Raw genomic sequence first — 72,089 nt, forward strand, 5'->3', positions numbered from 1 at the left:
AGCTTCACTAGGACGAGTTTTCCGACGACTTGAGTAACACCTACAGGAACTTGACATTGGAGTTCCTGAGTTCATTCGACTATGACCCATACTCTGGACCAGATGGGTATGCTGCTTTCAGGCTCTTTGGAGTTGAGTACTCTTTCAGCCAAAAAGAGTTTGGCGACCTATTGGGCTTCCAGACCACTCCTGATGCTATCCCGGAGACACCTATGGGATATTTTCTGGGTAAGGAGGTGGAGAAGTTTTGGAGTGATATATCAGGTGGCGGAAGCCAGGATCCATCTAGGAAACTATCTCATGTTATATATAACCCCGCCTTTAGATACTTTCAGATGATATTGGCACATTCCTTCCTGGGAAGACCGGATGCAGAGACATTACTGAGTGAAGAGGAGATCTTCCTACTATTTTGTGCATCCCAGTCTCGCCCAGTAGCATGTGGGAACTTTTTGTTATATAGTCTCAGCGGTGTCTCCAGATCTACCAAAGGAGTCATCCATGTGGGCGGGATCATCACGCAGATTGTTGTCGCTTTAGGTCTGTCTCGCAAGCTGTCACATCTCCGGATCTACTGTGGGTACACTACCATGGACATCGACTTCTGTTTGACCAGAGGGTTGATAAGGAGAGCCTCTTTCCACCCATGTCAGTTCCGATTGCTGGTAGACAGCGAGGCTATCCACTGTTTCACACTGCCAGATCCTATGATGACCAGTGTGCATGATCCAGCGAATTGGAGTTATGCTCTAGAGAGCCAGGGAGAGACCGTCGAGGAGCCGAGATCACCACCCCTTGCTGAGTACACGCCTACACCGCCTTCTACCAGGATCATTGTTTTCTCTAATAATCTTTCATTGCAGACCCCCGACATCCGCACCCAGATTGCTGAGTGTCGTAGAGAGATCGCAGAGCTTAGACAGGAGGTGGCTGACCTCACTTTACAGATGGGAGTGTCTGATCTCACCCACGCTACCGAAGCCGACTGTTTATATCAGGAGATCGCAGAGCTCGGGCAGGAGGTAGCCATGCTCCGTGGATCCACTCAAGAAGACGATATCCCTACTATATGATCTCACCATTTCATCTTATTTTATCTCTTTTTTATATTTCTCGTATTTACATAACTCATTTTATATTATCGCATTTGGAATATTATATAAACTATGTCTATACATTGATATTTCTACTTTTATCTATATATGTCTTATGTTTGTTTTATTTGCATTTTTTATTTTTGTTTATTTATTTATTAATCTAATATTTAATTTATGTTTTATTTTTATTTTTATTTTTACTTCTATAAAAAATTATGCAAGTCAATGATACTAGGAAAATCACAAGACAAATGCTATCAGGACCCCTCAAAGCCAAAAGACAAAGAGAAGCCCAAGCCAAAGGACCAAAATCCGGCCCAGCAAGATTTTGCCTTGTGGCGCCCGTCATAGACCCTGTGGCGCCCGCCACAGCGTCTGTAAAAGGTCGGGGCAGAACCCCTTTCTTCACCATTTTCACACCTTACAACCTTCTAAACCCATTTTTCCACCTTGCAAAAACATCTTTGAACCCACAAAAAGCTCATACCTTTCTAATCACCACACCGTATAAATCCTTTTTCCGATTTCCATTTTCATTTTCATTCGTCGGATTTCGTAAAAATCCAACCTTTTCACATTCCACTTCATCTTCTTCGTCACTTTTCAAGAGCTACACAAATGGAGTTTAATGGATTCATTCTTCGAGGAGGGAAACCGGGGGATAGACAAAGAAAAATCATCGAACGGTTGCAAAATCGGGAGATCCTCCCGACAAGGTATGTTGACGAAAACTATCTCTACACTTTAGGTATCTATCATAGCATATTTCATTTATTAGATAACTTAGGTTTGCATAATTTCTTTTCCAACAAAGAACCTACCTATGAGCGATTGACAATTGAATTTTTGAGTTCCTTAATCTATATTGTCAATCCTAACACTGCTAGCACAGTCGGTACTGTCGGATTTAGAATGTTTGATGTTGAATATGAATTCAGTACCGACGAACTGGCAGGCTTGTTAGGAATCCCTCATGGGGACGGTGCTATTTGTGAGGCACCTTTGGATTCGAATTGGTCAGTTGAGGTGTTCTCCTTCTGGCAGAGACTGTCAAGCACTTCCATAAACTCTTTTGAAGGAGTTCTTGCCTCAACTATCCATAACCCGACCATCAGAGTTTTTAGATATCTGTTGGCATGCACTATTTTTGGCCGGGAGAATCCAAATAAGGTTAATGCTAAAGAGCTTTTATTTTTGGAAGGAAGCCTCACAAATAGACGAATTAATTCGGTCCCGTTCATGCTTGCTCATATGACCTTAACTTTAAATAAAGCGGGACCTATTTCTTTTGGCGGATTAATTACGTCTATTGCTCGGGCGCTTAACCTGAACAATGAGATGGCTACCCTAGACCCCTTACCTCCTCGCACAATTAACCTAAAATTTCTAAGAGACATGAAATTGTGCCGTTTGAGGAGAGAAAGAGGCTATATGCTTATGGTTCATGGTGTAGCCATCCCATCTGTCATTTTACCTTGCACTAGACGTACAGATGTACGAGATGAAAGGAATTGGACCTACGCTTTAGATGCTCCACCTGTTTTGGGTCCTCTTCCTCCTAACATTCCTGATGAGGAGGGACATGACACTGATGATGAATATGATCGGAGAGAGAGATCTCCCGTACCCCATATGTCCCCCGATCATCCTTCACCACCACACACTGCACCATCTTCTTCTTCTGTAGGTACCACTCCTGACTTTTATATTACAAAGGAGATGTGGCGTGACCACATGGCTAGAGCGCAAAGGCGTGACGACCTACTCTCTACCATCCAACAATAACTGGCGAATAACATGAGCTTCATGCAAGAATCGCAGCGAAGGACAAACAGGTCCTATGACACTGTTCTACAGTCCCTGCAAACGATCATAGAGACACAATCCCGTCAGCAACACTACCACCAGATACACATGGCACTCATTGAAGCCACTCAAGGTTCCATTATGGGTAATCTTCGAGAGGTGAGGACCGCTCAGGATGCCCTGCAGGCGAGGATGGATCAGAGAGATCGTCGTCTTACCCGATCCCGTCGTCCACCTCAAGATGGAGAAGGCACCAGTGGTCAACAATAGGTTGTCAGGTAACTCTTCCTTATCTTATTTCGAAACATTGGGGACAATGTTCGATTTAAGTGTGGAAGGAGACTCTATCGTTTTTTCTTTATTACCTTCCTCGTCTTTCCTTTATCGCTTTTCTTTGCTGTTTTTAGATAGTTGTTTATTTTTATTTTCCTTTTAGTTGTTAATTTTGCTTTTTAGTATAATGCATGAGTCTGACGAGTCACCAAATATAGTATATCTTTAGTACAATCTAATCTCCCCATACCTTTAGCCCCACCGATTTTATTTTTTTTTGTAAAAGAAAATAGTGTTATTCCGAAAGTTTTCAGGTTTTAAAGACATCTTTTGAGTAAGGATGCGGTGACTTGGGAGAACTTTGCGAAACATCAGTATTATTTTAACACCATAGACTTCGTAAATATAGGAACCACTCCCGAAACCCCATATACCATGGCCTTAATCATCATTTCTGTATAATTCCTCAGTAGTTTATCTCAGCAGTCAGCTCCGGCCTACGCATCCTCTACGTAGGGGACCGATGCAAATAAGTGAATGATCCAGCAAAACAAAAAAAATAAAAGAAAACAAAAAGGCAACTCTGGTATAGGTGACCCTCACAAAGTCATTTAAACCAAAGAATTGTAAAAATTTGCTACAAAAAAGAAAAAGAAAAAGAAAAAGAAAAACTTACCCACTGTTAGTTGGTTCAGAGGTATCTGGCACTGAACTCGGTAGGGCGGATTATGATCCGATCCCCCACAACTACAGTTGGGTCCAATAAAAGGGTTTACACATATTTATGTGCCAGAAACCCCAGGCTCAGATCATAATCACTAACAGGCCACTCTACTATGAAGCATGTACGGATAACGGGCTTAATGTGATTGCGCCTGAATGAAAAGGACACAAAAGAGATGAAGAGGCAGGCCTAGGTATTGTGGGATAATATGGGTTGGTTAATATAGGAATGAAGTTTATGTCCGTATTTGCGGATTAGTGTCATCATGATACCCTTAGTTCACTCAGTTAGTACCTATCACTGCATCCCGGCTTGAACTTAGAATTTTTACCTGAAGCACTCGTTTACACCAGTTTTTCTTTTATGAGCTTTTTAATGTTTTGCTTGAGGACAAGCAAAGGTTTAAGTGTGGGAGAGTTTGATAACACTGAAATTTACCGTATTTTCGACTCCAATTTCACATGCATTCTAGTTGTTTTATTGTTATTTTGTTGTGTTATTACTATGTTTTTCTTTGTTTTCAGGTTTTTACTTTAATCGGAGCCCCGATCGAGAAAAGGAGCGAAAAAGAGCTAAAAACCCTAAAATTCAGCATTTTGTACTTATGGCTTCCACCATGGCTGGCGCCATAGACCCTGCCATGACGTGTCCAAGCTCAACCTCCCTCAACTGCCACGTTCCCCACTACTTCCACTAAGGCGCCTCAGATTGGCCTTGTGGCGGGCGCCATGGCCTTGTGGCGGGTGCCACAAGAGGAAAAGTTTTCCCTCCCATTTTCAAGTTGAAGGGCATCCTTGTCATTTCCATCTTTTTACTTGCTTATAAATAGAAACTCGAAATCACTTTTTCAATCATCCAAACTTAGAGTAGAGGCAAACTCAGAGCAACTTTGTTTCACTTAGGCATATATTCAGTATTTTAAAGTGGTAATCGCTTCGCATTGGAGTGTTACCACAATTGTGTAATCGAGTCTGTGATCGAGTCTGTAATCGAGTTTGGAGCACTTTGGAAGGAAGTTAATCCTGCCGCCATTTTCATTTCCGCTTTGCAATTTACTCAACCCTCCGATTGGAGCAGGTTTTTATTACTTGTCTTTATCTTATTTATTTCCTCGCACTCGCTTTAAATTATTTATTTCCTCGCACTCGCTTTACTTTTATTTATTTCCTCGCACTCGCTTTACTTTATTTATTTCCCGCACTCGCACTACTTTTATTTACTTTCCGCACTCGCACTACTTTTATTTAAATTAATGCACTTTTACTTTACCATGTCTAACTAAATTTATAAGGTTAGAATGTAAGGATCGTAATTGAACCGACAATCCGTACAATTGTTCGTAGAAGCACTTAAGGGCTATTTTAACTTTCAACTTAAGTTTTCCCGCACTTCAATTCCGTTGGGTAAGATCGAAAGCCGTCCAACGTCTATCTAAACTTAATTGTTTTTAACTATTTCAAAAACAGCGAAAGCGCTTTGTTTAGTTCATTAGGAGATTTTAACTTAAGAAGAAAAGAAATTTTAAAACTATTTTCGGACGCGTTTATAAGTTTAGAGTCTCGTTCGTAAGAACCTCTTTTGGTTAAGAAGTCCAGGTTACAATACTTTTTAACTTAGTCAAGACACTATATTTCTTAAAAATAGGTTTACTACTCTAACGCAATGCGCACCTTTTTATAAGTGACAATAAGAGGGTTTGATTAGGGAGTACAACTCGGTTCTGAATACGCGAAAACGACAATTCCCGTTAAATTAGTTCTTTTCAAAGTAGGAAACATTGCACATAAGTAGTTCTATTAGCAAGTAGTTGGATTATTAATTGATTATGTGAATTACATTCGACCCTGTCTTTATTAATTAAACTTTATTCAACACCTTACTTTTCTTTGCACACTCTAAAAACACTTATTTTGATTGCCTTTGATAAACACCATAACAATAGATAACGATAGATTGACACTTGGTCTCTGTGGATTCGACAATCTTTTATATTACTCTAACGCGTTCGTATACTTGCGAAAGTACCGCATCACATGGTCACAGTAAACTTGACTATATAGTCATCACGTGCACATCATATACACAATTCCTCTGTGCATAACCAAGCAAATCAGACCTGCGTAAAGATAACGGAAACAAAATGTATATATGTCATTTTTAGATAGCCTTTTTCTAATCTCTCTTACTCTCCAAATTGCTTATTTTCTCTCAAAATTTTCAAATTTTTTTCTTGTGTTATTGGTATACAACAATTAAAGAAATATGAAGAAAAAATGGTTATTGAATTTTTTAACATAAATTAAACTTATGAAAAGAAATTGTGTAACCAAAATATGAAACACAAAATAAAAGCAAATTGTTTTGCCGCCACCATACTGCACCTAGGAATTAACCACATCATTTGTTTTGAAATTTAAATTTCATAAAAAAAATAACAGAAGTTATAAAATAATTAAATAATTAATGATTGTAATTAAAATTAAATGCTGGAAACTTTACAATCAAATAAGGATAAATTTGGAATTAAAAAAAACCACTCAAAAAAGTTTTATTCCCTTTAAATATAAAAATATAGATTGTTGAAAACCATAATAAAATTTAGATAAATTAAGAAAAAAAATATTTCTCACAACTTATTAAACAAATAAACATAAACATTAAAAGGAAGACATTGAGTGACATTGTTGCTTAATATGAAGGTCAATCATGGAATCGAAATAAAAAATACCTTTAGTTTAACTACAAAATAAATTAAGTAAATTTTAGTAGTCAACAATATAGAGTGATCTAATGAGTACACGTCAAGTGTGACATTGCAAAACTATAGTTGAACGATTAAACATAATAGATAAATATCTGAGTTTTTGACAACAAAATTTCTTTAAAAATTATATTTTTGGTAAACTCCCCTTCTTCCCCTTCTTCTTTTCCGTTTGTCCACTTTTATTTATTTCACTAACGTGTGTAAAATATAATTATTAATTTCATTTTTCATGTTAATAATAAAGAAATACATGAAAATATAAAATGGTATTTTTATACATTAATTTTAGTTTAATATAAATAATCTTTACATAATACGAATGTTGAACATGGAGTTTGAATCACAAATATCTTTCGTTTCAATGCAAACAACCTACTTTTTACATAAATTATATATATATACTCCAATGCAATTATCACAACAAATTTAAGAGTCAAAGAATTCTCATTTTTTTAAATTAGGCTTGTTTTATATGTGATACCAAATTGTAAAAGAAAGAAAATGTGACACCAAAACTTAAGAAAGACTTTATTCACGTTTGCACTGTTTAGAAGAGATTAAATTTATGAAAAAAATTGTAACCGTAATATGAAATACAAAAGTAAAGCAAATTGCCTTGCCGCCACCATACTGCACGTACTGCATCATTTGTTTTGAAATTTAAATTTTATAAAAAAAAACGGAAATTACAAAATAATTAATGATTGTAATTAAAACTAAATGCTGGAAATATTACAAATAAATAAGGATAAATTTAGAATTAAAAAAAGTCACTCCAAGAAGTTATATTCCTTTTATATAGATATAGATATAGATAAATGTGTTCAAGCAAGTGAACCATCGACTTTAAAAAATGCAGTTGACACGGCAATGCAATCTTGTCTTTTTTCCTCTCTCTGGTTTTTTAGAATCTAACAAACTACATTACTTAATATTAATTACCAAATAATAAATAAATATGTAAAATATTTAGCAAATAAACGCCGAGAATGTTTAGAATGTAAGAATCTACGATGACCGAGAAACACATTCTTCTGGCAAAGTTCCAATCGAATCGTATCGGTTCCGTCTTCACAAACAGGACACGCACGTTGACCTTTAATGCTATACCCAGATAGATTCCCGTATGCTGGAAAATCATTAATTGTGCCAAACAACATCGCCCTCAAATTGAAACTTTCTTTCCTATATCCATCATAAACCTCCACACCGTTCTCCCACAAAATCTTTAAATCTTCGATCAGAGGTGTCAAGTATACGTCTATGTCATTCCCTGGTTGTTTAGGCCCAGAGATTAACATAGATAACATCATGTACTTACGCTTCATACATAGCCACGGAGGTAGGTTATAAATCATAAGAATCACAGGCCATGTGGTATGTGAGATACTTTGAAGACCATGTGGGTTCATTCCATCAGTAGATAATGCCAATCGAAGGTTTCTTGCTTCTGATCCAAACTCAGGATAATCATTATCAATCTTCGACCACTGTGGTGAATCAGCCGGATGCCGATACATTCCATCAATAATTCTTTCATCTGCATGCCAAGTAAGATGTCTTGCATCGGTTTCACTACGAAACATGCGCCTAAATCTCGGAATTATCGGAAAATACCATAAGACTTTTGCGGGAGATAATCTTTTCTTATATCGAGACAAACCGCATTTAGGGCACTCAGTTAACATTGCATATTCGTTACGAAACAAAATGCAATCGTTAGGACAAGCATGTATCTTATCATAGCTCATGCCAATAGAGCACAACATTTTTTTTGCCTCATAGGTTCGATTAGGAAGAACATTATCATCCGGTAGCATTTCTCTCATAAGGGCCAACAACTCTGTGAAACTTTTATCCGACCATCCATTGCCCGCCTTTAAGTTGTACAACTTTAATACCGCAGAAAGTCTTGAGAATTTAGTGCAACCGTTGTACAACGGTTTCTCTGCATCGCTTACCATCCTCTCAAACATTTCAGGACAATCATGAAGATCTTCTTCCAGTGCTTCTACAATCTCTTCAACTCGATCACAATCGTATGTTTCCGTGTCTTTGTCGTATGAAGCATAGGTCGTACTACTTTTTCCACTCGATTCAACATTCTCGTTAATTTTCTCACCATGAAATATCCAGCACTGATAACTTTGATCAATTCCATGCCTCAGCAAATGCGATTTCAATCCATGTGCGTCAACCTTACCAATATAACAACAACGCAAGCAAGGACAATGCATTCGTCTGGGGTTTTCAGCGTGTTGAACAGCATACTTAACGAATTCCAAAACCCCACTCTCGTACTCTTTGGTCATTCGATCGGCACAGATCCATGTTTTATCCATGGTTTTCCTACTTATTAAAGTAAACAATTAATCCATACAATTATAAGCTAAGGTAGTATCTTTGAATATCCTAACAATTATAAGCTTTAATTCATTTTAAACTTCAAAAACCTATACATAACCAATGTTAATATAAACTTCAATAACGTATCCGATACGCCAATATACCAACTTTAATTACCTCATCACTTTCATTTTTTATATTACAAGAATCAAACTTTTTCTATTACAATATACCTATAACTATACCTATAACTATATTAGAGTTCGTTCAATCATTTTATGGGAGAAATCTTGTTCCTTTAGAATGAAAGTGAGATGAATAACACTTTCACAGTTAAAAAGAAAAAAAACTACCTATTCAATCTTCAAGTATAATCACTAAGGAAACATGAAGTTTGAACAATATTAAACATCTAAATCCAAGCCTAGTCATGACAGCCCCAACATGCAATGCATTTCAAAATTCATCATGCATACCAAGCAAGTATAAAGAAAATCAAATTGCATACACATATACATACACAACTCAATATACATACATACACAAATTCCCTCATTCCCAAATCACCAACTATCATTAACATTGCATTTTATATGTTCAATATACATACATACACAAATTCCCTCATTCCCAAATTCCACTCTTAACCTTATGTATTTGTAATCCACATCATCACTGCTGTGAAAAAAGAAAAAGAAGTATCTTGAAACATACTTATATATATGCTCAGAAAAATTCCCTCATTCCCATCATCACTCTTAACCTTATACACAAATTCCCTCATTCCCAAAATCCACTCTTAACTTTATATATATGCTCAGAAAAAACACACAAACACAGGAAAAACAATAAAAAAGAAAAAGAAGTATGTTGAAACATACCAGTTCGAACGTTGAAATAGGGTTGAGATTGTTGAGATTGTTGAGATTGTTGAGATGAGGAGTGCGTGCGGTGGCGGAAACGGTGGCGGAAACGGCGGCGGTCGCTTGTTTGGGTGACGGCGGAGGAAAAAATAGGGTTTTCGAACGTTGAAGGAAAAAACGTGTTTTGGGTGTCTGAGAGGTGAGTGAAGAAGAGGGAAAACAAAAATACGTACTGAGAACGAAAATGCAAAAAATTTTATTTTAATTAGACCTTAGACAGCGCTTTTGTGGAAAGCGCTTTCTAAGGGGGGCCTTAGACAGCGCTTTCCAAAAGCGCTTTCTAAACCCCCCCTTAGACAGCGCTTTTGGTTTTAATTTTTTTTTAAAATTTAAAGACTTTAGACAGCGCTTTATCAAAAGCGCTGTCTAAGGTCTATATTTAAAAGCGCTTTCTAAAAGCGCTGTCTAAGGGGGGGTCTTAGACAGCGCTTTTTAAAAGCGCTGTCTAAGACCCCCCCTTAGACAGCGCTTTTAGTATTTTCTTGGAACATTTTCAGCGCTTTATTTTAATTTTAACCTTAGACAGCGCTTTCTTTTAAAAGCGCTGTCTAAGATGCGCTGTTAAAAGTCATTTTTACCATAGTGAATGTATTTAACAAATTTAAATGATTCCAATAGTACCTATTAATAATGTATCTATCCTCATAATTAAGAGGATTGCAATTTATTGAATTGTGATAATAAAGAGGGTAAGACTTTTCATAAAGTATTAAAAAGTTGATGATTATGATAGTTAATGTTGCAAATTGCCTACTATAAGCTTTTGCAATAGTATAAAGTAGTAGTAAAGTTACTTTTGAAGTGACCGTTTATATGGAAGTAAACCCTACTATTCTTTCTAACTTATGAAAGTGGCCAACTCATATTTTAAATTATTTTAGTAATAGTATCTTATTAAAAAATTAATTTAATATTGAAGTTTATTATAAAATAATTAAATATAAAAATACTATCACATTAAATATTTAAATGATAGATACGTATCAAACTAAGTGTTATAATACCTAAGCATTTCTCTACATTTTTAAAGTCAAAACAAACACCAATTCAAAAATTATTTAGCTTCTTCCATCAATAGAGGAGTATACTAATTTGGATAGATTTCCACTTTCCAAGTTAGAAATTAGCACATCACTAACTAAAGGCATTGATTTGTGACGAGTCCATTGCATATAGCACTCCCTATATTTATAGCTTTTTGTTATAAAGTCAATGATGTTACCTGAATTAACTATTTTGTGGCCTTTCTTTTCCTCCCTCGGGGATACCTTGGATTGTCACTATCTTGCCGTATTCACAGCCTTAATTTTTTTTTACCACAATAACCATGTTTTGATGCAATGTTATCCAAACTAACCATCTTTCTCTTATAAATATTAATATACCCATCTTTCAAACAAAAAATAATTACACATATAAGGGGACGCCACTGAAAATAAGGTCCCCTTTTAAATTTGTGAGGACACAAGTAAAACACCACAATAAATAACACATATCAGAGATCATGTAAGGTGGTTCGCGGTTGCTAAACAATCAAATTAGATTAAGACAAACTCATATATCAAACTGATGTGAACACAAGCATAATCACAACACAACAAATCAATAACTCAGACAAGACTCTGCATAATAGTACCATGTGCACAAAATCACACAAATCAGAGCATACAACATCAGCAGAAATACTTACACACATGCTCACGAAGTTGAATTCCATATGCTAGACTAGATGTTCCATCATGTGTACAAAGCATCAAACATGAGATCACATCATAAGCTAGGCATTCATGCATGCACATACCATTACTCTCCCTTTTTTCCATAATTTGGAAAAGGTTTGCAAATGAAAAACCAGTGCATCAAAGAACCACAAACTCAATACCAAATCATGATTATAGTGCATAAGGATCATTATAGAACCAGAAACACACAAATTAAAACATCCCCAAAACAACGGGCCAAGAAATTGAAACAACTTCAATCTGAGCACAGCCAAAACAACAAACTTCAAACAACTTTCTTCAGAAATAACTCTAGCTTGATGACTTCAGTCTTCAAAGCTTGATTCTTCTTCTTCACTTGAGGATTCTAAGTTTTCAGCTTCTTCATCACTAACAGATTGCTCTTCCTCTTCACTGTCAACTTTTTCTTTATTCTGAACTTCCTTTTCCTTTGTCAGCATTTTGACAAATCCATCCACATTCCTTTCCTGATGGTACTTGCAGTAATTGTATCTTGCAGAGCCTTTGAAACTTCCATTAGCTCAAGAAACACATCCTTTATGGCGGCTTTGGATAATAGGGAAGAATTTCCACAAACAGCTTCACCTGGGTGCTTTATCACCATAATGTTTGGAACATGTGTTCCAACAGACAACCTATAATCAAAGAGTTAATGGACTTGCCTTTTTGTTTAGAGGTTCTGCAATATTTACAATATTGAGGTGTTGCTTTAAGATGATTCTATTTATCAAACAAGGAATAGTTATGTGAAGCTTTACAACATATGAATTTACATGTTTCATGGTTTGGTGAAATACATACCCTCTAAAATTCAGCTTTGACATGGTTCCTATTTGAAAGATCAACTTGGCCAGGGTGGAAGTTATGCCTAAACTGTGGATAGTGGGTGCCCAATTGGCTACACATATCTTGTTTAGTACTGTATACTTCACACTTATGCTTCCAAAAGGGAGTAAAACGTTCTTTGCTCATTGCTTGAGTTGCCCAACAATTAATTATCTAGCTATCTTGTCCACGTAGGGAAAATCTTTAGAATATGCATACTTGCTTCTACCTAAATAGTCATTGATTATTTAGGAGAGAATTTTGAAGGTGATAAAAATACAAAAGAATGGGGGTTGAATTGTGTATGCCAAAAATTCATTTGGCTTTTGAACTCAGAAGTAAATACAAAGTGTAATAGCAGCGGAAAATAAAGTTCAGAAGTAAATTCAAGCAACACACAAAGATTATCCTGGTTCCTCTCCTCAACTGAGAGTTGTCCAGTCTCATTGCCTCAACAAGATCTTTTCACTATAACCAAACTGATTACAAATGCTTAAGCTACTGCTCAAGACTTCCTACTTAAACCCGCTAGTTCAAGACTTCCTTGCTTAAGCCACTGCTAAAGACTTCCTGCTTAAACCCATTAGTTCAAGACTTCCTTGCTCAAGCACGTAGGCAAGAGACTTCTTCTACTTTAAACAAATTGTTTAGTAAACAAGATTAATATTATACTTTGATACACAATTAGAAGTATAACAGTTGTGCAACAATCACAAAAGTCTTCAACCTTTCTAAGATTTCTAAGATAAATCTAAGATAAGAAATCTTAATATCTTATGATATAATAGTTACAATAATAGCTCAGAGTTATGCTAAGATCTTTATATAAGTTGTAATGTTGTGACCTTACTTTGAGTCTTTAACTTCCTTTTTATAGAGATAGAAAAAGAGTCGTTAGAGGTTTGAACAACAACAAACTTAATGAAGAAGTATGCCAAGAGAGACGTTGGAGACTTGCATCTGGTCTGAAGCTTTATCCACTAAATAATAGCGTTGCTCTCAATATCTTTTATCGTACTAGATATCTACCAAAAGGTAAAATAGTCTGAAGGTGTCACGTCCCTTTTTCTTGAGCCTTGTAAAACGAAAACCCTGGTTGACTTTGTATAGAAATATGTGGCTTTTATAAGACAATACCACTTTGGTTCAGGGTATAGATCAACTTCTCTTTACACCTTCATAGTATGAAGTGTCATAGGAAGCCAGGTTATAATTCCAGAGTCTGATGTGTTCTGAGGTGATGAACTAGTTCAGATTCTGACCAATCTGAATCAGACTTTAAATTACTTCTTCGCATATGCTAACAATCAGGATTAGTTCTATGCTTGTGATCCTTCACACTTAAACAAAATGTTAGCAAACCCCGTTGTTCTTTAAATACTTTGTTACCATCAAAACCTTTTAAAGGAATGAAAAAATTATGCTCTAACAAATTTCACACAACAACCTCTTACATACACCTTCCTAAATTATTTGCTTCCTTCAACCTTGCATTCATTGGATATGTTGACATTGAACTTATTAACCAATTTATCATAACAAGGACCAATGTCTAAGATAATCTTCCCTAGTCTAGCATCTTTCAACAAATCGATAATCTCTTGACAATTAAGATCTTTTTCTCTAAGCTCTCTTTCATGAGAAATTATTCTCTAAAACACATACTTACATTTCCACACACTTGCTTATGAGAGTAATGATACATTATCCAATGGGGAGCTAGAATATTCACGTGAGTTCTTTTTCCTCCAATCTTTCTCTTAGAAGAGGTTACAATGTCTAGGACATCGGGTTTATCATCTGTATCTGAGTCATTTATTTGCACAAGCTTTCTCTATAGAGACTTCTTCTCAATAACCTTTTCCTTTACTTTCCTTTTTTTCATGGGCTTTTCTTTAGGTGACTTCTTCTTTTCCTTCTCAATATTATTCTGAGCAAACTTAGGAGTAACAATTTTTTGCTCCTTCTTGTCTTTAACTCTATCAGTAACAAACTTAGCAATAATTCTCATTACTTTCATTGCAAGTTCTTCATCAGTCTCAGTTTCTTCATCAATATTCACCAGTTTCGTTTTTCGCAGATTTCTCTTGAGACTTGGTAATACTTTCAAAAATCCTTTTCATGATATTTTCAATGGTAATATCATCATCCTCATCAGCTTCTTCATTCCTTCCATATTGAACCTTATGCTCTTCATTTTGAGGATCCACGTCCTTCAAATCTTCATTCAAGATATTATCCAGATATGTATCAAACACATGAGTATTTATAGTTTGTTCAACATTGGTTTAGTAAGAGGTTCAACTTTTGATTCACCTGATGTTGGAACAAATGTTTCAACATTTGGTTGAATATGTGGATCAACATGTTGTTCCTCAGGTGGTTCCTCAATAGTGGATTCAACATGATTAATGATTTTTCCAATGGGGTTAGAATCAACTTCCCTAACAATATTCATAAAATCAACATGATTATGAACATGCACAAATGGTTCATTTTCAGAGGTACTAACCTTTTCATATGTTTTCTTCTTCTTTGTGGCATCACTCCTTGATTTTTCTGTGGAATTTTCAACTGGAACAAATATTTGTAGTCGTACAGGGTTGAGAATCACATCAGGTTCATCAACATTGTTGTTTGATTCAGAAACCATTATTTTCTTCGTTGGAGCTTTCTTTCAAACTTTGACTCCAAGCATTCTGAACCCACACGAATTGGAAACATGTTTGACCCCAACCAAAACCCTTTTTTCAATCTCGAGCTTTGGCAATCCCCTGATAGTTCTCGCAAACGTGAAGAAATCGATTGACTAAAATAAATTCTTTCTCAAAGAGAAAAAGCAAAACAGAAGAATCGCCATCAAATTTTATTTAATTTCCTCGTAAAAAGAGAGGAGGGGGAAAATAGTCGATAAAACCCTCGAAGAAAAAAAAGGATAAAGAATTTGGTCTCGCAACCAAGATTTAGTTCTCAAGTTGATTATGTAAGGGGAAGGTATTAGCACCTCTCATATCCATGGTATTCCATGGAAACTATTTAAGTTGTCTACGTGCGCGGGTATTTAACTATAAATTTACTTTATTTTCAAAAGAGTGTGAAAGAATGAGATTTGGGTTTTTTTTATTATTGTGCTCGTCAAGGATTGGGACTCTTGTGCCTACTATCATTTATCGGGTGACAGAGAATCAAAGCTCCGTAGTTCGAAGTAGAAAATGTTGTTGGGTTGGTTGATTTTACCTTTGAGAAAAGGGTTTTCGGTGTGATGCCCTAAGGCATAAAAATGAGTTTGATGAGTTATTGTTGATTTTACCTTGAAAAAGGGTTTATGTAAAGAGTGTTTAAGCATGAGAGTTGATCTGTTTGAATCTTTTGGAATTTTTCTTCACGGATGTTTGGACTGCAAGTTTGGGTCAAACCCCACTCACATCACTCACTGCATACACCATAATCCATCTACATACACCCCACTCTCATTCAAACTAGTTTTCCTTGGTCCTATGTCTGAAAGCCCACTGGTTTTGCCTCGTACACCTCTTGGCCACATGTGAATCAATCATAGGCCCATGGAGTTGGGCCTTTGTGCCCATATTCCTTACTGCATCCCTGAATGGCCTTACATCTCCCATTTCATTTAAGGTCCATTGCACTGTGTAATTTTAGTTAATCTCTTTTTCTTTTAGTTAATTAATCTTACTATAGTTTAATTAGGATTTATATTAACTGGAAATTTAGTGTTGTTTGGATTTAGAATTAATTAGATTTTTTTTTTAGATTTAGAATTCTAGAATTGATTTGAATTTAGAAGTTAATTAGGTAGATTAATTTTAGATTAGAAATTAATAGTTAAATAGAATTTTTTAGAATTTAATTAGGTTAAAGTTTAGAATTCTAGAACTAATTAGAAATTTTAGTTGGAATTAGATATAATTAAGATAATTGGTTTTAAATAGATTTTAATTTTAGAACTAATTTTCTAATTGGTCATTCCATGATAATTGACATTTTTACCCCTAGGTTTTAACTAGCAAATTGGTCATTCCTTGGGTACGGGACGAATGACCCAGTTGCTCAAGGTATTCTCCTTTGTTCATAGACTTTAGTGCAATTTGAATCGAATGATTGCCAAGTCTCCCTTCACAAAGCAGCAGTGCAACAAGCATAAGACTCTATCAGCAAATTATCAATCATGAATCAAATTGTGTGACACGGGCCTTAAGTAACAAAGAATGATGAAAGTTGAGAAATCCTATCCTTGTCTAGGGTATCCTTGGGTACGGGACGAATGGCCATGTTTCTCAACGTATTCGCCTTTGTTCATAGACTTTAATGAAATTCGAATCGAATGATTGATAAGGTCTTCATCATCACAAGAAGCAACAAGCATTCTTCTTCAACAACTTGAAAGTTGTGATGAGAATCATATGCTAAGTCTTCATATTCCATTATAATATATCATACTTCTTGCCTCCTGAGTCTCTTGTTGTCTTCAATTGTAGTGGACTGAACTACGAAAGCTCTGACTTTCTTATTGCATAGTGAGAATACGTAGGCACGAGAATTCAAATTCTCCGTGAGATATCTTATGTATTCATACCTTATTTATCCCTAACTCATTTCTTCATTCATCAATCAATACCATCTTTTTTAGATCAAATACATTTTTCCCTGGATTCCATGCACATCCTTTTAAGACGATATAGTGGCAGTCCACGTTGTGAACTAAGAGTTATTTGTCTCGTACACAAACACTTTATTCCTTATTTTTTGGCTAAGACGCAAGTTTACTCTTTGGTTCATAGTGCTTCATGGATCCAATATACCATTCTTCTTTAATTTCAAGTTCTTTTTACCCTATAGTGATATATTATTCCTTGTACCAAACAACACTTTCTTGTGGGCCAAATTCATCTGAGTATCTTGTGTTCCTTCCTCAACAAGTTTCTTCAACATTTGATAAAATGTCATCAATAGATACTCCATTGTACTTAATATTATGCATATATTATCCTCTATGAGCCCCAAAGAGCAAAAGAGCTTCAAGTTTGCAAGTTGATTCAAGGAGGTTGACCAGAGAAGTCAACTAGTCAAATATAGGGTTCCCTAGACCCTATCTCCTACAATTATTGTCATATGAAAATTTTTCCAAGATAAAAGTTACTCTTTATGAAATTAAAAACAACTTTAATGTTGGCATCAAGAGCCAATTTTTCTTGTAAAGTCATTTTTTATAGTCAAAGATTATAGGTCATTTTGTGTGTGCCCTAGATAGAAGGTCAACTTCCAAGAACTATAACTTGCTTAATTTTTGTGATATGAAGATCATCCAAGTTTCATTATCAATTTCAAGATGTCTTATAGAACTTTTATTCTTTTAGAAAGGTCAAATTCTACTTGCAAGGGCATGTACTAAGAGGAAATTATAGGTCATTTTGGGCCATCACCATTGAAGAAGCAATTTTCCTCAACTTCTAAAATCCATAACTCCCTCATGAAAGATTCAAAATGTTTCAAATTTGTGACCAAATTTAATAAGGTTGAAAGAGATACAACTTTTAAGAAGGAACCAAAGTCATTTGAAGATCATAGCAAAAGTTATTCAAGGTGGAAAAAGGGGTCATTTGACTTTTAACTTTGAAAATTTTCAACTATGTTTGATTCCTCCAACTTCCACACCAAAATTCATCATGATCCAAGCTCCAGATGGAAAATGTTTCAACAGAAAATTTGTTCCCCTTCATGCTAGCTTTCTAAAGAGTCAAAGATCATGGAATTTGTATCAAAATTGAGGGACTTGCGCATTGTTCCTTTGCATGACCCTATTTGGTATCTTTTGAACTCAATTTTCACACACATTTGCATGGATTCATGAAGTGATCTCAACATCCAATGTGCACGAATTTTGACCTTTTGCAATCATCATTTGGGCCTTAATGCATGCTCATGCAATCATGCACATGAGTTGCTATTTTTGGATTCAATTTCAAATGGTGTGAATATCACTTTTCCTTGCCTATATAATGAACTCATTGGCCTCATAATTGAGGAGGAACCTTGCCCAAGCTTTGATCATCAATCCCAAACCTCCATTGATAGAATACCTTGAAGGTTTCAATTGAAATCGAGTTTTAGTTCTCTTTCTATTTTTGTACTAAAACTCCAAGGATTCTGTAAGACCCTAATTTTGACCCTAAGATCCCTCATGTTATCTCATCATATGCATCAGTATTGGGATCATACCTTGGCATCCTCCTTACCCCTCTTTCATTGGGTTTGTTTTGGGAGAGATCACCAAGCACCATGTGATTGTATCATACTTTGTATTTTATCATTTACTAACTAAAATACCAAAAATATGTCTTTGCATTTGTCTAACTCTTTTAGGTAGGGCATGATCACCTTTGATCTATCAAGATCACATCTAGGGTTTAAGACCCTCATTGCTAAGAGCACAACCAAGAAATGATCCACAATGGCTCTAAGCATCATATATGAATCCCCATGATCTCTACATGTTATTTTGATCAAGAATTCTTCAAGACTTCGGAGTTGGTTTGCATTGGAAACCCTAGTTCCTCTAGGTATCTTGAGTAACTTCTTCAACAAGCTTCCTCACCAATTGATCAAATATATCAAGGTTCACTTAAAATTTCATCATCTTATGCATATATGATCTACCATGAGCCAAAAAAGTTAAGAGAATTGCAAGTTAGCATGTTGGTTGATGGTGGTTGGCCAGATGAATTCATCTGATCAAAACTGGGTCCCTCTAGACCCTATCTCCTATAATTTTCATCATATGAAAATGATCCCAAGAGAAAAGTTACTATAAATGACATTCCAAACAACTTTAATGTTGAAGTCTAGATCTATTTTTGCTTAGAAAGTCATTTTCTATGTTGAAACATTATAGGTCATTTTGTCTAAACCCTAATTTGAAAGTCAACTTCCCAAGGCCATAACTTGCTCAATTTTTATGAGATGAAAGATTTCCAAGTTTAACAATCAAATTAAAGGTGTCCATTTCAACTTTTATGTTTAGAGTGATAGCTAATTCAACTTTTATAAGCATGTGATATGAGGATACATTATAGGTCATTTTGGACTAATACCATTGAACAAGTGATTTTCTTCAACTTCAAAAATGCATAACCCATTCATACCAAATCCAAATGATGTCAAATTTATGAAAATTTTGAAGGTTTTTTAAATAGCTACAACTTTGATGAAGACACCTTTCTCATTTGGAGCTCACATGAAAAGTTAGCCAAGGTGGAATAATTGAACATATGGCTTGACACTTAGAAAATATTTTGACATGTTGAAATTTATAAACTTTCACCTCAATATTCACCATGATACAAGTTCCAAATGGAAAAGTGTTCAACATAAGAGTTATTCCTCTTGATCTAACCTTTCCAAAGAGTCCAAATTCACTAATTTTAGACAAAGTTTGAGGGGTCTGCGCATAGCTTGAACAGGGTTGTATCAGTTGGCAAGAATCATACTTCAAACATTCAAATATCTTTGCCTTGCAATGCAATCTTCATTCATACCTCATTTCAGTTGATCTTGGACCTAGTAGAGTTGCTTCATGGACCTGTACATGCCATGGCAAGCGTGTGCCTCACATTGCCAATTTTGGAAGTATTTTCAAGTGTGCAAATAACACTCACCATTTTCTATAAATAGAGGTCCAATGCTTCAATTTGAAGGACCTTGTGCGCAAGCTTTGCCTCCAACCATTGAAACCCTCACAATTCAAAGGAAAACCTGATAAATTTCAATTGAAATTTGAGTTTGAATCTCACTGTTTAGAGATTCAAAAAATACAGGATCCAAAGCCTTGCATTATTCTTAATCCACTTCCACAAACTCCATAAGCAATATCAAGCACGAAATGAAGCAAGAGACATCCATTTCTGCACATCATTGAAGGTATTTTTCAGATTTTTCTTCTCTTCGATTCTCTCTCAAATCTCATCAATTCTCTTGGATCCTTGGTTGTATGAAGTCCTACCAATGTAGGCAAGAAAATTGAGTTGTTTTGAGGTCAAATCGAAGCAACTCAGTTCATACACCTCTAAATTTAACTCCACGTATCTCTCTATATATATTTGGAGTTAGGTTAAATTGAGGTGATATTCGTGATCTACGCCATTTTTATTTTAAGATCATGTCCTCCTTTTTCATTTATGTTATGGTGAAGAAAGTACCAGTCCGACCAGGGTCGTCGGAGAAGATGACCGACCTTTGGCTCCGGCGATGCGTTGGAAGTGTTCTGAGCCATTGGATGAGGTCAAATTGTTTTAATCTAGAACATTGCTTGTGATTCCCAACCGTGTGGAACGCTGACTAGCGCGCATCATGGAACGCACGCTCTCCACCACTTGATCTGGCACCTCAATTAATGAGGGAGATCAAGTGGTCCACGTTTTTTTGATTATCTGAATTTTCTTTTTTATTCCTTTTATTTTCATTAATTCATATTAATTTTAATATTGATCCAAAAAATATGAGAGTTTCACCAAAAAATTTCAAATAAAATCCTTTTTCACTTTTTGAATTAAAATCATTTTTGGACCATTATTAATATTTTTCACGATTTAATTGATTTTTTGAATATTTTTAATTGTTTAAAAATACTTTTAAGTTTCCAAAAATTCTGAAATTTTTTCTCCAAGGTCCTTTGACCTTGTTTGACCTATGCTAAATCTCTGGCCATTTCTTTGTTGTTTTGATGAGGTTTTAGGAATTTGACCAACCATATTTAATTTAATGCATTATTTTTATTATTTTTAATTGATTAAATGCCAAATTAGTTGTGTAGAGTCATTTTAATTGAATTTGTGAGTTTGACTTGTGTTGTTGGGCCTTGGTCAAGGTTGATTTGACTTTGCTAGGTTAAGATCATTGGATTTAGGGGATTGATGGAATGGACATTCCATCTCCCAAAATGAATGAATGATCTTAACTTGGTAAAAGTCCTCCCTTGTCCAATTTGTATTTGATCCATTCCCCCTCCCTCTTCATATCATTCCCCTTCTTTATGCATTCATGTCATGAACCTATAATAGCTCTATATCCTAAGGCTAGTTAATTGCAAAATCAACATAAGTATGGATGAGATTAGGTCCCCCACTTTGCATATTCTTTTTGTGTGTGGTATATTTCATGAGCATAGTTCATCATACTATGTCTCTAACATGCATTAACACCAAAATTATATTGCCCGGCCTCAAATAGTTGTGACTTCTACATAAGTCCAATTACGATTGCTTAACATAATACTAAGTTTTGACACAAAAGGCATAGCATTCTAGTTAGTGAGATTGTAAGTCTCCCCTCTTTAATGGTATTATGTGGTAACTTGGTCTTTTTTCCTTCCTTTGGAAGATGTCTTGGTTCAAGGATCCATGCTTGTGATAAGTGGGTTGAGTGTTCTCCAAAGAATAACTTAAACAAAACAAAATCAAAGCAAAAGAAATACTAACTTCTAACTCATTAACAACTAACATTTAATTTCAAGTCATTTACTTTTAATGCACTTTATTTTTTAAGCTTCTATTCATTTGCCATTATTCATACCATTCAAGTTGTTTATGTTAATGTCATTTTCACTTTGTTCACTTGGACCATCTTTTGTGATATATTGTGATTGTGTATATTGTGATTGTTTGTGTGGTCTTTTACCATTAATGTACATATTAAGAACAAAAACCCTAAAAAATATCTTGTGTGGACTGTTGGTTTGGTCTGAGACAATTGGGCTTAGAATTTAGGCAACACTCCCTATACAAAGGACTTGGCCAATGCCAAATTTCATGTAACCAAGTGCTTGTGAATTGAAACTTCATTTGATACATCATTGAAGATCTATTTGAGTTCATCTGCAACATGATCATTGTGAAGCTGTTATTTTGAACCTGTGACTTATGCCATCTTTTGAAGTCATCTGTTACATGGGAAAACTTGAAGAAGATCATGGAGTTGCTAAGCTTGGATGTGACTATCTTTATTTGATGCCTTGCTCTTCAATTTGCTATTTGTGTATTGATATTACTTGATTCTAAAGTCCAAGGGAAATTTGGGTTTCTATATGACATTATTGTCTATTGGATTGTGACAATGCAAAAATGTATCGTATTTTTGACTCCATATGCATTGCTTTTTACTTGATTAACACTTATTATTACGCAGTATTTTATGTTTATTGCAGGTATTTACCAAATAAAAGGTTTACAGCAAGGAAAGTGGAAAACAAAAAAAAGGAAAGAAAAAGAGAAGAAAATGGAGAAAAATAGAGGTAATGGGCCACCACACCGAATGGGTTTGTGGCGCCCATCACCTAGAGGTGTGGCACATGCCACATGGACCAAAGGAGGTGGTGGCGCCCACCACCATGCATGAAAAAATGTGGTGCTCATCCCTACAATTGTGACGCTCGCCACGGAGTAAAGGACCAGGGTTGTGGCAACCGCCACAACCTAGTCTTCCTTACTTTTTCTCTATGATTCTAGCCACAACTCCACTCACCTTCGGCTAAAAATTAGGGATGTGGAAAATATATAAGGAGGGCAGTTTCTACACGCCAACTCTCTCTCTTCTTCCAGTTTTCAATCTACAATTTATTTTTTTAGTCATAGTTATTTTCTTTTAGTTTCCTAGACAGTTTTTCCTACTTTGTAACAGTAATAGTTTCTCCACATCGGGGACTATTGCAATTTAGTTTACGCATTTGAATTCAATTGTAACGGTTATTTATTGCCAAAGTCTGCCGACATTATTTTAATTGAAGAATCAAGATTCAGTTCCAGTTCTCAATTCGTAATTCAGGTTTTATTTTGATTACTATTCTATTTATTTATGCCTTATTGCATGTTTGATTTTCTAAATACCATGTCTGCTACCGGATCCATGTCCGGCTAAACCCTTAGGTATCGGTATGTAAAGACCGTCGAAACGATGAGATTCATAGAAAATTGGTGTTAGTTTTTATAAAACTTATTTTTCCGGTTTTTTGTTTCTTATTTTAATCAAACTGTTTTTCATACGAGAGTACAAAACAAACTAAGGTTACGGTCAACAAGAACGAGAGTTTGAGATTTTAACCAGATAGCTGAAACTAAGCATTAATCCTAAACACAGCGAGAGCGCTTTAGGATTAATTAGACTTTATTCATATTCAAAAATTACTTTTAAATTCAAAATGAGACCGCGAGAGCCAAACATTCTGGTTTAGGAGTATCGTCAGAGTCAATAAAAAAGAGAGTGTGAGACTAAGTCCTTTCTATAAATAATTTCTACTGATGAATATTTGGACCAATAAGATTACACCAACTATCTATCGGATCCCCTAAGGCCGATACGTTACATACCGATATCCCTTCTATCTCATATCTTTATTAATATTCTATTTACGTTATAGCTATTTCTCTTCATCCTTCCAATCTTAGAACGATCATCAGCCTTAGATTTACATAGTAACATTAGATAACGATATGTTCGATTATTAGTCCTTGTGGGTTCGATAATATTTAAAACTACGCGATAGGACTATGCACTTGCAGTCATGATTCCCATAGACTTACTAAGTCACGATCAAGTTTTTTACCTCTATTTTCATCCATTTTCTTCTCTTTTTCTTTCCTTTTTGCTATTTTCCACTTTCCTTGTTGTAAACCTTTTATTCAGTAAATACCTGCAATAAACATAAAATACTGCGTAATAATAAGTGTTAATAAAGTAAAATGCAATGCATATGGAGTGAAAAATACGATACATTTTCGCGTTATCAAACTCCCCCATACTTAAACCTTTGCTTGTCCTCAAGCAAATGACACGTATATGAATTTTTTTTTGTAAAATATTTGCAGCATACATTATCAAGACTCGTAGAAGACACAGTTGCATTCAGATACTCATTCTAGTCTATAAACTTTACTTTGGTTCAAAATTGTATTAACAGGTACTCACTTCCACACTAAGGGTATCGTTGGAACACATAGTCGCAATATTGCAACGATAAGTCTCCCTCCTATACAAACCAATCTGAAACATGTTATCATGCCTAAGCCTATCTTACTAAACCTTCTTTTTATCCTTTTTCATTTTGGCGCAATCACATTAAGCCCGTTATCCTTTCACATTCATAGCAAGATAATCTGTTAGTGACTATGATCTTATCATTATTTATTTATTTATTTCTCGCACTTTGGCTCAAATAACAGTTAAAGATGGTTATACCGTTGGGCTAAATGACCGGGTGAGGATCACCTAACTTAGAGGGAATAACATTTTTCATACATTTCATAATCCTTTCTTCTTTTAAGCCTGAAATCATACACTTATTTGCATCAACTTCTTGCGTAGTGTGTGCTTAGGATAGTGCTGACTACTAGATAAATTAGTTAAGGAAATATTAAAGGATAAAATTTAAGGCTATGGCATGACAAGTACTCAAATCGATCTTATACTTGGGAGATTTAAGGTGTTAAAATGATACCGATCTTATAAAGTTTTTCCAAATCTCCACAATTCAACCTCAGATTTATTTATAGGTTAGAATTTTCAAAAGATGCACTGTATCTCTAAGTCTAGATTTTTGCGAAATTTTTTGTATGGCTTAAGAAAATGGGTGAATTAGTAAATAACGGAAACCACACATAAAGACTCGCTATCACATTGATATTTAACTTGACTGACACTTTAACAAAAATAATAATAACAAAAATAACAAAAGGAAATAACAATAACAATAATTTAAATCTACCTAGAAAGCGATAAATAAAAGCGGTAAAGCTTCCTCCCCCATACTTAAATCTTGCATTGTCCCCAATGCAACGGCATAAGATAGGAAAGAAAGGTAGAACCTGGGTATCCTGCTACTGGCGCCTTCTTCCACGTGTATGTGGGTCAGTAGCTTTACCGCTTTTATTTATCGCTTTCTAGGTAGATTTAAATTATTGTTATTGTTATTTCCTTTTGTTATTTTTGTTATTTCCTTTTGGAGATATTTCACACGCATTGTCAATGTTTTGGATTTGTAGGTTGTGTTGAGCGTCTAATTCGCTACGCCACAACAGTTCAACATAGATCTCATCAAGAGTGGTTGGTGCCACATTTCTTCTTCTGGGTCTTTGACTGGAGGATGTACCTGCAACATTTTCAAATGACATGTGTGTGGTGTGTGGTTCAGTAGCGGGAGCAGTTTGCTCTGGAATGTGATCCTCATCGGTGTCCCTGCCAGCAGCTACATTCTCAAGAATGTGCACAAGGACTTGGTTAGGCACCAGATCATTTTGTATAACAATAATTATCCGGGCTACACATATCTGTGCGATTTGGATTTGGGAGGATGAAATCTTGTAAGACATTATTTGCAATTATTAAATTGAGTTTTCCGTCTGGCCTTCATTTTATTAATTTCATGCTCCTTGCCATGTCTATGTCAATGGCATGATGCGGGAGCAGGGTTAGCCTAGAGAATTTTTCTTCGAGTCCTAGGACTCTGTCTATGGAGGTTATTAAACCTCCAAAAATAATCGGCCCTCGCTTTGCATTGACAATGGCATGCATGTGAAATAACATAAAAGGGACGGTATTCATCTTTTGTGGCAAAAATGTGGAGAACAAATAAAAGAGTTCTTTTTCGCTCACCTTGTTAGAATTTGCTCGGCCAAAAATGGTGGACGCCAATATTTGGCGGAAATATCGAATAGCCGGGTTGTGAATTAAAGTGGCTTTGTTTCCCTCAAAACTATGAGTTACTATACCGGTTATTGCCTTCCAAAATTGTTGGAAGGCGCGTTGCCAACCCTCAGTATCTGGGACCTCACTTACTACGTCATCCCCATGGGAGAAATGTAGCAGGTCCGCTAGTTGGGAAAATGTAAGGGCATATTCGACGTTGAATAAACGAAACTGGACAGTCCCACTGGAGCAGATTGTGTTGGGTCTGGGACTAAAAATTGACGAGCTTATGAATTCTAGTGTTAATTGAGGATAGACATGGTCCTTAAGAGATAGAAAATAATTTTAATTTAAAGTGTCTAGCATATAGTTAACACTGTCTAAAATTCATAAGGCAAATAAACAGGATTCATCGACGTACCTTGTTGATTCAATCTTTCTTGCGCTTAGAGACGTGTACGTCTCTTCTTGTAATTCGCATGGCTCGCTGTTTCTGAACACTATTTCGTATTCCCTTATCTGTGCCATGATGAATTTCACACTTCTTGTGTAATGTGGTAAGAATATAGCAAGAGAGGAGAATTATCCTTATGAGAGGTGTGGTTTGTTGAGGTTAAGTTGGTGATTTATATAGAGGTGATGGTGGTTGGAAATTTATTGATGAAATAAATTGCATTTACGGTATTCAATGCCTTCGTCAAAGAATTTTGAAAATGGTTGAAAAGGCTTTAAGGCATTGTCAAGCATGCAAGGGACAAAACCATTAAGTGATTTTATGTGTCAATATTATAGCAACGTGAGCGTGAAGGCTTGTGTAGTGGCTGGCGCCACTTTTAATGTTTGTGGCGGGCGCCACTAGGGGCTTGTGGCGGGCGCCACAACCCTCACATGGGCGCCACAGTTGTGTGTGGCAGGCGTCACATGCAGTATGGTCTTCTCCGTGTGTGTTCCTTTATAGTTGCTTTGACCATAATTTTCAATTGAATTTTAGTTTACCGGAATGGAATAATGGTTTAATAACTTGTTAGAAGAGAACCAACATAATATATATGTAGGAATAATAAACATGATATAGTTAAATGAAATTAAATCGCAAAATTGATGAATAAAAGAATGGAGTAGACGGGAAAAAATGATATAATTTGTCTACTAGAATAAAAAGAAATGAAGTAATTAAATAAATTCCCAATGTGTAAAAATAAATAACAATAAAATTCCAAACAAGAAAATAAAATAAAAGTCAGTAAATCGGTAATACTCCAATAAATTAGCCATTACGGCGACTGCAGGTAGGAGGAGCGAACGAGTAGAAGTACTGGTAAATGTGATTCAGGTTCTCTATCACTACATCCATAAAGCCATGGAATTACATGCACAGGGTGCTCATCTCACCTCTCAGGTTGGCGACGTCTGTCTGAACAACTTCGATGGCATCAGCATGATCGGTGAGAGGTGCAGCAGGTATAACTAGGGCGTGTGATTCAACGTCAAAGAGATAATTGTCATAGTGATCATAGATTTCGGGTATATCCGGAGGAGAACATGGTGAAGGAGAAGGGCGATCCAAAACGCAGCGGAATTTAAATTTTTCTCCTTTAGTGATCCTTACAAATGGGCATGATCAGTGATAGAATCGTTACCTCTTGTGACGATTGAAACCTTTGATGCAGATCTACGGAGCGATCACAAACGTTGAACGATGACAACGCCTCTACTCAGTCCACACGAATGGATTCCTTCAATCTCAGTGCTAGCTGCTACGAATGAAGGCTTTGAGTGAGAGAGAGAGAGAGAAAACGAAATTGCAACTTCTCAAATGCTTCTACACAAGGGTTCTATTTATAGAACCACTTGTGTAGGCTGCAATCTAAAAAGCCCACTCAAGTGTATGTGACCCATATCTTATAATATGCCAATATCACTTAAGCGCGTGATACCTTACCATATTTCGTATTCTACTTAAGCACACCGTACCTTACGATGTTCTACAATTCACTTAAGTGCACCGTACATTACGGTATTCCTTAGTTACTCTATCTCTCATCAATCCGTCCTTTTGTGTGTGACCCTATAGGTTTTCGCGGCATTGGCAATTATATTAAATCACGCATTTAACATAATAAACAGTGAGCGGTATCTAGCAACACATCACTTCTACCCAAGACACGAAAATGTCATGTGATCTGACAAATCCTTCTGTGATAAGATTTATGTGTACAATTACCCTTTTGCCCTTATGTCTATATTGAACACAAGGCATAGACCATGTCATCCTTGTCCAGTTCAATATTGGGTCCATAGACATTTATCCTGTTACGCAGGATGGGCAAATTCCATATAGTTCACTCATGTCCCTTAGCATGCTTCGTGGAGTATCCATCAACTGTCTTTATGGTCATCCAATTACGGGCAACGTTTGATCAGCAATAAGGCACTCGACTCTACATCTAGGATCCATAGTGGTTTCAGGTCGAAGGGTGGTATACACCATTATCACCATGAGAATAACTTATGACACTTTGTATAACATTCTATATAGTATTCTGATAGTGGGTCAATCCAGTATAAATATTACTCTTAATATTCATACCTATGTTTAAGACTTGATAACTCCTCATCCATGATCCATGAGATGTGATCATCAGTCTATATACATAATAGTCTTAATCCTTTAATGTTATCCCACTTCACAATAAAGCTCGACTACGGATACTTTAAGAATAGTGTCCTTATGTTTAATGTGATCTCATGATTAAGTCACACTTGATACATTAAACGGACTATCTATTCTAGGGACTTTATTAAACAAACATAATAAAGAAAAATCCTTTTATTATTAATAAATAATTCGATACAAGTACCAAAAGTATTGGCCTCTAGGGCTTACACCAACAGGTGGTGCATCTGGTGGTCCATCCAAATCATATATCCAGTTGTTCCTATCATGTACACTCGTCTTAGGGTCTGCCAGGGTAAACAGGTGTACTACTTCGCGGTTAATTAGAAATTTGAACACATCTGGACCTAGGTTTCGAATGATCCCGGTGTTGAAGTAAAAGTCGATATTCATTGGTCGTATTCCACCTAAAGGGATGATCCTGATAAGTGGTTGTCTCAGTCCGATGGCATTTTCTATCATGGTCACTAAGCCTCCCACTAAGATTGGTCCATAGTCTTCTTGTACTATACGGTACAAATTAGCTATCATGAATGTAGCAACGTTAACAGGTCGGGCATGTGATGCACATCACATTATAAAGAGTTCGACTTTGGACACAAATGTTATGTTCTGTTCCTTTCCAAATAAGGTGTGAGCTAGGATCTCATGAAAGTAACAAATGGCAGGGTTGTGGATGTTCTCTGAATGCATAAGGTCTGGCCCGGGTTGGTCATTTCCTGTGATGCTACCCCAAAAGAGATCTAATTTATGGTCTACAAGTCTGTCTTTTTGGCTAATGGTAAATGTATTAGGACAATTAGGGCATCCTAGGAATTCAGCCATTTCTCCATGGGTGTAGCGGTAGTCATTATCAAACAACCTAAAGGTGATTAGGCCTTTGTTAAATCCCATACCATAGTTTGGCAGGTACACTAAGGAGCTTAGGAATTCTAAAGTTAACCTACTATAGGAACTAAATTTTCTTTTGATAGCAAAGGTGTCCCAACCTAGTTGGTTAATTAGGAACATAACATTGTCTCTTATACCTAATTTGGTCATGGTACATCCATCTGGGTATAAGGTTAGTGTAATTTCTCTCTGAGCTAGAGCCTCAAAACGTCTCCTTTGAGCTCTGCCTCTGAAGATTATATCCATGTAATCTACTTGTTGCATTGTGATAGTCAGTAGCTAGATAAATTTAAGTAGATAACAATATTAAGTTAGTAATGATCAATAATAAAGAAAGGTACCAATTAACTTTATGAGAAATAAGAAAGAAAAAAGGAATGAAAATTAAGCAGTAGTAATAATTATAAGTTTGGGTAATGAAATTAAATAGTTAAAGACAGAGTGTAGGTTGTCTCCCACCAAACGCTTTGTTTATTATCGTAAGCTCGACAGAAATAGGATATGTGTTGTTCTTTTGAATGAGCGTGAAGCTCTGCAAGCTTTAGATTTGCAATGAAATCATTGTTATCAATGTTGTGGTAATGTTTCAAACGTTGGCCGTTTACTATGAATAGTTCGCTCGTTTTTCCTTTTATCTCTATTGCTCCATTTGGAAAGATTTTGGTAATTTCGAAGGGACCGGACCATCTAGAACGAAGTTTTCCAGGAAAGAGTCTGAGGCGGGAGTTAAACAGAAGTATTTTGTCTCCTTCCTTAAACTCTTTCCTTGATATGCGATTGTCGTGCCATTTTTTTGTTCTTTCTTTATAGATTCGGGCATTCTCATACGCATCTTATCTAAGTTCTCCTAGTTCGTGGATATCTAATATTCTTTTTTCGCCTGCGGCAGTATAATTGAGATTAAGGGTCTTAATGGCCCAATATGCTTTATGTTCTAATTCTATCGGCAGATGACATGATTTTCCATAAACTAGCTTAAAAGGTGTGGTTCCTTTTGGGGTATTATAAGTTGTCCTATATGCCCACAGGGCTTCTGGTAATTTTGAGGATCAATCTTTCCTAGAGGTGGCAACCATCTTTTCTAAGATTTGTTTAATTTCTCTGTTTGAGACTTCTACTTTCTCACTTGTCTGTGGGTGATAGGGTGTTGCTACGTGATGTCGGACTCCATATTTCAGTAATAGCTTTTCAAAAATCCTTGAAATAAAATGGGAGCCACCATCACTGATGACAAGTCTCGGCATTCCGAATCTAGGGAAGATTATACTTGTGTGTCATTCATTGGAGATGTTATGGCCTCACCTCCATTTTGATACGTAATCGACCACAACAAGGATATACTTGTTACCAAAAGAAGATGGGAAAGGTCCCATAAAATCGATTCCCCAAACATCGAAGACTTCTACTTCCAAAATGCCTTTAAGCGACATTCGTCACATCTAGATATGTTGGTAGTGCGTTGACCCTGGTCGCAATTTGTGATCGCGATGTGGATATATTTCCACAGAATGGGCCAAAAGAGGTCGGCTTGCAAGATCTTAGCGCAAGTCTTCGATGTGCTTACATGTCCTCCATAGGGAGTAGAGTGACAATGGGAGATTACGTTTTCTACGTCATCCTCGGGGACACATCAACGGAAAATACCGTTGGCGCTTCTTTTGAAAAGTAGAGGCTCATCCCAATAGTAATGTTTAAGATCGTGGAAGAAATTTTTCTTTTGTTGGTAGGTCAAGTCTGGCGGAAGCACCCTAGCTGCTAAGTAGTTGACGAAGTTAGTGTACCATGGTAATGTGGTTTTGGTGTAAATTGCTTCCACTACCTCGTTTGTTTTGGTATCCTTATGGGTTAATGCATCTTTAGCTGTATTGCTTTCCAATTGGGTTATGAGTCTTTCGTACGGAAAACTATCGTTTATAGGCACTCGTTCAGGTTCAATACCTTCCATTCTTTACAAGTTATCGGCCACGACGTTTTCAGGTTCAAACTCTTGTAATCGTAAGATCCACCTTAGGAGTCTTGGTTTGGTGTCCTTTTTATTTAACAGGTACCTAATTGCAGCATGATCGGTATAGATAATTATCTTTGCTCCTACTAGGTATGAACGGAATTTATCCAGAGCAAACACTACGACTAAAAGTTACTTTTCTGTGGTGGCATAGTTCATCTGTGCAGGGTCTAGGGTTCTACTTGCATAGTATATTTCATGAAGTTTCTTATCCCTTCTTTGTCCTAAGATTGTGCCTACATCATAGTCACTAGCGTTACACATGATTTTAAAGGGTAATCTCCAATCGGGCGGTTGCATGATAGGTGCGGTAATAAGAGTTTTTTTCCAATTGTTCAAACGCCGCGAGGCATTTGTCGTTAAAGATGAATTCAACGTCTTTCATCAATAGGCCAGTCAGTGGGTTGGTGATTTTTGAGAAATCTTTAATGAATCGCCGGTAGAAATCGGTGTGTCCTAAGAAGCTTCGTATTTCTCTTACGGTTTTCGGAGGTTGGAGGTTTTCTATAACTTCTATTTTAGCCTGGTCGACTTCAATCCCCTTGTCGGATACTATGTGTCCGAGTACGATTCCTTGTCGGACCATGAAATGGCATTTTTCCTAACTTAGCACGAGGTTCACTTTTACACATATTTTTAGTACCATTTCAAGATTCGATAAGCAACCTTCAAAGCTCTGTCCGCATACAGAGAAATCATCCATGAAGACTTCCATGATGTCATCTATTAAATCAGCGAAAATTGACATCATGCATCTTTGGAATGTTGCGGGAGCGTTACACAGTCCGAATGGCATTCGTCAGTAGGCGAATGTACCATAGGGGCATGTGAATGTCATTTTCTCTTGGTCGTCGGGATGAATAGGAATTTGGAAAAATCCCGAATAACCGTCTAGGTAGCAGAAGTGAGAATGCTTAGCCAATATTTCAAGCATTTGATCGATAAACGGTCAAGGAAAATGATCCTTCCGAGTGGCTTTGTTTAATTTTCTATAATCAATACACATTCTACTTCCAATAACCACTCTTTGTGCTATAAATTCTCCTTTTTCATTATTCACAACTGTGACGCCTCCCTTCTTTGGTACGACATGTACTGGGCTGACCCATTGACTATGGGATATCGGGTAGATAATACCTACTTCTAACAGTTTTTACACTTCTTTCTTTACTACATCATTCAGAATGGGATTTATCCTTCTTTGTTGTTCTCTAGAGGTCTTATTGTCTTCCTCTAGCATTATGCGATGCATGCATATGGATGGGCTTATTCCTTTTAGATCTGAGATATTGTAGCCTAAAATAGTGGGGTATTTTCTCAAAACGTGTAGAAGCTTTTCGGTCTCTATCTGCCCTAAGTCTGCATTTACTATTACAGGTCACTCAAGTTCAGTGTCTAGGAATTTGTACCTTAGATTTTTGGGTAACGTCTTAAGTTCTAGGGTTGGTTTCTTTGGGAAAGGCATATGATCGGGCGTTAGTGCTAGGCATTCACTTAGGCTGTCATCTTGGTATTCCTTACTTAAATTTTCATCTTCAAAAGTATGAGGCCTTGGAATTTTCAATATTTCGGAGTATGATGTTTGTTCATTCTCCATCTCTCTTATGCATTCGTCGATGACATCTAGTAGACACCATGTATCATCTATAGCTGGTGCCTTTAGGAATTGTGTCAAAATGAATTCGAATTTTTCCTCACCAACTTCAAAGGTTAGCTTGCCTTTCTTAACATCTATAATAGCTCCGGCTGTAGCTAGGAATGGTCTTTCTAATATGATAGGGATGTTGGAATCCTCTTTTATATCCATGATTATATAATCGGTAGGAATATAGAATTGTCCTATGCGCACCCGAATGTTTTCTAGCATACCTACGGGAAATTTAACAGAACGATCTACAAGTTGTACGGACATCCTCGTAGGTCTTAGTTCTCCCATTTTTAGCCTTTCGCATATGGGCAAGGGCATTAAACTAATACTGGCTCCTAAGTCGCATTGTGCTTTGTCGATAACAAACATTCCAATTACACAGGGTATGGAGAAACTATTGGTGTAAGCCCTAGAGGCCAATACTTTTGGTACTTGTATCGAATTATTTATTAATAATAAAAGGCTTTTTCTTTATTATGTTTGTTTAATAAAGTCCATAGAATAGCTAGTCCATTTAATGTATCAAGTGTGATTTAATCATGAGATCACATTAAACATAAGGACACTATTCTTAAAGTATCCGTAGTCGAGCTTTATTGTGAAGTGGGATAACATTAAACCATTAAGACTATTATGTATATAGACTGATGATCACATCTTATGGATCATGGATAAAGAGTTATCAAGTCTTAAACATAGGTATGAATATTAAGAGTAATATTTATACTGGATTGACCCGCTATGAGAATACTATATAGAATGTTATGCAAAGTGTCATAAGTTATTCTCATGGTGATAATGGTGTATACCACCCTTCGACCTGAAACCACTATAGACCCTAGATATAGATTCGAGTGCCTTATTGCTGGTCAAACGTTGTCCATAACTGGATGACCATAGAGACAGTTGATGGGTACTCCACGAAGCATGCTGAGGGATATGAGTGACCTAGATTGAATTTGCCCATCCTGCGTAACAGGATAAATGTCTATGGGCCCAATATTGAACTGGACAAGGATGACACGGTCTATGTCTTGTGTTCAATATAGACATAAGGGCAAAAGGGTAATTGTACACATAAGTATTATCACAAAAGGATTTATCATATCACATGACATTTTCGTGTCTTGAATAGCAGTGATGTGTTGCTAGATACCACTCACTGTTTATTATGTTAAATATGTGATTCAATATAATTGTCAATGCCGCGAAAACCTATAGGGTCACACATAAAAGGACGGATTAATGAGAGATAGAGTAACTAAGGAACACCGTAAGGTACGATACACTTAAGTGAATTGTAGAACATCGTAAGGTATGGTGTACTTAAGTAGAATACGAAATATGGTAAGGTACCACACACTTAAGTGATTTTGGCATATTATAAGATATGGGCCACATACACTTAAGTGGGTTTTTAGCTTGCAGCCCACACAAGTGGTTCTATAAATAGAACCCTTGTGCAGAAGCATTTGTGCAGTTGCAATTTCGTCTCTCTCTCTCTCTCTCTCACTCACTCAAAGCCTTCATTCGTAGTAGCTAGCACTAAGGTTGAAGGAATCCATTCGTGTGGACTGAGTAGAGGTGTTGTCATCGTTCAACGCTCGTGATCGCTCCGTAGATCTGCATTAAAGGTTACAATAGCCACAAGAGGTAACGATTCTATCACTGATCATGCCCATTGGTATGGATCACTAAAGGAGAATTTTTTTAAATTCCATTGCAATTTGGATCACTCTTCTCCTTTAGAAACTACTTGGGTCTTTCAGCTCAGGAGGCATATTGTTTTGTATTATGGCGCTACACTCAGCAGTAAGTGTAACAGTTTCATTATCCTCTATCTTATTCTTGTTAGATAAGATTTCTTTGAGAAACTTAGCATATGAGGGCATTTGAGTGATGTCTTCTTTAAAGGGTATTGTGATATTCAATTGTTTTAGAAGCTCTATGAATTTTTTTAATTGTCCTACACTTTTAGATTTAACAAGTCTTTGAGGATAAGGGATAGGGGGTTTATACGGTGGTGAAGGCACATAAGGTTCTTCTTTCTCTACGGCCTCTTCATTTTTATCTTCCTCTTGTTTGTCTTCCTTCTCAGCTACCTTACCGGGATCTTGATGCATGGATGGGTTTTGAGTTCTAGGGTCGGTCGGTTCGTCTAGTTCTGTCCCACTTCATAGTATAATAGCATTTGCATGACCTTTCGGGGTTGGTTGTGGATGTCCAAGAAATTTGCCTGCAAGAGAAGAAAAAGGTGCTTGTTGTTGAGCCACTTGCGAGATTTGTGTTTCCAACATTTTTTTGTGGGTGGCTAATGCGTCTACCTTGTTTGCTAACTGCTTGATTTGCTCACTAGTGTGTATGTTTTGATTTAGGAAATCCTTATTTGTTTGGGCTTGGGTAGCTATGAAGTTTTCCATCATTATTTCTAAGTTTGATTTCCTAGGAGCATTTAAGTATTTGTGGCAACTTTATACTATCCTGGTGGTACAGCAGGTGCTTGGTTAGGTGCATTCAATGCATTATTGTTTTTGTACGAAAAGTTAGGATGGTTCTTCCAACCTGGGTTATAGGTGTTTGAGTAAGGGTTTCCTTGAGCATAGTTCACCTGGTCTATGGAGGTTCCTGTCAAGAGTTGACATTCTGGGGAAGTATGCCCTTGAACTCCGCATATCTCGCAGTTTGGTGCTTTGGAAGCCACAGTGGCTGTTGGTGTTATGGTCAAGCTGTCTATCTTTTGAGTAAGAGTATCTACCTTGGCGTTGACATGGTCAAGACTGCTTAATTCGTACATGCCACCCTTCGTTTGAGGTTTCTCTATAGAGGTTCTTTCGCTTCCCCATTGGTAATGATTCTGGGTCATACTTTCGATGAGTTGATAGGCCTCATTGTATGGTTTATCCATCAGTGCGCCACCTGCAGCGACGTCTATTGTCAATCTTGTATTGTATAAGATACCGTTGTAAAAGGTATGGACGATCAACCATTCTTCTAGACCGTGATGTGGATAAATCCTCATAATGTCTTTGTATCTCTCCCAAGCTTCAAAAAGTGATTCATTATCCTTTTGTTTAAACCCGTTTATTTGGGCTCTTAGCATAGCCTTCTTACTAGGTGGAAAATATCGGGCTAAGAAGACTTTCTTCAACTCGTTCCACGTAGTGACAGAGTTGGATGGTAGAGATTGGAGCCAAGCTCTAGCTCTTTCTCTTAATAAAAATGGGAAAAGACGTAGTCTTATAGCTTCTGGGCTGACACCATTCGCTTTCATTGTGTCTGCGTATGTGCAAAAATACTGACAAATGTAGGTTCGGGTCCTCCGTGGGACTACCTGAAAATTGGTTTTGATGTACAGCTGACAACAACGAAGGTTTTAGCTCAAAATTATTGGCCTCGATGGCAGGGGCAGCGATATTGTTATGTGGTTCATCCTGCGAAGGGATTGCATAGTACTTAAGAGGACAGTTTTGCACTCCTTCGGCCATCTCTGGTTGAATAACTGATTCAGAAGTAGGGATGTTAAGGTCAGGAAGATTTAGCTTAATACGATGTTCCCGTATCAAGTCTCGTATTTGGCGTTCTAATCTAAGATAATGCTCAGGTTCGTTGAACTGTAGCTTTAATTTCTCTCCTTGAGAGCGAGTACTTGGCATACACTCGACAAATGTAGAAAGGGAAAAAGAATTATTTGCCTTAGTCTATACTGGGCAACACTAGAGTTACGATATCGACTAAATTAGTCCCCGACAATGGTGCCAAAAACTTGATCGCGACTTAGTAAGTCTATGGGAATCGTGACTGCAAGTGCACAGTCCTATCATGTAGTTTTAAAGATTATCGAACCCACAAGGACTAATAATCGGACGTATTGTTATCTAATGTTACTATGTAAATCTAAGGCTGATGATCGTTCTAAGATTGGAGGGATGAAGAGAAATAGCTATAACGTAAATAGAATATTAATAAACATATGAGATAGAGGGGATATCGGTATGTAACGCATCAACCTTCGGGGATTCGATAGATAGTTGGTGTAATCTTATTGTTCAAAATATTCTTCAGTAGAAATTATTTATAGAAAGGACTTAGTCTCACACTCTCGTTTTTATTGATTCTGACCATACTCCTAAACCAGAATGCTTGGCTCTCGCGATCTCATTTTGAATTTAAAAGTAATTTTTGAATATGAATAAATTCTAATTAATCCTAAAGCGTTCTCGCTGTGTTTAGGATTAATGCTTAGTTTCAGCTATCTGGTTAAAATCTCAAACTCCTTGTTGATCGTAACCTTAGTTTGTTTTGTACTCTCGTATGAAAAACAGTTTGATTAAATTAAGAAACTAAAAACCGGAAAAATAAGTTTTATAAAAACTAACACAAATTTTCTATGAATCCCTTCGTTTCGACAGTCTTTACATATCGATACCTAAGGGTTTAGCCGGACATGGATCCGGTAACAGACATGGTATTTGGAAAATCAAACATGCAATAAGGCATAAATAAATAGAATAGCAATCAAAATAAAACCTGGATTACGAATTGAGAATTGGAACTGAATCTTGATTCTTCAATTAAAATAATGTCGACAAGCTTTGGCATTGAGTAACTGTTACAATTGAATTCAAATGTGTAAACTAAATTGTAATAGTCCCCGATGTGGAGAATAAGATAGGAGGATGGTATAGTCATGTTCGACTTGTGTGGGGTAGTCCTTAACAAGTTGGCTTGAGACCCATCTACTCAGTGGAGACCTTTTTGGAGTTGGGAATGTCACACAAGTATTTGTGATTAGGCATTACTATCTCTGATTTGGAGTCCGAGAAGCTGAGGACCATAGAACATTTAACCCCTCTTGGCCTATTTAGGACGTTGTGCAGAGACTGTTTAAGTGTAGACTTGATAATAGTTGTTACGCGATATTACACGCAAACGAGTTTCTCTTGAGAATATTATGGGTTGATGAGTCAGTCATCCTAACCTGTAATATCCGATAGATGGAATTAGGACTCTGGGAACTTTTTAGAACATGATCTACAGGTTGTTATCCTCAGTTCACTCCTTTGGGATGGTTCTTACCCAGACTCCATGCTCGTGACTCACAACAAACCTTTGCTTCTTGGTTGATCCAATAAGGTCTTGTCAATATCAATGGAAATTGGGTGTTGATAGGTGTAAACCATAATCCACTAAAATGGATGATTGATGTTGACAATGACTTGATTCATCCCTTGGCCTTTGTTTTTTTTCCTTGTGTGTGATCCCTTATATGTGATTGTTGCATTCATGCGCATCATAACATTCATCACACAAAAATTTCAAGGAACTGAGGTCTAATTTACAAATATTTTCAGACCATGGATTGTGGACGAAGGAACACTAAGAAGTACAATTTCAGAGGTCCCAACTTGAAAGAGTTATGGAAGCTATAATCCTTTGTATTATATCCCTTGGACTTCAAACAACGCCATGGGATGCTTCTGTCTATCTTGTCTGCTGATGTGGTTGAAGGACTTTTGAGTGTGTTGGTTCAATTTTATGACTCTCTCTACCGTTGCTTCACTTTTCCCGATTATCAGCTTGTGCCTATGTTTGAGGAGTATGCCCATCTTTTGGGAATACCTGTTTCTAACAAAGTGCCTTTAAGTGGATTGGAAGAGATTCCCAGATCTCATCTTATTGCTGAAGCTCTTAACTTGAAGAAGTCTGAGATAGAGGCTCATTGGGTGAAGAAAGTAGGATTGTTTGGGTTGCCTTCTGATTTCCTCATCAAGGAAGTTACTGCCTTTGCTCAAGCTAGTAGTGTGGATGCTTTTGAAGTTATCTTTGTGTTACTGATATATGGATTAGCATTGTTCCCTAACATTCACAGTTTTGTCGATGTTAACGCTATTAGAATGTTCATGATTGGGAATCCTGTGCCTACTTTGTTGGGTGATATATACTTCTCTTTGCATTTCAGAAATTCTAAAGGTGGTGGAACGATTGTCTGTTGTATTCCTCTTCTGTACAAGTGGACGCCTGCTTTTGTGGAAAACAAACAATGTCTACGGTGGTCTCAGAGACTTATGTCTCTCACTAATGATGATATAGTTTGGTATGATCCTTCTTTGAGCAGTTTGGAGATTATTGATAGTTGTGGTGAATTCTCTAATGTGCCTCTCATTGGTACACAAGAAGGAATCAACTACAACCCTGCTTTGGCTCGTTGTCAGCTTATGTTCCCCTTGAGAGACATACCTAATAAAACATTCTTAGAAGGTCTTTTCTATCAAAAGGGTAAAGATCCCCAACATTTGAAGAAGAAGATTGTGCATGCTTGGCATAATATGGATAGGAAAGGAAGATCTGAGCTTAGTCCGTGCAATTGTGTAGCTTTGGAAGCTTACACTCTTTGGGTGAAGAAGAGAGCTTTGGAGTTGAAGATACCTTATCCTTGTGAAAGACCTATGTCTATGGTTGTGGTTGAGCCATTAACTCTCCCTAACCAAGATGTAGAGGAGTTGGAAGACGCACTCGCCAAGATGAAGCAACAGAAGGATATGTGGGAAGAGCATTTCCATGCTTTGAGCCGAAAGCATGAGGAGTTGCAGCTTGGGTCTAAGGACAAAGATGCACTTATTGATCTACTTGAAGATCGAGTGACAAAGAGATAGAGAGAGCCATAGGTTTCATCTTCCTCTAGTTTGCCTCAGCCTTCCGTTGGTTGGAAGAAGATTGTTGATCAGCTTGTCCTCGAGAAGACTCGGATGAAGGCTTCTTTTGAGACCGAGATTCGACGCATTCGAAGGAAGTACGCGCCTGCAGCCAGATCTACTGACATTGTTGTTAGGGATCCTTAGGATGACTAGTCTCCTTTTCTCTTGTATTTTCATTTGGTTTCTGAAATTGTACACAGTGTAATCCTTCCAATTATATAAATAAAAGAGATTTTTATGGTCATATCAAGTTGTTGCAATTATTGTTAAATATATATATTTGCAAATAATATAGTAAGTTCCTAGAAAACAAAAACAATCAAGCATTGCATTTCATGCATCAGTTGCATAAGCTGCAAAAGGAGTTGAAAACTTTGAGAGGTAAAGACTAGTTTGGGAAGAGTGCTGCTGAACTGTGTTTGGTTTCAAATGTCAAGATTCCAGTGAAATTCAAAGTGCCTGACTTTGAAAAATACAAGGGGAATACATGTCCACTCAGTCACTTGGTGATGTATGCCAGAAAGATGTCTACTCAAAAGGATAATGATCAGAATTTGATCCATTATTATCAAGACAGTCTGATCGGTGCCGCTATGAGGTGGTACATGGGATTGGATAGTGCGAGCATCCCCATGTTCAATGATTTGGGTGAGGCATTTAATAAGCAGTATAAATACAATGTTGATATGGCTCCAGACAGAGATTAGTTAAGGTCGTTGTCCCAAAAAGAGAAGGAGACATTCATAGAGTATGCTCAGCGATGGAGAGATCTTGCTTCTTAGATCACCCCTCCTTTAGAGATAAAGGAGATGACTATGATTTTTCTGAAGACCCTAAGCTCATTTTAATATGAGAGAATGATTGTCAGTGCCCCCAATGACTATACCGAGATGGTAAACATGGGGATGAGGCTCGAAGAAGGTGTCCGAGAAGGAAGGTTTTCTAGGGAGGAGGTGTCATCCAGTAAGAGGTATGACAACAATTTCAGCAAGAAGAAGGAGAGTGAAGCTAATTCAGTTTCAAGTGGGAGGCAAAGGAGGCCTCAGATTAGAAGGAATCAACCACCCCGTCAACATCATCATCAAGTATCTTCAGTCATTCCTGTGTTTTCAGCAAATCAATCAACACCAATTCAACAACAACAACGTCAACAACAACCACAACAACGAACAAACACCTACAACAACAAAAATACCAACAATCATCAGCAACAAAATTTTGAGAGGAAGAAGGTCTCTTTCGACCCTATTCCGATGACATATGCAGAATTATATCCCTCTTTGGTTCTCAAGAACCGGTTACAACCAAGAAATCCTCCGCAAATCCCCGAACCACTTCACTGGTGGTATAAACCGGAACTTCGTTGTGCTTTTCATCAAGGAGCTCCCGGACATGATATAGATAATTGTTACCCCCTTAAGTATGAAGTTCAGAAGCTGGTCAAAAGCGGATTGGTGTCCTTTGAGGACCGAGCGCCGAATGTTAAAGCTAACCCACTGTCTGCTCATGGAAATTCATTTGTTAATATGGTGGACGGCTGTCCCAGGGAGTTCAAAATATACGACGTCCATTTCATTAGAAGGTCCTTGGTGAGGATGCACAAGGACATTTGCTTGGTTAGTGATTGTGAGCATGACCATGATGGTTGTGTAATCTGCAGTGTCAACCCTAGGGGTTGTGTGATTGTAAAGAGGGACATCCAGCTGTTGATGGATGAAGGCATGATTCAAATTTTCCAATCCTGTCACTTAGGTGACGATGTAAATGTCATTGTTCCCGTATTTAAGAATCCTGAAAGAGTGGTTATTCAGTATGATAGCAACAGCAGTAACAGCGTCAGCAAAAGATCGGTATCTCCGTTGGTTATACGGTTGGCGGGTCCAGTCCCATATGAATCCGATAAAGTTGTCCCATATCAGTACAATGCAACTATGGTGAAAGATGGTCAAGAGGTTCCTTTGCCTACGACCAATTTTGTCGTAAGCATTGTTGATGTTACTAAGGTGACCCGCAGTGGTCATATGTTTGGGCCGATGTTCCTATTGTAGAATCAATTAGTGCTCCAAGGTGTCAGTCGCGTGAATCCAGGGTCTTGAAGCCTAATGATGATGATGAGGTACTAAGGCTGATTCAGAAAAGTGAGTTCAACGTGGTGGAGCAGTTTCCTCAAACCCCCTCAAAGATCTCAGTACTGATTCTATTGATGAACTTAGAAGTGTAGCGGGAAATTCATGATCATCAAGCTATTGACAAGCTATAGATCAAGTAACAAGAGTCGCCACCGCGCTTTTATTTTTTCCAAGGGAAAAGGGAAAAAGTACGAACAAAACCCAAAAGTAAGAAGTTTTCAAATAAAAAGTAATAAAAGTTAGAGATCACAGGTAAGGGGGTTGGTTACACAGAGGGAAGGTGTTAGCACCCAAAGTGTCCTAGGTACTCCTAGGGAGCCCTTTTTGTGTGCATATGTATTTTGTACAAAGTGATGAGAAAATAATTCATTAATTATATTTTTGTGTTTGACAAGACTTTCGGTTTTGTGCCTACGTACCAACATAAAAATGAGGGATCAAAACCTCGTAGTTCGTGATACAAATTTCAAAATGGATGCATTGCTTTTAACAAAATTTAAGTTTGAGAGGCACAAAGGCCTAAAAATGGTTTGAATGAGTTAGTTCTTTTTGGCTTTTTGAAAGTTTAAGTCAAGTATAGTTAAGTCTATTTACAAGTTTGATTTAAGAAAAGAAGTTTGAAAACGCAATGGCATAAGGCCAAAGTTTCTACCTTTTTTTGCAAAAGTGGTCAAAGTTTAGAACAAAAATAGTTCACACAAAGGAGATTTTTAAAAAAAATGGAGGGAGAGATTTTGAAATTAAAGAAATGGGGAAAAGATGAAGAGACTATCCTATGTACAAAATTAAAAGTTTAGAGTTGAAAAGATATGACCAAATGGGTAGTAATCCAATAGACAAGAATGTCAATAGAAACCCAGAATTCCCTTGGAATTTTAGAATCAAGCAACACACAAATGCACAATTATATTAATCTTGAAGAGCAAAGGCATCGAATAAAGATGGCCACATCCAAGCTTATCCCTTCCATGATCTTCTTCAAAATTGGCATTGGCCAAGCCCGTTAGCATAGGAAGGTTGCTTAGATTCTAAGTCCATTTGTCCCAGATCAAGCCAACAGTCCACTCAGAAGTTTTTTAGGGTTTTTGTTATTATTATGTATATTAATGGTCAAAGACCACACAAACTAGCAAAGTATGCACAAACAAATATATATCACACAATATGGTCCAAATGGACAAAATGAAAATTGTATTAACATAAACAATTAGAATGATATGAATAATGGCAAATGAAATAAAGTGCTAAAAGTAAATTGCATTAAAGTAAAAGCTTGAAATTAAAAGTTAGTAGTTAGTAGGTTAAGAGTTAGTATCTTTTTGCTTTTGCTTTTCATTTCTAGACATTCTTTGGAGAACACTCAACCCACTTATCACAAGCATGGATCCTTGAACCAAAATATCTTCCAAAGGAAGGAAAGAAGGCCAAGTTTCCACACAATACCATGAAAGAGGGGAGAGTTACAATCTCACTAACTAGAATGCTTATGCCTTTTATCTCACAAATTTAGCGCTATGTTAAGCAATCGTAAGACTTACGTAGAAGTCACAACTATTTGAGGTCGGGCAATAGAATTTTGGTGTTAATGCATGATAGAGACATAGTATAATGGACTATGCTCGTGAAACATACCACACACAAAAAGAATATGCAAAAGGTGTGGCCTAATCTCATCCATACTCATGTCAATTTTTCAATCAACTAGCATTAGGACTTTGAGATGTCATAGGCCAAATGGAATGAATGAATGAAGAAAGGGAATAAGATGAAGTGGGAGAGGGATGAATGAAATCACAAATTGGTCAAAGGAGGACTTTTACCACATTAATATCATTCATTCATTTTGGGAGATGGAATGTACATTCCATCAATCCCCTAAATCCAATGATATTAATTTGACAAAGTCAAATCAAGCTTGACCAAGGCCCAACAACAATAAGCAAACTCAAACAAGTCAATACAAATGGTAAACAAAATAATTTGGCATTTATTCAATTAAAAATAATAAAATAGTGCATTTAAATTAAATATGATTTGTCCAATTCCTAAAATCTCATCAAAACACCAAAGAAATGCAAGGTAAAATAAGGTCAAAGGATCTTGGAGAAAAAATTTCATAATTTTTGGACATTTAAAAATATTTTTAAACAATTAAAAACAAATGCAAAATCAATTAATTCATGAAAAATATTAATAATGATCCAAAAAATATTTTTAATTCAGAATATGAAAGAGAAAAATATTTGAATTTTTTGGTGAAAGTCCCATATTTTTTGGATCAATATTGAATTTAATATGAATTATTGAAAATAATGCAATTAAAATAGAAATTCAGAAAATCAAAAATACGTGGACCATCTGATCTCCCTCATTAATTGAGGTGGCAGATCACATGGTCCCTAGCGTGCGTTCCATGTGGTCACTAGTCAACTGCGCTGCAAATGTGGTAATCAAAACCAACGCCTAAGATTAAAACAAAATAAATGGATCATGTGGTTCAGAGACTTGCCAACGCATCACCGGAGCTAGAGCTCCGGTCTTCTTCTCCAATGGACCTCACCGGATTGGTCCACCATCAACCATCACCAAAATGAAAAATAGGGACATGATTTTAAAGTAAAAATGGCACTGAGCTTGAATCTGGCCTCAATTCATCCTAACTCCAAGTATATTGAGAGATACATGGAGTTGAAATTTGAGGTACATGAACTGAGTTTCTTCGATTTGGCCTCAAAGCAACTCAATCTTCTTGCCTACATTGGTAGGACTTCAGACAACCAAAGAATCAATAGAATTGAGCAAGAATTTGAGAGAATCGAAGAGTTCAAAATTTCTGGAAAATACCTTCAATGGAGGTCTAGATTCAACTGATCTTTATCTTGCTTGTGCTTGATATTACTCCACTTGCTTGCAGAAGAAGGATTAGATGGTTAAGAGGTTGTGGATTCCTAGAGATTTGAATTTCAAAACAGTGGAAATTCAACCTCAAATTCAAAAGAATTTCTCAGGCTTATCCTTTGCAAAGTGAGGGTTTGAGATGGGGGATCAAAGCTGGCGCGAATGTGTGTTCATTTTTGAGCAATTGAAGCTCTATTTATAGCCAAAACAATTGATAATTGCACACTTCAAATCACTTTCCAATTTTGGCAAATGGTGATGCAAGGGTGCATGGGCGCACACAGGCCCATGAAATCATTGCTTGAGGTCCACAAATGAATGTTGGATAGTCTGAATGGAGCTTGGATTGCAAGGCAAGTGTGCGTTGATGCTTGAAGTTTGATCCTTACCAAGTGATATAACCATGTTCATGCTGTCATACCCTAAATTTTACCCTAAGTTTTTCACTCGCATCAGCATAACATAAATCGATCCATTTTTCCGTGCATTTCTTCAGTTAAAAGGGTCTATCAGGGTTTAGGGGAAAAGTCAGAAGTTCTGGCATTTTATATGATCTTGATGATGTTCATTCAGTCATATATTGATTAAGAAGTCGAAAGATTGGATTTCTTAATCTCAGTGCATCATTTGTTTGCATTTCATCATGATTTCAGAGGATCAAAGGGTGACAATTAAGAGGATTGTCATCATCTGAATCCTTGCATAATTTTATTTGTGTTTGAGAATCAAAAGCAGATGGCCCAGGGGTGATTCGATTACATCTAATTGTCTGTTCATAATTATTCAGTCAGTAATTTAATTCATTCACAATAAGTTTGCATTTTTTACTTGTCACAACATGCATTTTGTGTCGCATAGTGCTTGGAGTATCAGCCAGATAAATTTTTCGGATCTACAGACAGACCGGTCAAATTGTTTATCGATTGCACATCAAATTAGCGGGCGGAATTTTTGTAAGATTGAGCTTGCAAATGTTAGTTTTCTTAATCTACGTTCCACGTAGTTTAATCTGGTGTGCTTGTTTTAATTTTTTCGACTACCTTTTCAGTCGCATTTCAAACAGCCTGAGCCTTTTAACCAGACGTTTTTTATTTCAAATTCTTTTATCGAAACCTATATGTTTCTGAGAACTTTATTTTTTGCGCTGATTATTTTGGTGCATTCCATTAATTTTTCAGGCAATTTTGTATTTGATTTTTGTTAATATTTTTGTCCTTTAATTTTTATTTTTTTAGTCAAAATAATTATTTGAATTAACTAAGATTTAATGAGTATTTAATTTGAATTTATTGAAAATAATAGATTTTTTAAAATTATCCTTTTTTTAACTAACATATTTTAAAAATAAAATAAAAAAAAGAAATAGAAAATGAGAATAATGTGCTGATAGTACACATGATATTCCATTCACATCACCACTTTTTTCTACTGCTAGTGTAATTAATTTTCCTGCTACTTGGGTTTATCATTTAGACAAAGCTATTGATTACTTTCCTCTTGAGCCCCCATAAAAATCAACCTCACACACAACACATCAAAATCACCCACCATAACATCACATCTGAACTCACAAACCACACACTTAATACTCCTTCTTGCATCATTTTCTCGGTACCAAGCCATTGATATTCTAAAAGAAAAAAATTCTTCCTTCTTAAGAACAACAACAACATCATGAAATTCTTTCATTAAAACCATTACAACAACCACACTGCCGGAGTTGTAGGACAAAAAGGGAGAACGTCGAAAAAAAAGAAGCAACGGTTGAGTTATTTGGTAAATTTTATCATGTTTTGATGTTTACCTAACTTTTATGATATATTTTTGTTTTATTATTATTTTATTTTATTTATTTTTATTTTTAAAATTGTTGACTGAGTTTTTTTTATTACATGGTTATTAGTATAATTATTAGTATTTAGGGGAAAGAAAGAATATGAGGTTGAACAAGGAAAGGGGTTTGGAATAAAAAATTTGTGTTGATTTTGATGAGAGAGAGCAAATAATTTTATTTTAAAAAAAGAAAAAGAAAAAAACTATGTTGTTGTTGTTTCAGTAGGCGTGAGGAAGAAGATGAGTAAAATTGAGTTTTTTAATACTTCACCGGTCACATGTCGCAATACTAATATATATATATATATATATATATATATATATATATATATATATATATATATATATATATATATATATATATATATATATATATATATTTGATTTTTTTTTAAATTATGAACTTTCTCTCTCTCCATTTGAACTTGTCTTTGATACTCCCTTATTTTTCTCTTTAACTTTTTGATTTTTTTTTCACTATTTATTTTATATTAGTTTTTCTGATTTTTATTTTGTTTATACTTTATTATTATTATTAATATCATTATTATTATTATTATTATGGTAATTATATTATTGTTATATATATTTATTACCGTCATTATTATTGATTAGTATAAATATTGTGTATTACTATTATTATTATTATTGTTGGCATTGTTACTATTATATATTTATTATAATTATTGTTATTACTATTATAAATATTAATATTATTATTATTGTTATTATTATAACTTTTATTATTATTATTATTATTATTATTTATTATTTTAATAACTATTTTTATTATTTAATTATTATTATTATTTAAAGTTATTGATTATTATTATTGTCATTAATATTTATTGTTATTCTTGTTATTATTATTACTATTATTATTATTATTATTTATTTCAGTTGATTTTTATTGTAAAATATAATTATTGATTATTATTGTCTTACTAACTACCATTAAAATCATTATCATTTATATTGTTGATTATTATTTGTTTATTATTATTATTGTTTTATTTATTTATTAATTAAATTTTTTATTCTAAATTGTTAATGAAAAGATTCTTTTTTTTTTGTCCGGTTTCTTATAGATGCGTAGCAATTTTGAAGTTAAAAATTTAATTTAACTTCAGAAATTGTTTACACGCGTAGAATTTTGTTGACCGGCCTCAGATAGGATGATTCCAACATGAATCGTCTTACTATTGCTTAACATAGTGCCAAATTATGTAGTACACATTTATTTATTCTTTATTTTCGAGTCCCTTGGCTTTCTCTTGGGCCTTCTTACAACGAGATTCTTTTATTTTTTCAATTGTCTTTCAAAGCTCATATAATTTAATTATCATGTTGTATCCCCATTTGATAAATTGTACCCCCATTCCTAAATATGTGTAATAAATTTACCGCTTTCATTTACTTTACTGTACTAGTTGATTGTTAACAGAAGATTAAAATCAACCCCTATAGAAAAGAACAAAAACAAACACTCGGTCCAACGTCGAGTCTTTTTTCCCAAATCAAATCCAAATTGATTGCAAAGTCAAACACCGCCCCCGCCACATCCAAATTATTTTTCATAAGTCAACTTCTGACACTTGATCCAATGTCAAGTCGTCCCCCTATTTTCAAAAGCTTTTCACAATAAAAATGGAAGAAACTGATTAAGTTTAGACTTTCTCTGTTTCGGATGTTAGGATACTGCTGTAGAGCTCAATATTCAAACATTCATCTTCCATATTAAAATACAATAATTACTAGAATTAGGTCATTTCTCTTATACAAGAAAAAGATTGATTGGGTATCGACCTTCTCTTTCCCGATTATTTGGACACTGCTGTAGAGCTCTCTGTCTGATTAATCGTCTTCCGTTAATGAACTTTGACCTAATTTGCCACACATTTTCATAAACAAACTTTTGGATGAAAAGAGAGTGATTGGGCTTAGGCATCTTCCTTTTTGAGCATCTGAGTACTGCAGTAGAGCTCTCTGCTTGGATGCTTGTCTCCGCTTAAAATCAACTCAAACTTATCAAACTTGTTTTCCGCCCTTGTGTGACTCCGAAAACATTTTCAGAAAAGAGTATGCAACATCTATTTTGATGCGAAACAAATAAAGACTTCAGCCTCCAAGAGTGAGTAGCAAGTAAAGGTTTAATCGCTCAAATATGATCCAAGCATCACTCTCTTTAAAAGCAATCCACCCTGTAGTTCTCTTTGAGTAGAACTACGTATGCCTTGAGTTCTTCATAGCACCTAGAGATACGTAGGAGCAGGATTGCGAAATCTTGTCAGGCACATTAATATTAAAACACCCATAAGTCTTTCCTTTCTTTCTTTCTCTTTCCTTACCCGATAAGTAGAATATCGCAAACGATATCACGCTAACACTCTAACACGAAACTAACTAAATGGGTCCCATCGAGTACGATGGATGTAAGGGGTGCTAATACCTTCCCCTTGCATAACCGACTCCCGAACCCGATTTGGTTGCGACGACCATTTCTTTTTGATTTTTGTGGGTTTTATCGATATTTCCCCTTTCCCTCTTTGGGAATAAATGAAGTTCGGTGGCGACTCTGTTTTGTTTATATTTCGAGCCTTCCTTACGCTCGGGTATTTTTCGCGCCGCGACACATGCCATGCGCCACCTATGCATTCCTTGTCCAAAATGAATGAATTTGAGCTCTTTGGAAATGTGAGATCAAGAGGAACAACTTTCATGTTCAACACTTTTTCATTTGGATCTTGGAACTTGGAGAAATTTGAGGTGGAAGTTTGGAAATTTTTGACATATCAAAAATTTTCTAAGTGTCAAGCCATATGTCTTAAAAAATATTCCACCTTTCTTAACTTTTTATGTGAGCTTCAAATAAGGAAAGTGTATTCATCAAAGTTGCAGATATCTCAAAGACCTTCAAAATGGTCACCAATTTCATGTATTTGGATTTGAAATGATAGAGTTATACATTTTTGAAGTTTGGAAAAATCACTTGATCAATGGTATAGGTCAAAAGTGACCTATAATGTAACCTCATATCACATGCTCAAAAAAGTTGAATTAGCTCCCACTCCAAACATCAAAGTTTAAGTAGACACATTAAATTTGATTATACAACTTGGAAATCTTTCATCTCATAAAAAATGAGCAAGTTATGGCCTTGGGAAGTTGACTTTCAAATTATGGTTTAGACAAAATGACCTATAATGTTTTAACATAGAAAATGATTTTCCAAGAAAAAATAGATCTAGGCCTCAACATGAAATTTGTTTGGAATGTCATTTAGAGTAAGTTTTATCTTGGAATAATTTTCATATGATGAAAATTGTAGGAGATAGGGTCTAGGGAGACCCAAATTTGATCAAATGAATCCATCTGGCCAACCACCATCAACCAACTTGGTAACTTCCAATTCTGTTGACTTTATTGGCTCATGGTAGATCATATATGCATGAGATGATGAATTTTGAAGTTTCCCTTGAGAAATTTGATCAAATGGTGAGATAGCTTGTTGGAGAAGTTACTCAAGATACCTAGTCAAACTAGGGTTTCCAAGGAAAATCATCCTCAAACTCTTGAAGAGAACTTGATCAATATAACATGTAGAGATCATTGGGACTCATATATGATGCTCATAACCATTCTTGAATCAATTCTTGGTTGTTCTCTTTGTTCATGAAGGTCTCAAACCCTAGATGTGCACTTGATGAATAAATGAAATCATACCCTTCCTACAAAAGAGTTAGGCAAAGACAAAGACATATTTTTGGTATTTAGTTAGTAAAATGATAATATACAAGTATGATATAATCACAAAGTGCTTGGTGATCTCTCCTAAAACAAACCCAATGAAAAGGGGTAAGGAGGATGCCAAGACATGATCCCAATGCTAATGCTTATGATGAAATTGCATGAGGGATCTTAGGGTCAAAATTGGGGTCTTTCAGCTGCCCCTATTTAAGGACATTCTAACTGAGGAGGCGAAGGTTAAAATCTTCATGTCGACCCAGTAGAATGGGCTTAAATAACAACATAGAGAAACAAATTTTGGTCCTAAGAGACCTCATGATGCATATGATATGAATGTAAAAGTAAATTCTTTGTGGGGAATATTGCCACAAAGGAAAAAGAAATCAGAGAGACCAAAAATTCGTAGGAGTATAATGCATTCCGTAAGGGAAACTCACTGGGGAGACAGAGACTCTGGGGGGAATAAAAGGAGTTATGCGTAGGCCAGGCTACGACTCAAAACTACTGGGGGGACTCGAGGGATTCCATACAAAATGGAAACACTAAGCCGAGGAAATCACAACATCTGCAGGGGATACGAGTAAGTCAGGATAAAACTGAGGTACTCGACTCGTGCAGGGGAACAACGATTTCACTAAGGAAATACGCACTCAACTCAAATGGGGAAGATAAACTTCAACACAGGAGGAGCATAAATCTATTATCCACTACCTGTTCCTGGGTAAGGAGATAATAAAGATCTGACAGAGAGGACATCCATCATCGGTTAGGATGAACATATCAAGGATGACTCGCTGAGGAAAAAGGGGTAGTAATTACATATATCGAAAACTAGATAGAAAACCCTCGGAGAGAGAATTCGTCACCGGTTAGGATGAACATATCAAGGATTACCTCTGCGAGGGGATAAAGTAGGATTTACGACTACGGGTTACTGGGTAGAATACCAATCAAAGAGAAAATCAGTCACCGGTTAAGATGAACATATCAAGGATAGACTCTAAAAAGGGGATAAAATAGGATTTACAACTACCTGTTACTGGGTAGAAAACCAAACAAAGAGAAGACCCGTCATCAGTTAGGATGAACATATCAAGGATCGGCTCTGATGAGGAGCAAAAATAGGGATTATATCTATCAGTTATTGGATAGAATACCATAAAAGAGAAAATCCGTCACTGCTTAGGATGAACATATCAAGGATAGACTCCCCACAGGGAAAAAAGTAGGATTTACAACTACCGGTTACTGGGTAGAAAACCACAAGGAGAAGAAAACCCGTCATCGATTAAGATGAACATATCAAGAATTAACTCTCTGGGGAACAAAATAGGGATTACAACTACCTTTTTACTCGGTAGAATACCAGAAATGAGAATATCCGTCACTTGGTTAAAGTGAACATATCAAGGATACACTCAGGCAGGGGAAAGAAAGATATCCGTCACCGGTTAGGATGAACATATCAAGGATATACTTCCTGGGGACTCTACTGAGGAGAGAGAAGGGTACTTTTGCCGGGTATTGGGATAGAAGTAACAAATTGCAAACTAAGAAGAATATTCCCAGTTACTGGGTAATAGGCTCTTAGGGGACCAAAGTATCCATCTAGGTAAGAGCTAGAAATAAAACAGTCAATCAAGACTCAACCCATTGAGGATATAACTCAAGGGGAGTAATTCCATCCAGGAAATCTACTGGAGAGGAAACTGAAGTAACAACCATCCACGAGGAAACAAACACAGTGGGGAAACAGAGAAAGGTTAAAGTCTTTCTGCCTAGGGGGCTGACACTCTACAATTGAAGGAGGACAGACATTAGATTTGGTATGGGGATAAAATATCGCCATAACAGAGAATAAGAATCTCAGACAAATCAAATATGAAGATGCAGGATATGCAAATTATGAAATTATATGAATGTATATGTATATATGATGGTTATGCTGACAAAACGATCACAAAGGATACAGAGGTGTCGCAAAGAAATTAAACCACCGGTACAATCCTCGGTCAATCCACATAATATGGAGACAACTGTTGGAGAATAGAGAGATCAGCATCCCAAAGGGCTCAAATCTAGCCGAGGATGGAGGAGATCTGCTGAGGATAGAACATCCAATATGTGGGCGATTTTAGGTTAACACCATAAAAATGGGAGACAACCCTACAGAGAAATAATCAACAAAAACTACTCAGAAACCAGGAGGAAACTCTGACTGTGGCGATTAGTGGGGACACCAATGTGATCCGCCGGGGAAGATCAACCATCTCTTAGGATCAACTCTGTTGAGGAAATACGAACTTTGCTAGGGAAGGCAAAAACTCTGTCAGGGAAAACAACACGCCGCAGGGTATCTGAATCAACCAAATCAGCTGGGGACAAAGACTTTCTACTGAGGATCAAACACTCCACCGGGGAATTGAATCAACACTAACGTCTAGGGATACCCGAAGGGTTAACTTCTTGGGGAACCACTGATGCTTCATGTCGCAATGCGAAAAACAACCGGCGGGAAAAACAAAACAAACAGAGCCGCCACCGTGCGTTATTTATCCCAAAGGAGGTAAAGGAAACGCTCGAAGTAAACCTAGAAAGGAAATGGTCTTACGACCGGAGATTGCAAGGATCGGGAGTCGGTTACGCAAGGGAAAGGTATTAGCACCCCCTCACGTCTGTCGTACTCGACGGGATCCACGCTCAGAAGAATAGAATAAGGTTGCTGAATAACTGCTCAAAAGAATGCACATACACTGGAATAAAAACACAGATGGAAGAAAAGGGGAACGAGCTCGCTAGGATATCGCATCCTATGCATACGTATCTCATCTGGAATGAGAATCACAACTACCGTAGTTCGGCTAACGCACGCCGAAACAAAACGCACACAAAGACACTGAGACATCAGAGCAAACACACAACTGGAATCGGAATGCCAATCGCTGGTCTTACATCCAACTCCGAACAACAAACACAAACGAGTTAACTGACTGCCAATCGCTGGAGTTACGTCAGACTCCAAGCACACAACAAACACACAAGGAAACCGAATGCCAATCGCTGGGCTTACATCAGACTCCCAACAAACAAACACACACAGGAAACCAACTGCCAATCGCTGGACTTACGTCAAACTCCAAACAAGCAAACACACAACAAAAAAGAAAAAGGGTGCCCGGAGAGATCTCGTACGATCTCCTGCCTACGTACCTCATATGGTATGAGGATCAGGGCAACGTAGTTCCCCTTAACAGGGGAGAAATTTCTATCCTAACCAGAGACTGGGAAATGACAAACTAGAAGGGAGACTGACTCGAGCCTAATAGTTATCATATAATCCACAATAGTCCTAGGTTGAGGTTTCTAACAAGAGTTTGACTCACACAGGTAGTGAGTCAACTCAAGTCTATCTCTACGTACGTCAACTTCCTCAAAAGTTGATCATACGACTCCTACAAAAAGGAGATGAGAAGCTAAGCAGATTAACATCAAAAGCAAATAGCACACACTATACACAACCAAGGGGGCTCAAGCAAGGTTGGGCTTTAGTCAAGGGGTCATATCGACCTTGACAAACAAGCCAAATACTGGAAGGATGGTCAGGCTCTTAACCTCTAACATTGAGAGTTAGGGTGAGCAGATGAAATGGAGATGAGGGTTATGCCTCATAGCTCTTAACCCAGGCCTGGGTGAGCTTGACTCAAAGAATGTGTGGGAGTCCAGAATGTGGGACTCTATTCCACATGACTTGACACAACAAGATTTTGGGCTTTTATTCAAAGTGCATCAACACAGGGTGTGAGCAAGATGAATGACACAACTGAATAGCAGGGGGTGGATTGCACACCCCTTTTATCTGCCAATGCCTCTTCACTTAGGAGGTCTTTGAATGTACAAGGCACAAAGATAAACAAGCACATATATTGCCTCTTAAGGAGGGCTTCAGACATGTGCCTGCCAAAGTAACATGACAAGTCTTCCAGACTACATGAAGATCAGGAATTATACCTAAGTGGTATGCCAACCACAAGCCAAGCGAAGCAAAGTTCAAATGAACTTAAAGCAACTTAGGTACCTGTATAAACAACTAAACAAATCAGTACATTATTCAGACAACAGACAACAGTCAATAAGCAACAGATAATCCCAATGTACAACACATAAGCCATAAGGCAAACTCAAGTGACTTATCATCAACCTACAAAACACACAAATGTTAGCAATCAATAGCAAATATCAACATTCAAATGATGAAGCATCATCAACCATGGAGATTAGATGCCTGGTCCTGAAATTCAAAGCTCACATGTAAGTCCAAACCCCTAGGTCAAAGCCTAGGGTCAAAGGTGAAGAAAAAATTCAAAACAGTAGCTAATTTTCAACATAATGCAACTTCAAACACATATTAGTATGTCCTAAAAAGGACCAAAACAAAATCATCAAGCAAAGGCATTTCATGTGCAAGGGAAGTCAAAGACAATTTCAAAGCATTCAAATGGACATTGAGAATGAAAAATCCAAATCAAAACAGAAATGATTCAAATAATTCTGGAAAACATTATGAGCATTCAACACATCCAACATGATCATCATACAAAAAATCAGAATCAACAGAAGTCATTTGATATGGAAATGAAATTTCACAAATAGGACATCCAATTGTGTGACATGCATTGCCACACCATGTTAACATGTACATAAAACAGGGATGGAACATGAGAAAAATACCAAACCAAGCCTAAAATGTCAATCAACCTGTCAAGAATCATCACACAAAATTTCATGTCCATTGGATTATTTTTGAGCATTTTATGATAGAAAGAGTAAGGCAAGGTCACAAAAGCATACATGTTCAATCAAACAGTCACCATTCAAAAACCAGAAAGTGTAAAATCATAAAATCAAAACCAAAAAATAGAGGACATTCATGTAAACAATTAGCAAAAAGAATGGATTCATTTGGATCATTTTTCAAATAGTTATGATTTGTTGAAGTTGGCAAAAAAATTGAAATAAAAAATGGCATAGCATGTAATATTTGGAGGGAAATGAAGAAAATGAGAATTAATTTGAAAAGTGATGGCGCCAGGAATCGAATTGAGAAACGCGCTGGCCAATCAAATGAAGCGCTGGGAATGAAACGGTGACGTTTTGACCTAAACCCTAGCGAGAAACAGATTTGGACGCTAGGCCGACGCTATGCCGTCGCTACAGGCGGAAACCACCGTCTTCTTCATGAAGACGGTGGTGGTTACTATTCACATGCATCAGTTTTTCCAGAATTTCCAGAATTTTCCAGAAATGGCCAATCTTTATACCATTCGAACCGTTACACAATGAGGAACACGAATCCACTAATAATTCACATCAATTCATCATGTATAAATCAAATCGAGCAAAAACATTTTGATGTATCAAACTTTAATCAAGCATATCTCTCTCAATATTCATCCAAAACACCCAAAATTTAGCTCAGATTCATCAGCACTCAAAGATCTACACTAACATACACATAAAACAGAGAATTAAGATGATCGAAAATGTGACCTCTTGAAGATCAGCTCTTGAATTCTGCAGATTCCAGGCCAGGCAAGCATGCAGATCCTCTCCAAATCACTTGTTATAAAGTTTGATGATGAAATTGAGGCTTGGAACTATGTAGATCTAGCTTAAATCTCAACTGTCATGGCTATGTTCTTGAGCTTCAACTGCTCGATTATGGCTCCAACTCTCCAAACAAAGGCTGAATTCACACTCAATCACACTCACTGATCATGAATCTTCAACAAAAACAAGGTGTTATGTTGAAGAAATTTGAATTTTGATTAGAAGAAAATTTTGGAGGGAGAGAGAATTTTGAGATCTAGATCTAGAATCCTCCTCAATTTTGTTATGATTATCAATATATATGCTTCACTAATCCACTCTTAATCCAAATTAAACATGTTTTAGTTGAAATTAATCAAGATAAGGTGCATGGCAAAAAATGACAAATTGGAGGGTGTGTGAAGCATGCACACGTGAACAGTAACCATTACCAGCTCAAATGCACTTAAAATCATTTTCTTAACACATTGGCAATGGTAAAAAGTTCATGTAATGCACCATTTTTAAATTTTGCAATTTCCCTCCAAAATGGGCATGGATATGCAAATGATCATGTGATAAGATTTCATGAGATGTGATGAATGATTTGGAAATTAGAGGTCATGAGAAGAATAATGCAAGAAGAGCCACTCATTTTGGAGTTATGAATCAAAAGTTATGGCCATTTGAAGTTCCATGCACACCTGGCAATGTTTGGACCATATCTCCTCAACCATTCATCATAAATTCATGATCTTGAACTTTTTGGAAATGGGAGAAAGAGATCTTCAACTTTTATGTTGGACAAAAATTCATTTGAAGCTTCTTTGATGATGCAAGATCAAGTTGAATTTGAACCAAAAACTTTCCATTTTTGGAAACTTTCAATTATATGTCACTTTCCATTTTTGGAAAGTTTTGATCTGACCTCAAATTCTTCAAGATATGCATTTGACATGATTAATAAGCCTCTTTTGAACATGAATGAGATGTTGAAACTCATTTCTCCACCTCCTAGCCCTCAGTTGACTTTCTGTTGACTTTCTAGGTCCTCAGATGACTTGAACATACTCAGATGACTTTGAGCCTCAACCACTTGATGAAATAGCTCCAAAATGAAACCCTAGCTTATACAAGCTCAATAAAATCATATGATGATCTCCTTCTCCAGAAAGACCTCATCTCCTTGAAAATCCCTGGTTGAAAGAATACCATTGATTAGGGTTGACCAGAGGTCAAAACCCTAATCCTAAAGAACATGATCAGGCACAATGAACCCCTTTAGGATGACATAACCATGATGATGGTGACATACCCTTTCAACCAAGATAATACTTAACCTCCTTGAGGAACCAATAAAACCCTAATTGAAGAGCAACCCTCAGATGATTGATCAATTCAACAAGACCCTCAGGCATGAATGTATCAACCTTTCTATCTTTTGAGAAAGACTTAGGAGGATGACTTGTCTATTTTCACATGATATGAAATATGCAATGACTAATGTCCTACAAAATGAAATGCAATATGCTAAGCTAGTCCCAAGAGAGGAGGGCAAAGTTTGAGGTGTTACAGCTGCCCCTATTCAATCCACTGTGAACCTGTCGATATGAATAGCCTCGGCTTTCAGATGATCAGGGTGAAGAGTGATTGAATACCAAGAACAGACGAACCATTTGCACTCCGATGGGAAATAATTAACAGTGCCTGTCAGAATCAGCAAAGAAGTGATCTTAAAAGAAAAATCCGTCTGGTACGGAGACAGTCGGCCTGAACACCGAAACAAAATATTGACCTGGATACCAAAATAAATGGTAACACAGGAATACCCATGGCCTGAACGCTGCATCCGCTGGGGATTATTATTATCTTTTTACTTTTTCTTGAACCCCGAAACTTTCTGATTGATGATTTTTTTCTTTTCTTGAACCCCAAACAAATATTTTCTTTCGCGCGAATGATCCCGGATCACCGCAGCTGAACCCCGACACCTTCATAGTAGTCTTGTTTGCCAAACAATGAACCTCACTCTCCAATTGAACCCCAGTCGCCTGACGATAGCTCGTGATCGCCGTTGTGAACCCCGCTCTCCAGAAAACACCCCGTGTCTCCCTTTCTCCATTTGGACCCCGCTCTCCATTTTCTTGTGATAATTCCGCTGGCAACGTCGGAAATAACACCAAAACACCACTCTGATGGCGACATATCAGAGGGTACACCTTCATAACAGGAAGGTAACATGTGCATTTCTTCCTCAGAAGACACCTATAACGACTTCTGTTGGCCTCAGCCAAAGTCTAAGGTGACACATGATCAGGAGACAATCCTGAGGACCTCATCTCGGATACAATCTTCAACTCCAATCTCCATTTGAATCCCATTCTCCAGAAAATGCCGCAACACTTCCCTTTCTCCATTCTTCAATTTTCGCGCTGATCGCGTAACGTTCTTTGATCTTTATTTCCATCTCCGCCCGATGGAAAAATTTCCTCCAATATCGCACTATTGGGGAACATTGTTGCTTCAACGTCATGATGCTAAACTCCTCAGAGTAACATCTTCCAATTTCTATCTCGCACGACAGAAATCTCCTCCAGTATCACACTACTGGGTAATACCATTAACCCAAAATCATGATGCTAAGCTCCTCAGAGTAACATCTTCCAATTTCTATCTCGCATGATAGAAATCTCCTCCAATATTGCACTACTGGGTAATACCATTAACCCAAAATCACGATGCTAAGCTCCTCAGAGTAACATCTTCACCATCCGGCGAAACCAACTTGCCCGCGGTAACCACGGCTCGAGACTAACTGATGCTCGCAATGCTGATGCTGATCTTCCAACTAGCGAAACCACTTCTCAAACGGTAACCACGACTTGAGACTAGCTTATGCTTACAATGATGATGCATGATTTTTTTTCAGCGTAATGCTCCATAATCATGGAAATGCTACGCAATTAGGTATGCAATATGCTATGCTTATCTAAATGATGAATGCATAAAAAGTATCCCCCTCAAGGGACTCTTCTGGGGAGCTCGAGGCACTCTGCTGAGGAACTCGACAACACTCCAATCTCCACCCTGCTGGGGAATAGCACTGCTGCTGGGAAAAAGACAACCCTCGCCAGGGATAACCTCCTCTGCACCCGATCCGCTTGGGGACTTCGCTGGGAAACAGCTACCAACACACTCTGCGGGGAAAACAACAATCTTCGACTTGCTGGAGGAAATAACAATCTCAACCCTGCTAGGGGAAATAGCTACCAACAGACACCTCTACTGGGAAAATAGCAACCTTCAGGCCTGGTTGCTGAGGAAACACCGATCTTGAACTCGTCGGAGAGATAACCATCCCGACCCTGCTAGAGAAGACACAGACCTTGAATCTGCTGGGGAGGTAACAATCTCGACTCTGCTTGGGGAAATAAGGAAAGTCTGGCACAGAACACCCATCGACTCGTCGAACCCTGGTATTTCACATTTAAACCCAATATCAGCTTTCCACTTTTGAGAGATCCAAAACTCGCCTGGGCTTTTCTGATTCATCACCTTGTATTCTCGCCTTCTCCGTACTCCACGGAGATCGAACGCCCTGGATTCATACAAACTTTCCAGTCTTCAGACTTTGAAGAGTCTTCTTGATTAACCTTCCAGGATCGTCGCACGTTCTGCCGTCGTTTCACCATTCTTCAATCCCTTGTCCCTGACTGGACTCCACGGGGATCTTTTGTCAAAAGCTTCACATCACAACCTGCAAGTGAGTGAAAATATCTAACAGCATCTGCAAAAGAGATCGTTAGACAAAAACGTGCCCCAGGCGTGCCAAAGTTTCAACACCTAGGTCACTCAACCTTCCGAATAAGATTTCGAGCTTTCAATCTTATAAGCATGCATATGAAGGGACCTGTATGTCTTAAAATGCAAAGATTCTTTATCAAAATAAACGGATGTTTTTGCAATCAAAGCGGTAATGAAAAACAAAAACAAAATTATTTGACTGAATATGCATTTTATTGATTGAAAAAGGTGTGGCTCAAAACCGAGCAATACAAAGGAAGCAATTCCTGAAAAGAGGTAATTGCGCACAAAAGGAAAATCTATCCTAATGGCAATGTGAAACCGCGATCTCATCGAGTTCCAACTCGGTTACACCCCATATGTCCTCAAGACCCTCCGTGCTTTTTGCCTTCTAAACAAGACGCTTCCGACTGATCCCTGCCGGGGATTATCCATGTCATTTCCAAAGTACAACGATCATGCCAGACGCAGTTGTTCGTTTCAATCCCTCTTTTGCCTGGACCGCCCTTTCGGGTTTTCAGTCCACCGGGATACGCTTTCTTGCCTAAGCCGCCCTTGTGGGGTTTTCGACTTGCCGGGTGTACAGTTTTTTTTTTCATTTTATCCCTAATTTTTGCCCGAGCCTTTTCATTTTTTTTTTCTGGTTCGCCGGGATGCCCCTTTTTGCCTGGACTATTTTATTCTTTTCGTCCAGCGGGTCTCTTTATACGAAGTATTTTTTAACTGCGTCCGCATTCACAGGGGATGGAAAGTCCTCGCCATCCATGGTCGTCAACAACAAGGCTCCGCCAGAGAAAACCTTCTTGACCACGAATGAACCTTCATAATTGGGTGTCCACTTGCCCCTACGATCGTTTTGAGGAGGAAGGATCCTTTTCAACACCATATCGCCTACGTGATACACACGAGGTCGCACCTTTCGGTCAAAAGCACGCTTCATCCGCTACTGGTACAACTGCCCATGACAAATGGCCGCCAGCCTCTTTTCTTCAATCAGGCTCAACTCTTCGTACCGAGTCCTTACACATTCAGCCTCTTGCAATTTCACGTCCATCAGGACTCTCAAAGAGGGAATCTGAACCTCGACCGGTAGCACGACTTCCATTCCATACACAAGAGAGAAAGGCGTTGCCCCAGTAGATGTACGCACCGAGGTTCGGTACCCATGCAATGCAAACGGCAACATCTCGTGCCAATCCTTATAGGTCACGACCATTTTCTGCACAATCTTCTTAATATTCTTATTGGCTGCCTCAACCGCCCCATTCATCTTTGGACGATAAGGAGAAGAATTGTGATGCTCAATCTTGAATTCCCGGCACAGTTCTGTCATCATCTTATTGTTCAAATTAGAACCATTATCAGTAATGATTCTTTCGGGAACCCCATATCTGCAAATGATGTCTCTCTTGAGGAACCTGGCCACGACCTGCTTCGTCACATTCGCATAAGAGGCTGCTTCCACCCACTTGGTGAAGTAATCAATAGCCACTAATATGAACCGGTGCCCATTCGAAGCCGTAGGCTCAATCTTCCCAATCATATCAATGCCCCACATGGCAAATGGCCACGGAGACGACATCAAGGTCAACGGATTTGGAGGCACGTGCACCCTGTCAGCATAAATATGGCATTTATGACACTTCCGCACGAAATTAAAACATTGGGCCTCCATTGTCATCCAGTAATAACCTGCCCTCAGCAGCTTCTTCACCATTGCATTCCCACTGGCATGGGTACCAAACGACCCCTCATGTACTTCTTTCATCAATTGGCTTGCTTCTTTATCATCAACACATCTGAGCAAAACCCAATCGAAATTTCTCTTGTACAACACCCCATCCTTGTTCAGATAGAACACCATGGCCAACCTCCTCAGAGTCTTTCGGTCCTTCTTGGACGCTCCCTCAGGATACTCTTGGGTTTCCAAATACCGCTTGATATCAAAATACCACGGCTTCTCATCACCAGGTTCTGTGTCAACAGCAAACACATAAGCCGGTCTGTCCAGACGTCCCACCTCAACACTTGGAAACTGATTCCACCACTGCACCTTAATCAAAGCAGCCAGAGTAGCCAAGGCATCTACCAAAGGGTTCTCTTCTCTAGGCACATGATGCAATTCCACCTTGGTGAAAAACGTCAACAATCTCCTTGTATAATCCCGGTATGGAATTAAATGAGATTGATGCGTATACCATTTTCTGTTAACCTGATTCACAACCAAAGCTGAATCTCCATATATTACGAGGTTCTTGATCCTCAAATCAATCGCCTCTTCAATCCCCAAGATGCAAGCTTCGTATTCAGCCACGTTGTTGGTGCACTCAAATGTTATCCGGGCAGCAAAAGGAATGTGGGATCCCTTCGGCGTAACCAAAACAGCACCAACTCCGCTACCATTCACGTTAACGGCCCCATCAAACATCAGAATCCATTCGGATTCAGGGTCTGGCCCCTCCTCCGGGATCGGTTCCTCACAATCTTTCGATCTGAGAAACATGATGTCCTCATCAGGGAATTCAAACTTCATCGGTTGATAATCCTCAATGGGCTGCTGGGCGAGGTAATCAGACAATACACTCCCCTTGATCGCTTTCTGAGAGGTATATTGTATATCGTATTCAGTCAAAATCATTTGCCACCTCGCAACCCGTCCGGTCAATGCTGGCTTTTCGAAAATATACTTGATTGGATCCATCTTGGAAATCAACAAAGTGGTATGAACCAGCATATAATGCCTCAGTCGGCGAGCAGCCCATACCAAAGCACAACAAGTTTTCTCGAGCAGTGAATATCTTGTTTCACAGTCGGTAAACTTTTTGCTAAGGTAGTAAATCGCATGCTCTTTTCGACCAGACTCGTCATGCTGCCCCAATACACACCCCATGGACCCCTCGAGGACCGTCAAGTACAGAATTAACGGCCGTCCCTCCACATGAGGCATCAGAATCGGAGGCTCCTGCAAATATTCTTTTATCTTTTCAAATGCCGCTTCGCAATCATTATTCCACCTGACCGTTTGATCTTTTCTTAACAACTTGAATATCGGTTCACACGTGGCTGTTAGGTGAGATATGAATCGTGAAATATAGTTCAATCTACCTAAGAAACCACGAACCTCTTTCTCTGTCCTTGGTTCATGCATTTCTCTTATTGCTTTTACTTTAGCAGGATCAACCTCGATTCCTCTTTCACTTACAATAAACCACAACAATTTACCGGACCGCACCTCGAAAGTGCACTTGTTCGGATTCAACCTCAGTCTGAATTGTCTCAACCGGTCAAACAACTTGGCCAGATCTACCAAATGCCCCTCTTTTGTTTGGGACTTTGCTATCATGTCATCAACATAGCATTCGATTTCATGATGAATCGTATCATGAAACAAAGTCACCATGGCTCTCTGATAAGTAGCATCGGCGTTCTTGAGACCAAATGGCATCACCTTATAGCAGAAAGTGCCCCACGGTGTGATGAACGTTGTTTTCTCCATATCATCTGGCGACATTTTAATTTGATTATAGCCAGAAAAGCCATCCATGAAGGAAAACACCGAGAACTGAGCTGTATTATCTACCAACACATCGATGTGAGGTAATGGAAAATCATCCTTCGAACTAGCTCTGTTCAAATCCCAGTAGTCCACACACATTCTCACCTTCCCATCCTTCTTCGGGACCGACACAATATTTGCGACCCAAGGTGGATAATTAGTGACAGCAAGGAAACCAGCATCCAACTGCGTCTGCACTTCCTCTTTAATTTTCATGGCCATCTCAGGTCGAGTTCTGCGCAACTTCTGCTTCACTGGAGGATAATCTGCTTCAATGGTAGCTTGTGCACCACGGTATCGGTATCCAACCCTGGCATATCCAGATAAGACCATGCGAAGATATCAACATACTCTTTCAACAAGGCTACCATTCTGCTCTTAACACTTGCCTCCAAAGCAGCCCCCACTTTCACTTCTTTCCTGACCTCATCGGTACCCAGATTCACAACCTCGACTTGCTCTTCGTGCGGCTGAATCACCTTCTCCTCTTGTTTTAATAACCTGGCTAATTCCTCTGGCAGTTCACAATCTTCTTCACCTTCTTCTTCGACATGATAGATCGGATTGTCGAAGTCATACGAGGGTGTAATAGGATTGTTATCAATGAGATCCGGTGAATGATCGCATCTGCATGAATGTTGATTCATGCATTGCTTTAGAACCGGAGCGAGACAAATTGAAAAGGAAAATAAAAACATTGCCATTTTTATTTTTGTTTTTATTAAACCGCAAAAATAAATGAAAAACAGGGAACACCGCTTTTAATTGAAAAACATCCTTTTATTTATGATGTAAATATTGCAAAATGAAACATGAGGTGGCCCTTACAATGAACCATTACGTTTCGGGCAAAACGTATGGCTTCCATGCAGAGAAAATTGAAAAACAGGAAATATTACTCTTCACGTAGAGTGACAGTGATGATCTTTTCGACCTTCCAGTTCTGGACTTCCATCCCTGGTACGCACGGCTTTATCCATTGATCTATCTCACAGTCACTGTCAACTTCTTCACCCACCATACAGATGTGATATGGATCCAGCATTCCAGCACTGGTGAATGTGAACGGCGGACGACGTCCCTTGCTTTGACCAGACGAGCCTCGGCCCGGCTGATAACCCACTCCAAATCTGTCTTTCTTGGCGGCGATGTCCATCATCTTTCCCCAACCTGGAGCTTCTCCATTCTTCACCACCTCAGCAGCCTGCTTGTACGAAGAAATGGACGGCTTCTCTTCTTCTTTAGCAAAAAGAGCATTCTCCACCTTGACGGTTTCAAATGCTTGACTTGGCGTTTCCCATGTTTCACCGTCCATTTCAACATACTTGAACGATGATAGGTGGCTGACGAAGATATCTTCCTCCCCACAAACGGGGACGACCTGCCCATCCCAGATGTACTTCAGTTTCTGGTGCAAAGTCGAAGTCACTGCCCCAGCGGCATGAATCCATGGGCGACCCAACAGGCAACTGTACGCCGGCTGAATATCCATGACATAAAATACAAACTTAAACACCTCGGGCCCGATCTTCACCGGGAGCTCCACTTCTCCAAACACAGCCCGCTTCGAACCGTCAAAAGCTCTAACTATCAGGTCTGTGGGCGTCAAGATTAACCCTTCACAGTTCAGCTTCGCCAAAGCCTTCTTTGGCAACACATTGAGCGATGAGTCGGTATCCACCAACACGTGCGAAAGCACTGCTCCTTTACACTCCATGGCAATGTGTAATGCCCTATTATGATTCCACCCATCCATAGTCAGATCCAAATCGGTAAAACCCAGCCCATGGCTGGCATTAACATTTGACACCACCGTCTCCAACTGATTGATGGTTATCTCCTGGGGAACATAGGCTCTCTTCAGTATTCTCAGCAAAGCCTCACTATGCCCCTCGGAGCTCAGCAATAAGGACAAGATTGAGATCTTGGATGGAGTCTGTTGCAAGTGGTCAACAAGCTTGTACTCTGACTTCTTGATGATCCTTAGAAATTCTTCAGCTTCATCATCAAGTTCTCTCTCCGACCCACCAGGCGCCGGTGTCACCACGGAGTACCCTCGCTCACCACCTGATTCCCTCTCGCCCTGGCTAAAGCCTCGGCCTTATCTTTCTTTTCTTTTTCTCCATCCCCACTCCTTAAAGCATCAGGTGCAAACAACCTTCCACTGCGAGTGAAACCACTGGGTCTGGCATTATCCACCTTTGAAACGGTGGTTTCACCTGCAGCCTGATCCTCCAACATCTCCCCATTACAGTGAACTTCTCCACCATAATGCCATGGTACAGCATCGTCGTTGTCATAAGGAATTGGCCCAGGTACCGTGATAGTAACTGGAGCCGCATCTGCCAGTGTTGACAAATCGACCAGATCGAAATAGATGGTTATGGTGGAGATATCTTCCTTCCCCAAATCAGCCCTCTCAAACCTGAGGCTTCCCTTATCCATCATCTTCTAGACAACCTCCCTCAAGAAAACACACCCATTGATAGCAACAGTGCACGCATCACAACAGTCATCACAACCCGGGAAGACCCAATTCTTCAACAATTGTCTCTTGACCTCAGCCAATGGAGTCTTCAACTGGTCTACCTCTATCAGCCCAATTCTTCTACCATCTTCAGAAATTGCATTCACCCCCATTTTACCATGCGCAGGCATGGGATTAGCATTCACATTTGGAGATGGTGCAAAATTGATTGCCTTAGAATCCACCAAGTCCTGGACCACATGCTTAAAAGCTTTACAATTTTCTACATTGTATCCAGGGGCACCTGAGTGGATTTCGCACTTGCGTTCTCATCGTAGTTAGGAGGCCTCTGATCGGGTATCACTGGAGCCAAAGTTCTCAGCTGGACCAACCCCAAGTCTTTCAACTTCTTCAGCAAGAAGGAATATGTCACTGGTGGCCTATCAAATTGACGATCAATCATTCGTCCTCTTACTTGATACCCGACCCTCTGCGGTCTCTGTTGAAACGGATGTCGTTGCTGTTGTGGTTGTTGTTGTTGCTGTTGTTGTGCAGGTTGATTGTCAGCAGGAATTGTTACCGCAACAGTGTGCTGGTAGTAACGATCCCTACTCTGTCCCCTCTGGGCATACACGACACTTGTATCACCCTCCTTCTTCCTCTGACCATTCCCAAAGGGCTTCTTCGATCCAGACGATGAAGCACTACCCTGAATCTTCCCCATCTTTAACCAACTTTCAATTCTCTCTCCGGCCACTACAATATCAGCAAAGTTAGTAACAGGGCATCCCACCATCCTCTCTGCAAACGTCCCCTGAAGGGTACCCATGAACAAGTCAGACATTTCTCTATCCACCAAAGGAGGTTGGACTCGGGCAGCCAGCTCCCTCCACCTCTGTGCATATTCTTTAAACCCCTCATTAGGCTTCTGAGACATACCCTGTAGCTGGGTACGGCTAGGAGCCATGTCAGCATTGAACTGGTATTGTTTAAAGAATGCATCTCCGAGATCCTGCCAGCTCTTGATGTCAGAAGACTTCAATTTGGTGTACCATTCCAAAGACCCCCCAGACAGACTGTCCTGGAAGAAGTACATCCAAAGCTTTTGGTCCATCGTATAAGCAGAAATCTTTCGGACAAAAGCCTGGAGATGAGTTTCCGGGCAAGAACTCCCATTGTATTTGTCAAACGCAGGCGCTTTAAACTTTTGCGGGATCACAATCCCCTCAACAAGCCCCATATTCGACATATTAACAACCCCCGGAGTAACATAGCTTTCAAGAGCCCTAATTTTCTCCGCCAACACCTGAATCTCTTTGTTGGGTGGTTGGACACTGTCATACCCCGATTTTGACCCTGAATTTTTTCCATTTTTTCTTTTATTTTTGCATTTTGCAATCATTCATCAGTATAAAATGGATTTTAATATCTTGACTCTTTTTTTATTTTTAATTTGATTTTAATTTCAAATTAAGTTTAATTCCAATTGTCAATTTAATCTTAATTGTTTATTCTTACTAATGATTAAAACTCTAATCGATTTTTATTTCCAAATGAATGTTAGAGTTGATATCCAAGTAATTTTAAATGAATTATAGATTATTTTGTTTTGGTTTTTTTGCTGATTTGTTATTAGTAATTAAACTGATATTCAAACTAATATTGGATTATTCCTAAAAAATCCACATCCATTTTTATAATTAAAATTCAAAATCCAAAATCCAAAATCCATTTTGTATCCATAATGCATTTCAAATCAAAACAATACATACACACATTTCCTGACATTCAGTAACATTAAACTTTCAATTATTTCCGAACTCATTTTCATACATACATTTTCATTTAACATTCAAGCATAACTATGCATCACTCAAGTATCTACTCTCAATGGACGCTATTCTGAACCTCATGTTCGCTATCAATTTTCTCATCAAACAACCAATCGTATTTCTCGCGAATTCTAAAACCTCCAAATCTTGAAATAATGGCGGTTTCCGAAGAAGAATGCTCTTCTATCAAGTCAGCGACGTCGTTTTCGGCAAGGAGACATCTATAGAGTTGGTGGTGATTGATGAGGATGGGAATGTACAAACTGTCTGTGATCAGCCTATTTTTGGCATCATTAAAGATCTTGCTGTATTGCCGTGGAATGAGAAATTCCGTGCTCGTCGCCCACAGACTCAAGACAAAGACCTCTTGGTTGCTTTATTGCTGCCAGTGCATATGAAGATAGGTTGGCTCTGTTTTCAATGTCCACGTCAATGGCTGGGAGTGATATCATTGATAAGAGAATAATATATCCCTCTGAAAGTGAATGGACTGCAAGTACTTCCCGAACCATGGAGAAAACCAGTATAAGCGTTATTATTCTAAATAGGAAGGGGGCTGCTCTAAATGAATTGCTTTTATTGGAATGGAATGTTAAAGCACATGCAATTTCTGTTATTTCTCAGCATGTTGACGCCGGACGTCTAGTACATAGCATTGCTGAAGTTCCCAACTCTTCGGGACTTGCATTTCTATTCCGGGCTAGTGATGTTCTGTTGATGGATTTTAGAGGTCCTCACAATCCATTACGTGTCTACAAGACTTGCTTGAACGTTTTAGAAGAGCAGACTTATATGGACGATTCTTGTAAATTGCACGATCTTGATGATGAAGATTTCAGTGTTGTCGCCTGTGTTTTGTTGCAGCTTAGCGATTTTGATCCTATGTGCATTGACAACTTTTGCAGTTTGTCTCGGCAACGACTTTGATTACGGTTCTCGTTAGAAGCTTTGGATGCCTTAAGATCCACTGCAGCTTATGGTTGTTCTTCTCTACTGCAACTTGCTGCCGTTTGTTAAGTGTGCGTTCGCAACTTGTTATCCATTAACCCCTGGACCACAAACATCAGATGCAACAATTATTTATAAGCTCACCGGCTCGGCAATAAATGTGAAAGGCGGGGTTAAAGACAAGTGATAAGAAACAAATACTAACCAAAGAAAGAAGCTTGATCCATGGGGTCTCGTACCGTATAAGCCGTGATGTGAGAGCATTGAGCACCATAAACAGACCAAAATCCCAAAGTAATCCAATTGTTACTCGGCAAGGCAAACCAAGGGAAATTTGCACTTGATGTTGCTGTGAAAACTTTGGGACTATACAAGGGTTACTTCGACACTCCTTACACCTTGCCAAAATTGGATGTGGTTGCAATTCCTGATCTTTGCTGCCGGAGCCATGGAAGAATTATGGTTTGGTTACATACCGGGAGGTTGCTTTGCTCTATGATGATCAACATTCTGCTGCTGCTAACAAACAGAGGGTTGTAATTGTTGTAGCTCATGAACTAACACATCAATGGTTTGGCAATTTTGTTACAATGGAGCGGTGGGCCCATTTATGGCTTAATGAAGGTTTCGCAACATGGGTGAGTTTATTTAGCTGCTGATCACTCTGTTCTTGTTTACATGCCTACTGGATGCGCATAAGCCGGTACTAGACTGCCTTTGCCTGCGGGCTTTATTAACACCACGATTTCATACCAAGAGTGCTAACCTACATCAGGCCAGCAGATCAGTACACAGAACGAGACCAATTAAGCAAAACGCATTAAAATTAAGCAACAGAGATGTACCTGATCCTCATTGGCAGCTTCTACCCCAAACCATTCAAAATCATGTCGCATTGGCCCGTGATATGTATCTGTTACAGCTGTGTAGTGGAATTGATGAAAATTCAATTGGAGCATGTGCTCAACTTGTGTTGGCACCAATAGACGAATCCTAAGCCATCCAATACACTTCAAAACCTGCAATAAAACATATCCAAAAAAAAGGCCATTCAGTTTTGATTAAAGAAGGGATACAAAGGTTTGATATCATGATTAGCAAGTATGAATTGTTACCAAACTCAGAGCATTACGCGATAACGGTTGATCTCCTTGGTCGAATGGGAGAGTTGAATACGGCATTGGACGTAATTAACAACATGCCAATGCAACTTTGAAGCTGAATATCACCAGGAGACTTTGGAAAATTTGAAGACTGCTATCAAATCTACTAAAAAGCTCTGTGCTGTTATGCTGGACACAGTGGGTGCTGAAATGCAGGTTGTTAACAAAAAGGAGACGGCGATTTCGCTTCAGGCTGATAGTCAGGTTGTTCTAACTCTTGATCAGGGACAAGAAGCTTCTTCAGAGATACTGTCTATCAATTTTGGCGAACTGACCAAGTCGGTCAAGGCGGGAGACACCATTTTCGTTGGTCAATACTTGTTCACAGGAAGTGAAACTACTTCTGTTTGGCTAGAGGCATGCTGAAGATGTTCGCCAGGCACGTGAGTTCCTTTCTACATTAGGTGATCTCAGCCAAACTCAAATTTTTGCAAAGATTGAAAATGTTGAGGGATTGATCCATTTTGATGAGATTCTACAAGAAGCAGATGGTATTATCCTTTCCCGTGGGAATTTGGGCATTGATCTTCCACCATAGAAGCATTTTTCACTGCAGTAAAAGATAAAGAGTTAGTCAAAGCATTAAAATTTCAAAGATTTCCCAAATTGGAATTGGGACAAAAGCGATTAAAAAGCTAAGTACAGATTACCATTTTCGAATTGTAGCATCAAAAAAAGACAACTCGTTTCTGAGCAGCAAAAGCGATTCTGGAAACTTTCTCCTTTTGAACCTTTGAGCATCAAACCGAAACCCTAAGCTGCAGGATAAATAGGAAAACGAGTTGGTGAGATGGAGGGGGACGAAAAAAAAAATTAAGGGAGAGAGGCGGCCAAAATACCACAAAAACCCTAATCCTAAAATTAAAGCAAAATCAAAGAAAACCTATTTTGGAAGAGGCGAAGGAGGGAGGTTTGTGCTTCATCATTGCCGTCTTCACCGCCGGAGGTGAGCTCTCTTTTTGCTTCAGCCTTGATTTTGTTTGGTACGATTCAGAAGCGATTAAGAGGAATGCGATCGATTGAAAGAGGGTGCCGTGGGTGAGTTTGTGAGTCGAGAGAAGAGGGATTGAGAGAGATGATTCCATTTTTGTTTTTTTCTTTCTTTATTTTCTTTTTTCAATTTAGTATTAAATAGGGTAAGTAGTTTTAAAAAAACATTATTATTAAAAAGGATTCCTTTAATTTTCCTAGGTACAGCCAATTAATATTTTCATTTCCCATTCTCTTTTTGAAGAAACCAACGGCCAGGGGTTGGGGATTTAATTAGGGAACTCTACAGTTTTTTATTATTTAATTTTTTCATTTTAATTCTTTTTTAGTTTATCTTAGTTTATACATTTAAGTTAGCATTAAAATATCAGTTAGCTAGTAAGTGATCTGGTGGAGGGGAGTGGCTTTTAGATCTTTAGTGTAGTGGGTTCCATACCTTTAGGTGTAGTTTTATTTTTTTCTTTTAACATTTTCTTTTGTTATTTATGCTTTATTATTCATAGTTTTTTATTATTGTTTAATAACATAGATTTGTTTTTCTTTTAATTGCATCATGCATTCAAAACCATTTTTAAACTATAAAAATCATGTTTTTTCTCGATTTAATATCGAGCCCTTTTTCACACCCTTGTAAGTCGATTGCTTTTTTAAGCATCGCCGTCAACCTCACATAGCTTACTCTTGGGCTTTCTTACAATGAGCCGGTTCTCTTGCACTTACACTCATGCATTATTTGTTTGGGTCCGATTTAATCATTTCATGATTGTTTTAATCCCCATTTGACAAAATGTACCCCACTTCCCCGATATGTAATAATTTTGTACTGTTTTATTTCTTTATTTATTTGACTGTTTAGTTAGCTACTAACATAAGAATAAAATCAACAATTTCAAAAATACAAAAATATGACTCGATTCAACGTCGAGCTTTTTCTCAATAAACAAATCAACTCATTTCTCCCTCCTATCCCATCCCATTTCAAAAACTTCATCAAATGCTTGATCCAACGTCAAGCCATTTTCATAATCAAA

At 37.8% G+C, this 72,089-nt stretch overlaps 1 non-coding gene across 1 annotated transcript; it reads left to right on the forward strand.

Annotated features, from left to right (window-relative positions):
- Positions 1-36,403: 36,403 nt before the first annotated feature.
- On the forward strand, positions 36,404-36,510 carry LOC127098923 (small nucleolar RNA R71). Its single transcript, XR_007793607.1, has one exon. It is a non-coding gene; the product is annotated as a small nucleolar RNA R71 (small nucleolar RNA).
- The last annotated feature ends 35,579 nt before the right edge of the window (positions 36,511-72,089 follow it).

This window comes from Lathyrus oleraceus, chromosome 6 (assembly GCF_024323335.1).
Source record: "Lathyrus oleraceus cultivar Zhongwan6 chromosome 6, CAAS_Psat_ZW6_1.0, whole genome shotgun sequence".
NCBI lineage: Eukaryota > Viridiplantae > Streptophyta > Magnoliopsida > Fabales > Fabaceae > Lathyrus > Lathyrus oleraceus.